General features: G+C 33.4%; 1 protein-coding gene across 1 annotated transcript; it reads right to left on the reverse strand.

The window, feature by feature from the left end:
- Positions 1 to 2,087: 2,087 nt before the first annotated feature.
- Positions 2,088 to 35,335, reverse strand: LOC149425675 (zinc finger protein basonuclin-2-like). Its single transcript, XM_089645981.1, has 2 exons — positions 35,255 to 35,335; positions 2,088 to 7,814 (listed from the first exon to the last, which is right to left on the reverse strand). Exons 1-2 carry the CDS (start codon positions 35,333 to 35,335, stop codon positions 4,107 to 4,109), a joined length of 3,789 nt encoding a protein of 1,262 aa, XP_089502107.1. The 3' UTR covers positions 2,088 to 4,106.
- Between the last annotated feature and the right edge of the window lie 36,754 nt (positions 35,336 to 72,089).

Below are 72,089 nucleotides of genomic sequence, written 5' to 3' on the forward strand. Positions count from 1 at the left end.
TAGGTATACCTACTCTCCGTTTAAAGGTTATCTGGAAGGAGATTGTATATTTGTACATCCTCGTGGCCAATGCCTCTTTTGCCACTTTCAGTCTTACAATATTATGTTATGTTGCCTAGTATATCTACTGTTCGTGTACTTGTGACGTTAATTATTATTTGTTTACATTAATCCACCACAGAATATAAATAGCATAATTACATACCGATGGATAAAAACAAAAATTTAAATGAACCGTGCAATAATCGGACTGGCGGCCATTTTATTTTTATTTTTAACTTCTATAACCAACAAACACATTATAAACAATACACATGGACGTGAATCCGTTTCAACAAATCAAAGTGTTTCCAAATCAATCAATGTCAACCGTCCACCTCGACAAATGAAGATTTTGTTTCATTTCAGAAACATCTTAACTCGCAACACTTCGGGTACACGATTCTCACCTTTACGAAGATTTGTAACAATGAACGTATTGGTGCGGACGACTTATGTTTCTTTTGCAAATTAAAAATAATATCTTAGTCGTGAGGAGTTTTGAACGGTACCTTTAGACCATATTATAAGAAGTTACCAGAAGGCATTAATATTTGTCCATTTAACTGTTCTGTTCGCCTGGGAATACCAACGCGCCATCATTATTGTAGGTTTCATTTTTTCACTTTGAATCATGATTACGTGAATTAAAAACACGTTGCTGTATCTACTGAATATGATTTATAACAAGTGTTTATAAACAAAGAACACTAACATCAGGTCTCGTATTTTGATAAAAATGGATCAAATACACATTTAGCACAAAATTAAATAACAGTTATAAAGAAGCTTACTACACGCTAAAACTAAACCTGTTCATTTTATTTAGATTACCGTATCTACTCAGTTCATCGAGAAGAAATCATTAAACATACCGTTTTGCGTAACAAATAAGGCACCTATACCTACAGGAGTTTGAGAATGAGTGACAATTAGACTTTTTTTAGTCAGGTCTATGTTAATTTATGGTCCAAGGAAATTTTTATTAAATCCTCGTATAAAACTCGTTTACAAATAAGTGAAAAGTTTCTTGACACAATATACAATATTTATATTATTAAAAACAAAGAACGCGTGGCAATGTGGTTAGATTTACCTTGGCCACACGGAAACTTAATGTCAATAGATACTCAGTTCTGATTAACTTATAAACATTCTAACCATCACGTAATTTCACTTCAGGGGCAGGCAAAGGGTATGGAATAGTACCGAGGAATTGACACAATACAGTTACTTATATCTATTCTAGGTAGTACGAGTACCTACTTACCTAAAAACTTCTCTGGTATTCCGCCTCCCGATGTGACCAGACTTCAATATTTGAATTACTTGAAAGTGCCATGTCTTCCCCCTTGCATTAAACCTGGACTGTATCAAACCGAAGACATTTAAAACGAACACATTAAATTTAACCACAGCGCTGCACACGCAGCATTGAAAAAACATTTTTATACCTACTTGTCTTCTATTATTATTTAACCTCCTTGTCTTCTATTATTATTTAACCTCCTTGTCTTCTATTATTATTTAACCTACTTGTCTTCTATTATTATTTAACCTCCTTGATTATTGGTTGTTACTTACTTCACCTAAAATGTTTAATGAACAGAGATAAATGAAGATGGCTGAAATATTAAAATCCTGTTAAAAACGTGAAGGCACGCCATTTCCTAACAAACTATCAGTACATTCAGAATAAGTTTGTTCGGAAACCTGTCAATTCATTCCTTCCTTAAAGGCCTGCTGTCCCATTTTTAACCGGAATGCGATTAATTTGACCAGATTTTTAATAAATTAGCAATATTTTATATCAGTATGTTTTCTCCGTGTTGTTTTCAATGTAGGTTATTTGGCGATAAGAAATAAAATATGTAAAATATGATTTCATAATGTTTTAATGAATCTTCTTAACATTGTTTATATATTTACAATAAATACATTGATAGTAAATTTGAAGTTAACGATACGATAAATGGTTATCAGTTATCACTATCACAACTTCCAGTTAATTATAATTTTTTAAGACAAATTTTACACAAAAAGTCATTCTGACTAACCGGCGAGTAGGTAGGTACATGCAGATAAATATTTTGATATAATGCTTACAGCCAAAATCTGGTATAGGATATCCCGGTACCAGATGTTAAGTAAGGTGTACCACGTGTTGTATTTTGTTTACAGGCAAATTAAGAATGTCTTGATACCGGTTAGTAAAATTATTTGTACAGTCAGTGTTTCGTTACTGTAGAAGTTGAGAATAAATTGCACACAAAACTGTACTTTCAATCGTTAATTCCTCCTTTGATTAACTCCACAGAAAATGCTGTAAATCTAGGCATAAAATTGCCACATTGAAATTCGTTACCAGATGAACCTAATTCACCCTTTCCTGTGAAACTAAGATTTAGAATTGATAAAATAATTTTGCGCAGTTCGAACATTTTTTAACCTGAAATATATTTGTTAATGACATTTTAGCCCATCTATGTGATATATCATTAAAGAAGATGATAATACTAATAAATCTAAACGAAACATGAAACAGGACAAGACATAGAAAAATAAAAAGTAATCTGATAACTTGACCATTGGGACCTGTTTATTAAAGTAAAGCTATCCCATACAAATAAATATCGGATATGTTTATCCGAGACACTATCTAGTTCTGAATTTGAAATATGAGATCGACAAATATGACGATTACAGAATAGGTCACAATGGTCAAGTTGGTTAAGACGCCTGTCCCGGTAAGACAAAAGAGATCCTGGGTTCGATTCCTAGCTAACCGTTGACCGTTAAGTTTTTCTGTGTCTTGTACTATTTATTCCATGTTTCGTTTAGATTTATAACTATTATCTTCTTCAATTGAATATTTGTGTTTGGTGGATTTAAAAAAAGAATAACAGTCGTTAGATCACCTTTACTGCCTAATATATTTTTTTCAATAACATATTTGGTTTTGTAGAAAAAACTAAGCTCGGTTGTGATAAATGCGAATACTTAAAATAAAAATTTCAGCTACTTATTTTGCATGAAAATGACTTATATGAAAGATGATTCTTTGGATTTAAGAAAAAGTCATCATTGACATTTACAATTCAGAGTTTTACGAAGACGTATATATAGCTTTTAGTTAAAAATTTAAAAAATTCAAAGATGTGCTGAATAAAATAAAAACAGAATTTTTACATGAATTTCATTCCTAGTAATTTATCTTCGTAAACATTGATACTTAATTTATTTAAGTAACTATGTACTTGCAATTGTAAGTACATCTAATTAGATTAGGTTTCTATTGGGTTGCTTTTACGTATTTCGTCTTTTACAATATTGTCTATGAACATGAACACTGAACAAGTCATCATTCTAGTTTATCTAACGTAACTCTACCATATTATTTAAGTATTAAATTATCTAAATACTGACGTAATTGTGTGCAGTTGGCAAGTCGATTTATATAAAAGGTTTTATACAACTAATTATTATAAAGAGATATCCCAAAATGATATTTGGTGTATTGCACTTATCTTACTTAAAGGAAGTTATAATGTTATTATCTTCTCCTGGCAATATATCTAATATGAACATATACTTTATGTACACATACCACTAATAGATTTAATATCTTTAAATCTATTTTAGTCACTGGCTTTCAATATTCGTTTTTAACGAAATTTTACATGAATACATTGATTTATATTTTTATTGAGTAAGCAGTGTTAGTAATAATGAGTATTTTAAGATATAGGTACTGGCTTTAACGTAGTTTTTTTACAATAAAGATACATTTACTAGGTACGTGGATATAATAATTACAAATACCATTTACGAGTACAATATCCTAAAGCTGCATAGAAAGTAATATTTACATCGAAGATAATATAATTAACCTTTGCTGCATGAAATGAAAATGGAAAAATTTACATAAAATATCGTCTTCTCATTATCATTTAAACTATACCAGCCTTTAAATTATCTTTTACTCGCTTAGATATATTATATCGATTATTACATTAACACTTATTTTCATTGTTAAAAAAGGACATGAGTATTATTAATAAAGTTTATCACGAATGACTATTGTCGGAGTTACGTTGCTGGCGTAGGATGTGCGCGTGAGCAGACTGATTTTCAATGTGAGCGTTTCTCTTCGTCCTTGACAAGAAGGCTTTCGGACATCCGTCTACCTTACAACGGTATAGTTCAGATCGGTGACTTGTTTCACAATGATCTTTCAGAGAGCCCAGATCTTTTAGTCTCAATGGGCAATTCCTACAAGGAAACTTCCCATCTTGATCAGGGTTGGGGGCTTCATCTTCAATGCAGTAAATTATTGGAGAATGACTTTGAGAGGATTGTAGGCAATTCTCTACTTGTCCGTGAGATAAGGATTTTGGTGATGGGTTGGAATGGGGAGATTCGGAACCAGCGTATGCTTTTTTGAATGTTCCATTTAGATCAGGAGGTATTAGTCCAAAGGGAAGTCCGGGGAATCCGGGTATCATCCCAAAGTGAGGAAGCATAAAGTGTGCTGCAGGTGGAGGGAGGTCACGACCATTGATCATTTGCTCCGTCAGGCTTGATAACGGATGAGGCTTCATTTTATCAAATCCATGGAGACTGGTATTATTTAAGTCTTCTGGTTTAGGTGGCAAATTTTTCAGAGCATCCAAGGGATTAAAGTCGCTACCAAAACCTTCCGGAAAAGGTAATCTCTGCCCTTCGCCATAAAGCCGCGCTAAGAACTCTGAATGTAGCTGTGGATTAGCGAGAAGCGATGCGAGTGGATATTTGTCCATGAACAACGGAGGTTTGTCTGATGAAGACGTTGATAAAAGCTTTCTGTGCAAGTTGAGATTGGCGCTATGTCTATCTCGGCTTCTTTTTGATGGAAACGCCGCATTGCAACCATCCACATTACACTTGTGCATTAGTTTTAAATGAACATTCTGGTAGTGTGTTTTTACACCGAAATGATTCTGAAATATTTTGCCACACGCGGTGCATTTTCTCGGATTATCTTTATCAATAGGGACATCCATTGTACTAATGAAAACTCCATTATCAAAATGACCATATATCTCATTTTGGCTATCATCGGAGTTACCATCGCTCAAACTATCCAGGGATGAGGAACGAGATCTGATGGGACTAGGAGAAACATTACTTATACTATAACCCATATTTGGAAAATTGTTCAGGATTCCTGTTTGTTTCTGACCGGATTTGCAATTCAAATCACCAAAATCACCCTGTGACAAACTTTCCAGTTTTCTTAATGCACTTTCGGAATCCACCATGTCTTCATCCACGTGATTTTCGGGAGACGATTTAGAAATGGACATATTTTCTACTTCCGATTCAGTTTCATGTTTGATTATGGGAAAAGCTTCGCGATAAATTTCAGCCTTAATAGGTTCCGAAATTTCATTATTTGCGTTTAAATCTTGATTTTGATATATTGGTTTTGTAAAAGATAAATTTTGGACGGTATCTTGGTATTCATCGTCAATTTTGTTTACATGCTCCGGAGGTTCAGATTTAATAGGAATTTTATAAGATTTCTCGTTTTCGGGAACTATTTTTTCGGTGGGAAGTTCTTTAAGACTAGGCGATTCTACTTTTACCCGTTTTAAATCTAACACCTTTTCATCACGTTCGAGTGCCAGAGGTATTTTGATTTCGTCACAACTATCATTGTCGGACATGTGATCAGAAACATGCGGTGTAGGTATTGCGCATCTAATTGGGTTTTGATTTTTTCTCTTTCTTTTACTGGTCACTAATGGATAAATTTCCTCCTTTGTATTTTGAGATTCGCGTGTAGGAATAAAATTGTCAGATGTGATAATATTATTTGCTCTCTCGTCCTTAACATCACAGTTGGAAATATTTTGCTTTTCAGGCATACTGAAGTCTTCAGGTTCATCAGGTACACCATTTTGTACAATTTCTATTTGTGGAGTACCTATCGTTTCATCCTCAGCGTGGTCTACTGGGTCAATTGGATCAATATCATCATCATCATCGTCTCCTGCTACAACCACTATTCCACCATCTTCATCATCTCCATCATCATCACCATGGTCGTACTCTGTACCCGATGAGGTTAAAGCTAAGGTTTCTTCATGCGCTTGACTTTGAAGGAGACGAGCTCGCTCGTACCTTTGCTGGAAACTCAAATCAAGGCTATGCTTAAAATCGATGGATTGAGGTATTCCTGGATGATGGTTTCTCATTTCTGGGGGTGGGGTTAGTAGCGGGAAGGCTCCAAATGGATTCATTGAGCCAAGGGAACCGGAATTTGGCATTCCTAGACCTGTAGCATGCGGAGGTATGAGTACTGAATGTGACTGCGAACTCCGGCCATCATGAGGAGATATTTTCCGCCTTAAGTGAGGAGAATGAAGTTTAGGGTTTGGATTAGCACTGTGTCGGTTACGCGATCTTCTGGAACTAAACATCATACTGCAACCTTCAACGGTACACTTATGCATTTCCCGAAGGTGGACGGCTGAAAAGTGTATCTTCAGCGCTCCTTTATCACAGAATGTTTTTAAACACACATTGCACTGAACTCTTTTTTTTCCTGTAGCAGGATTAATGAAATGAGTACCAAGGTTAAGAGGTAGTTGAGAAGAACCCCAATGTCTTTTTGTTGGAGTCATAGGTTTGGAAGCCATGGTAGATCTGCTGATACGAGGTGCTTTTGGTACCGCATCTTTGCTCAAATTCAAAGCGTTGTCATCATCTTCAGATGGTCCATCTTCAGATCCAAGATCACTGCTTCCAGTGATGCTCATAAAGTCAGATGTTGTGGCCGACGGCGATTTGTGTCCAGTAGAAGTAATTAAGCCCGGAAACGAGGCTGCCAAACTAGCGGCTGCCAGAGAATTTCCTGCTGCAGCTGCCGCCATAACAGCAGAATGATGATTGAAGGAGTTACTCAAAGACATGGCTACTGAAGATGGAGGTATCGGGACAGGAGGAGGTAGGTGAAGCATGGGATTTCCCAAGCTGAGATTCATTAAATTGTTGCCACTATCGGATGATGCATCAGATGTGCGCCTCTTTCTTTGGAAGTGACTTTGTTGCATGTCAGGACTCATCTGTTGTGGATGAGAATGGATGAAAGGGCTAAGACTGGAGCCCATCTTTCTAAAATCGAAAGGCTGCATATTTTGCAGGCGATTCAATGGAGAACCGGTCATACTTAACGAGTGCGGATGTTGAGATGGAATGGTCATGGAAGCTTTGGAGTTATTGAAATGTCTTTGCGGCATTAAAGCGTCAGACGAAACTGGCGTTCGCGGAGCTTGTGAGGTTGTAAGGTGCACGGGAGACGCATCTTGTTGTCTTCTGCTGGGTGAACTTTGTTTGACGATGGATTCAATATGGGAAGAAGTTTTCCTCTTTTCATGGTGTTTCAGGTTTCTTTCGTGGTATTTTTGTTCTTGGAGCTTTTCTTGTTCGTACTTGTGGTCTCTGAAGTATTTGAAGGCTTCCAGGTCGGGGGGGTATCCGAGGTAGGATCTGAAGCCGTGCAGGGCCTGCTGGCGGTGCTCGGCCAACTTGCGGAACTCGGCCTCGAGTTGCAGCTGATGCAGCAAGCGGGGGTCAGGAAGGCCAGGCAGACCGGGGGGGGCGGGGGGTGGTGGACCCAGCGGGGGCAGGTGGGGGTCGAGGGGACCGCGCCCCCTCAGTAGCTCACGCACAGCCAGCGGGCCGTCGGGCCGGCAGTAGCCCAGGCGGTCCAGACCGCCGTTCTGAGATTCCTGAAATAACGAAAAAAATATAATTATAGCAAAAAAAAGTAAAATTTATTAGGTGCCTACCTTCTTTTTTACTGGATCGACACACTTTAGCTTGTCGCTGAGGGCTCCGTTATATCCTCTCTTTCTGTTACTAGAACATGTCCTTGTTATTATTGGATTGTTGATGAATTTAGTATATGTACTTAACAGGTTATTGCATTGATATATTATTCCGATAACGATAAAATGTTGGAAATATCTTTTCAAACTAATAAAATCGGTCATCTGTTTAGTGATAACGTCACCTCAACAATGCTTCTTATAATATAGCTATTTATAAGGTAATTATAATATAATTGAAAAATACATATCGTCATGACAGATATTTAAAATTATTGTAAAGTTGAATAAACTGAGTAATGAAATCATATTTCCTTTGGACGTGTTTGCATTTGCACAACATTCATCGGTACTTTACTTTAATACATTTTAAAATACGTTTTAATGAAAATAAAACGAGTTTTTAATACTAAAGATATCTAATAATTTCCCATGGTGATTATGATGAACAGTCGTAACATTACGACTCTTTTTTCTAGGCTCGACTTTTAGGTACCAAACTAAAGTTAAATATATAAAGCCAAATTATATATGTATATGAATTTATCACTAGATTCCTAAAAAAAAAATCACGAAACACCTAAAAAATGAAGTACCTACTAGGCATGAAGAACAAAATATATTATAAGATTATCGAAGGAAGCAAACACTTTGTGGCTTGACATTATTACACAAATGAAATAATATCTTTGTTTTAAACCACTTTATTAAATTTATATACGTCAACCGGTTTCAGTTGAACTCAATCTTCATCAGGACAGTACAAATATAAACTATAAATATAAACAGTTTATATGTGTATTATCCTGATGAAGGTTGAGTTCAACCGAAACCGGTCGACGTATATAAATTAATTAAAGTGGTTTAAAACAAAGATATTCTTTCATTTGTGTATATTATAAGAACCTGTGAACCAACATTGCTGTTCATACATAAATTGAACAATATGACAGATCCATATTTGGGCAGAATAAGAAAACATTAGATGTAATGTCTCGCCCACCAGATTTTAGGTCGAATTAACGGATAAATTGTTAACGATATCGTTGTTTATGTAATGACAATCGTTACAAACTGCTTTGTGAGTATCTCTATAATTACACAAAAAAATCCGTATTATTGTTACAACTCAAAACATTTTGACTCAAAGCAAATTACATTTACTCGATGCCATTACAACCATTGTCAAGAAGTAGGCCTCCCGTAAAGCATGCTAAGTAAACGTAAACATTATACAACTAGCTGACGTTTACCCGGCGTTGCTCGACTATATATATAGATATAATATATATATACATTATGTTGCATAAAACCTTCTGGAATAAATTCTCTAAATGATAGTGAAAGTTCTATCAAAATCCGTTGCGTAGTTTAGAAGAACTATGCGCACAAACAGACAGACACGGATAGCAACTTTATTTTATACTATTTAGAGATATGATGGTATAGGTACGAGTATTTTACTATATGAACGCGGAAGAGATGCGGGTAGTAACTGAATAACCGAACTAACAAAGAAAACGAAAAACATTTTAGTAAAATTATTTCTTTCTTATCATAGTCTCCATTTATCCCAATACACTTTTCCCAGAGATTTAAAATAGTTTCGATAGCCTGTTTACTGACTCCACCTCGTACCGCAAAAAAAAATCAATTAAAACAAATCGTGTAGCACTACTCTGTGTGTAGACTTGAACCTAGACTAAATAGATTTGTGTTGCTTTTACGCTGCTCATATAATTGGGATTTAAAAGGCTAACAGTATCTTTTTCTACGCATTGCCATTGCTCAGCCGAGAAAAATACTGTTAATTATTGTCTCCGATTTAAAATTAGAAAAGCAAGAATGAAAGTTTAGGACTGGTTGTTTCAGAGAATTTGAACAGTTCATCAAATTTCACGGTTAATTTTAAAGGACTATTAAAGTTCTCTTATTATTTAAGTTCTGTGAAGAAACTGGCCCATGATGATTTAGTAACAGAACTTCAATGGGACTTTCACAGAACTTGGAAATTAACTTTTAAATTTGATGAATTGTTCAAGTTCTCTGAAACAACCCGTCCTTAGTGTCCAGATTGGAACACCCACGTATTTATTTTCTAAATCTCCCTCTCATCCTTTATTCCATTTTCAAACATTGAAAAATTCTTTGGCTTGCTATATGTGTAACATATTATTTAAAAAATATTTTGTGAAAAGGCTGTGTTTCTTAAAAATAAATATAAATAAAAACTATTCCATATGCTACTCTCCCACTGGTAGCGGACAGTTGAGATTATTGTGTGGTGATGAGATCAAATTCTATTTATTTTGAATAAAAGCTCCACATTAATGACGATATAAAACGGCACCCGAATAACCTGACCTTTGTTGAGAAACCAAACGTCCTTGTGCAACAGAATACGAATAGAATAGACTTCAGAGCCGCGGGCGATCCGTTGACAGTGTAATGAAATACATTATGGCGATCTTTGTTTCATTTGATTATAATTAATGATGCGTTTTACAAATGTTTGTTTCGAAGCAAATTCGATTTTTTATCCAAGATACGCCGGACAAAAAATGGGTGTCGTAACGTCAAGGCGAAGCAACCACCGCGGGCGGGGAGAGACAACTAACCAACTCGCAGTCATTTGTAGTTGACCGTAAGTACTAAGAGCCTGTAGTTTCAGAGGTGGATTGAGAACACGCAACTTTTGTTCTGGCTTCGTTCACACGGAATCAGATTCTGTTCTTCACAAGCTTTTAAATTTTCAAAGAATTTTTCAGATTTGTTCGGAATGATTTATTTATATATTCCTGTTAAAAACGGGACCATAGGCTTTGAATGAATTAGTTGTTAGGTTTCCCAACAAGCTGTCGGTAAAACATTAATATGTTACTAGGATGTCAGAACACGTGTTCATAAACATTCCAATATTGTAGCATTTTGTCATCATATTTATCAAGAAAAAGACACCTGCATGAACTCGTGTTCCGATATATTCTGAATGGACTACTATTTTACTAGGAAATGGATTGCAATCACGTTTTTAACAGGATTAAAATAAATCAGCCATACTCATTTTTCTCCGTATAAGACAATGCAATACAATACAATATGCAATATACAATACAATATAATCTGGAAAATTGCAATTCTTCAAGTAAAGAAAAACAATGAAAACTCTTCAGTTGAGAAACCGAAAAGAATGTTAACCTAATAAAGAAAGCTGAAGTATTCGTAAAACGTTGAAGATATGGTCCTGGTATCACTCGGGGCAAAGTATCGGCTCCGATACTCCTAGAGATAGGTACCTACTTAGATACTAGATCATATTGTAAATAAAAAAATAAATTGTTATAAATCATATATCACACCACACGTTAAATAGATTTATTGCTATGTTCTCAAGACTGTTTATGTTTTTTTATTTGTCGATCCACGGCCGTTTCTTTACTACAGACGCTGGAACGTGTGAATTTCACTTTCAAAGAAGGATAAACCATCTTACCTATATCTTATCCTGAGGCGATGAATATTATATTGATTATTTTATTGTATAAATGCTCATTTAAAGTCTTTAAATTATTGCTTTATTTTTTTTGTTATTTGAAACAGGATTTGGTTTATGAGGCGCAATTTTATTTCAAAAGAGGGCGTCGCATCTAATTAATCCAATGTCGTAAGTCACATGGTTGATAAATAATCTTGTTTCATTGTGTTACTTTTATTAATTTTTAAATACGTTTTATCATCATTTGTAGGAGAATGTAATTATAACACACAACGCTTCTGAAACTTTCGCTAAATTAGTGAATTTTTGAGAAATATTTTGAAAACTTTGCAAACTTATGAAAAAAATCATTCAAAGTTGTATGTACCTTTTCAATCATCAGAAATCGCATTGTCGCCACCCAGAACCACCACTCAGAATCTAAATCTAAAACTCTAAAACTCTAGTACGGTATTTACATAAAAAAGATCTCTATGAAATTATTACATTGTGGATAGAGGTTTTCAACAATGTGTAGGTACTATGCAGTATAAGATATTAAAAAATAGGTGAACAGTTTATTTCAAAATGGAAACTAACGAGTAAAATATTGCAGAAAGATTAATTTGTATGTATTTTCATATCACTCTGCTTTTTAACCATTATGTATTCGAAGCACACAGGTGCCTAAAATGTCTTGGCATTTGAAAAAAATTATACTTCCAATGTTACAAATGTGTTTATAATTGCATTATTTATTATCAATATCACTTGCCATTTGAATATAATAATTACAACAATGACCTCGCTATTGTTTGGTCACAAGACAAGTTATTGAATTTGCTTCAAATGACACGTATCCTTTCAAGAAAAATGTGTTTTTTCAACCTGGTGATAAAGTTTGTTCTCTGCATTCCGCATTCAAATTTTCAAAGAATTTTTCAGATATGTTTGAAATGATGATAAAAAAAATGTGTAATAACGGTGCCGTCTCTTATTAACTATGAAAAGTCGATTACACTGAGAAAGTTTACTGATATAAAATATTGCTAATTTATTCAAAATCTAGTTGAATTATTAATGTATAATTGCGTTATTTATTATCATTATCACTTGCCAATTGGATATAATAATTACAGCGACGACCTCGCTATTGTTTGGTCACAAGACTTAGTCAATGAATTATCTCCAAATGACACCTTTCGTTTTAACAATAAGGTGTTTGTTCAACCTGTTGATAAAGTCTATTCTCTGCATTCCGAGTAGTGTATGAAATCACGGTTCCTATTGTCAAATTCCCTACTCCTACATCACAAGATAAAACTAAACAATCGTTCTGATAGCTTCCAAATATTGTATTGCAACATACGTTTTTAAAAATTTTCCAACTTTATAATTTAAATTCTCAAACTAATTAGAAACACATTCGTATCGATTTATTTCGATGATACTTTAAAAAAAATAAGAATTCATGTGGTTTTGAGGTTAATACGTTTACAAATCAATTTCGGAGAGCGTTAAAAAGGAGGTTCCTCGAATGTATAGCCGGCTTCCTGCCAATTAACTAAATAAAACTGCCACAAAATACCCAGCGACAGAACCTATCTTTTCTGCACCAATACGATGGAAATTTGGATATTTGGACTTGTCTTCAGGAGGATGTATTTAAACTTGAGGCTAAAGTTCACGATGAATTGCAAGAAACCCACATTGAATTAATCAACATCTCCGTTCTTACTTCTGTAGGTTACTAATCGCTCCAAGTCGATAGTTAGCGAGCCCTACAGATCGATATCAAATTACCACCTTTACATCAATCGCCATTCAGCACGCAATATAATCGACATAAAGACGTCACGGGTTCAACGATTCGGTAGCCGCAATATTATTTTAGGTGCCAATTATGTATGCTGATTTCAATTTTGGAACTGCAACGATTATTTATAATATGCCAAACTCAGATTACAAAAATGGAACTGTAGCAAATAAATCTGCTTTTTATCTTTTTTGAACCCTTCAGATGGCCATAAATTGAAATTCAGTTTTGCCAGCTAAAAGATTAATTCAATAATAATCTAATAATATGTCATGATAATTTTATGTTAATTTGGATACATTAGTTGGTTACATTTTAAATGCCAATAGATAAAGAATAATAATTATATTTGGTTGGTCATATTTTTTAATTTTTTTTTAAATAATGTATTCTTGTAAAATGGGGGTTTTTCAAACTACCAATTAATTATGTTATTTATTTAGATAAAGAAATTTCCCACACAAACTTATTTTTGTGCGATGCGTAGGAAGACAATTGAATACAATTCAATACGACTAATTTGTCATTATTAGGAACATTTGTTGACTTTTTCAAATTCATAACGAAGGAAAGAAACTTGCGTGACAAGAACTAATAATCGTTAATTTGAAAGATGACACGTTTGAGTAATGAATCTTATTTATTGACAAAAAATATTAAGATTGCCACATAATAAAGACACCCAAAAACGACTTTTCGTTGGAAAAAATGTAGGGCGAGAGAAGGACACCATTATTATGGGTATGTAATCAATGAAATAATTCTGTTGGCTTTATGATATGTTATTTAAATATAAGAAATATTATCTTCTCAGAAATGAATGTAAACTTTATGAAGGGTTAATGAAGGAGAAACAAATTAGCAGATTTTACAAAAATTTACATTTATAGTATTGAGAGGTTTGTTTTTGATAAACCCCTTCGTTGTTAGGAAAAACTTAGCTTAACTTTTAAACTGTTAGCTTTAAAACAATCTAACCAATTACATGACCAGTAGACAACAAATGCCAACAAATTAACTTCATTTTCTAAACACGTTTTAATGTAAGATATTGGTGCCTAAATTTGAGTAACTATTTAAAAAACAATTATGATGTAAACAGAAATGTTAAAAAATTCCCTTTACGTTGAGGATATACCAATCAAAAATCCATTCGTAAATGGCATTTATTACGTCTGTTATTAGAGGACCATTTTTTGTGTTAAACATTTGACACAAATGTCAAAAGATACCTTTTTAAATTATAATAGTAGATTTGGAAAGAATGTCAGTCATATTATTATTTTCCCATTAGAATGGTTCTAAAAAAGCTCGCGTTTCGACTTTAGTTGTGTAAGCTGAGTAGGTAATCTAGTACCCACGTAAATTGCCATTCTCAGAAGAGACACTTTATTTCCAGAACAACGGTAGTGGTACCTACTCATAACTAATGGCGTTTAGTTGGAGTTTAAACTTTCCGGCTCCAACGCCTTGTCAATTAGGTGCATGCAAACATTATGTACAAGTGGATATTCGAAATGATGACAACAAATTATTGTATTCAACATTCTGATTCTAAAAGTACATTAGATTTTTTTACTTTAATATATAAATAATTTGTTGTCCATTAGAATTTCATTCAATATTTTTAGACGACCTTCCCGGCTGATTAGTTAAGATACCTGGCTTCAGATTCAGAAATCGCCGATTCGTAACCCGGCGTGCGCAATAATAATTAAAACTACCTACATAATTAAAATTAGTTCCAGAGGGGTACATATTCCGAGTATTGCCCTGGTGAAAAACTATCATTCATGATCGAAACATTGTATGAAATTGCTTAACGATGTTGAGTGACCCGATCTGAATACCAGGTACTCCCTGACATTTCACTTCTCAGTCTCCCTTCCCCCCTCGCTCCTTTCAGCTTCACGACATACCCAAACCGGGGGTGACATAATTCCACTGGCTTCAGGCAGTTGGGACTGTTGTGTGGTGTGAAGATAAAACTAAAAAAATATTACTTCAGAGTGAGTACCCTCAGCCATTAAACACTGGAATTTCCATTTAGTGGGAAGGGCAAATAGAAAGAGATGCGGAAGAATAAGAAGTACGCTGCTATTCAGTGCTGGTCACTTCCTAGCTCGCACAGCCTGTATAGAGATAGGGTTATCATTCATTAGGACAGCAGTGACATATCTCACCATCAAAACCAACCAACACAATATTATGATTGTTGGTTAGACATTTTTATTATTTATACATTCTGTAAGTCACGATGGACGGTTAAAACAATTATTACAGGTGTTTAGTTGGTCACCTTCAAATCAGTATCGAAATTAACAGTCACCCGCTACAATTACCCGCATATTGAATATAGATATGGAAATATTGCCAATTAAACCATAATAATTGATTTATTGATGGATTAACTATACCTACTATTTAAGAAAAATGAAAATAACTCAGTGTATTGCTTCAATAAATTTAGAAAATACGTAGGTAATAAATTTGTTATTAAATTATTGCGGTGTTTTTTTATCTCTTTAGTTTGAATGCAGGCAAAACATGTTGTAAGCAGCCTCACTGGACGATGTCTATTCTAAGACGAGTTAAAATAATCGTCAGTATTTCAAAAAACCTTATTTCTACATTAAATAATGTTTTCCAGTATTATTCAAGGGGATTACAAAAGGCATCAGTGGAGGTCCGTTACTCTTCGTGAGTGGAAGATTAAAAGATACGACATGAAATGAAAAATGTTGTTGTGGCTAAAAAAATAAATACATGTGTATATATATATTTCAACATTAACATTTTTTGTATGATCGTTGTTTAGTTTGGGGATGCAGCGTTTCCCCAAACCGAAAGAGTACTTAAAATCTTCATAAAAATGGATTTTATTATTATTTCATTTTGAACTGCAAAAAAATAATTAATGTCGTATTTTTTCAATCTTACCCCTCGCATCACTGAAAATACACGGACCGCCACTGGTCGTGCAATAATCCCACGGATGTAAAAGTCATCTGAGATTAATTAATTATGACAACGAAATGCAGCAAACTTAATTTGACCACTTAAAGAGGGTTCGATTAGTAAAATTTTATTACAGGTAGTTAAATGAAAACTACATGCTGGTAGGCAACTAACGTTTAATTTTTGACCTATAAGAATGGTAAAGTTGTGTAGTAGGTAGATCCAACTTAAATATTTAGCTACTAGTGTTTTCATTTATCGGAGGTTGGCTATCATTCTGACAAACTTCACAATGCTGTCTGCAAACTCAACCAGCGAAACTAAACTCGTAGAAACATGTCACAATGGATGACGCGGCGTTACCCTCTCCGACTTCCTATTTCTTTCCTGACCTTATCAGACGAATACAGGTGTATTTGGATATATACAATCAAGATTTTTGAGTAATTTAAGGCAGTTTTTCATAATTTATTGGTCATCAGCCCATCACAACTGTGGGTGACCCCAGTTTCTTAATTCCGACGCCATCCGATGATATTATCTGTAGTTGTTTGTTACTGAAAGTATGCTAACGAGCACTTGAGGTGATTTTGTACAAAAACAGCGCTGTACTAACGATACAAATGTTATAATTAATATTACTAACGAGAGATGAAAGGACCGAAGAATACCCAAGGTAGAATCGACTTCAACTTTCGTTTTATTCAATATGATTCTATATGTTGGGTTTTGAAATGAGAATATGATTGATTCCTACCGGGATGTCATTTATATAGTTCTTACCTTTCCCTAACCACACCACCACTAGTTGGAAACTGTTTGAAAAATGGAACATGGTGCAATAAGATCGTTCAAATTTGAGTGCTTTTGTTTTCAGGAAGGAAAAAAGACTATCGTTGAAACAGGTCGTTATATATTCGTTTTTTAAAGAAAATGTCGTTTTATACTTGTTTGTCGTTTAATGGAAATTACCTCCAGTAATAGTGCGGTGTTAACTGTTGGTGTGCTTTCGTTAAAACTATAACCAAATAAAGTGATTGTGTTTAATGTGCCCGAACTCGTTCGCAGAGATTTTATAGTGGTAAGTGACTTAGTTATACGTTTCCTTCTCGTGCCCTACATCTGCTTTCACCCAATTCCCTCAAACGTCACCATTTCTTCATCTTGTTGTCTTGCAGTTCATTTTCTAGTTCATCTAAGCTGCTTAATTCGTTTGCAGTTTCAACACCTAACACACTACAATATACCGAATTGCCCCTAGTAGGTAAAGGGTTGAAACAATCAAATGCGCCAGACGTGTGTTTAAAGAAATCGCACCGTTTACCCAACAGGTGCAGAATGCAGTCCCACATTATTATTACCGGTCTAATTCTATGGTCTATTGAAAAGTCGTATTTTTAATTTATTTTTGAATAATGTCCCTTGCGTGGAGACCGTCTGTGTTTATATAAAATGGAATTAAACGAACGATTATTGGGGACTATAATTTTGAATAGAAACGGACTCAAAGATTTCAAAATTGTCAGTTTCGACCGTAATATTTTTTGTGGCTCCGTTTTTCTAGTGTGGCTAAAACGACCAAAGATATTACGTACATGTAAATAAGTATCATAGAGGAATGATTTACACACAAAAAATAAAAAATCCTAGAACTTTGACCTACACCGATTGGAAAGAAAACTAATGTCGCGAACTTATGTAAGACCTTTCTGCCAGTTCTGCCAACGAAATCGATCATTTGTTAAAAGAAAAATTTAAGATATTTCGAAATATTTTATTATTTAGGTTATGTACAGTAAGTAAGTAAATTATTATAATATAAAGTAAATGGATTACGGTTGCATTGGTTTATTGCCCCAGCAGAATGAAACTTTTAGGAGTTTAATTTTTTTCCAAAACAGGGAAGTCCCAAAAACTTAACTGTTTGACCACACTTGATAAACTGGTTACAACCTCGACTCTGTAATTTAAAAATTACTATCCTTGTAAATCCTTCAATAATAATTCCCAGTTAATCGGAAAAGTTTAGAAACGTTTATGTTGGGGCCGCGGCATTAAGCGGGGACAACGCAGGGTATTATCATAATGACGAATGATTATATTAAGAGTCGAGGCATTAATGATATGGTCATCACTGAGGTATCAAAATGGATACTTGTTTCGGGTTATCCAGGTTTAGGGCTTCAGAATAGAATCAGATTTGCACAGGGTCAGCAGCTGTGTACTATTACAGTATCTGCAATAAAAAAATTGGTTTTGAAACTAAAAATCATTTCTATTCTCTAATAGATTGATATAGTTCGATAATTTATAAATTCAGGCGATTGTAAAAACGTCTTCGTAAAACGATCTTGTGATTTGGCACTATTCTGAATATGTTTTTTTCCAAAACCCATATTTTAATGACGGTAATAGAAGTGCCGCTCGTAAAGTCAATACGTCAGATGGTGAATGGTGCGCACAAAGAGAGGTGACCTTTGGAGGCATGTGGGCAGATGGAGAAGTGGTCGGGGTCAACCGCGGAGAAGTGGGACAGGCGGAATGAGGCAGGTTTTGTTTATTTCTATTGAACCAATCACTGCAGGAAGTGCAAACGTGATGAATTAATTTAAAAAAAGTTCATGGTTATTCGGTGTCCGAAAATGACAATAAGCAAAGATTCAATAACTGATAAATGGGCGTTTGTTTAAAAATAAAAATTACGCTTAGCGAACATTTTTTCAAATTATTAATTTTTTTATATAATTTATTATAATTTTGACATTTTAAGAATGTAAATGTAAGTATAAAAGAGATAGAGAATATTTTCTTAGACCTCCTCATTGGGAGAAAATGTGCTGATGGGAACTACGTTTTGGATAGAGCCTTATCAGTGACATTCATGGTTTGCTTTGGATTTTCAGTAATTTATCTGAAGATGTGTTTGAAAAACTAGTCAGTTATTTTTTCCGATAATTCTTTAATGCAAGATATGATGGATTTAAGGTAGTTATTTTTTGTTACTGGGTAGGAGTTTGTCTTACAATTTGGCAGCTAAAAATTCGGAGTTTCTTTGTCCAAAGGTAGTAATACACTTAGGTACATTAGATTGTCTATTTGATGTGTTCAATGGGAGTAAAACACTTAGGTATATTAGCTTGCCTATTTGATTTTCTCTGGTTTTAATACTATGTGAAGTCTTTGCCTCTGTTATTTTTGATGTATGTGAAAACCTTACTAAACGAAACAAAAAATAGAAAGTGACCTAAAATAGCTTATGGAAAGATATATATTTTTACTTTTGATTTATTTGTCATGTAAACTGTCTTTATACATTCATTTTTTATACGGTTAAGAATTGTTTACATCATTGGCCATTATAATAACGAACGATATTCATAATTTAAGACCAAATTAAAAAAATTGCAAAAAGGTTTTTTTATTTTTTCCAGGTTTAAATTTAAACATGGAATGAGGGAAAGTGATGTTAACAAATTATGATGCTATTCGGATATTCAAAATTATTTTATTTTAGTCATAGATATTGAAAGCAAAACGGGAAGAAAAATAAGAAAATGTGATGAAAAAAAAACTCTCTAATATAAGTTTACTGGCGTATTTGATAGAATGTTATTTAGTTAAGAATGTTCTGAATTCAGTTAGGTACGTGTTAAATAAATCGATATCTGAGTATAATCCATTAAACGTGACACAACTCCTTCTTATAAATACATTTTCAAGATAATTTGTATTGCTCTTAGGAATATGAAATATGTCCGAAGATCCAGTAGCTCTTAATGGACATCTGAAATTAATATTTTGTAATATGTATGGGCTATCAATAAAATCTTGAATTATCTTGTAAAGCATTAATTACTAGGTCTCTAATATCTCGGCGTTGATCAAGAGTAGCCAGCTAAAGATGGTTGTTAATCTGTTGTGTAAACTTGAAATAATAATAATTTCTCATAGAATTACGGAATTTTTCCAAGGTATTTTAAACGTTACATTTTTTTCTTCATTTTGAAAATGACGTAAAAACAAAAACCATTTTAGAAACTAAATAAAATAACCCTTTAGAATTTTGAATTAAAAAAAAATACTTTAATGATTTAAAATTGCAATATTTTAATTCAATTTATTAAAGAAATTTGGAAGAAATCGTGACTTTACTTTTCATGTCGTTCATACAATTAAAAAAAAAACATGAAAATATAAAATTCCCAGAAAACAAAAACAAAAAAGATTTTTTTAACGCATTGCCTGCACATTTAAAATTTCTTAGATATGTGGTTACCAACACGTGCATTAGGCATTTATGTTATAAAAAACATCACTTGAAGTTCTTACAAAATGATCATAAAAATAAATTTGAATGTTGGTATAACCGTTTAACCCCACTTTTTGGTATAAAATTAAAGTACATTTTACAACATGCAATTATTTTACAATTACTTGAATAAAAATGACGAAAAATAACATAAATAAGTTGTAAATTTATTGAATAATACGAATATAATAGTAAATCGGCCAGTTTTTGAATAAAAACACGTTTTGTAAAGATATCACAAGAAGACATATATCTAAATGGCTGTCTATGCTAGCAACAGTAAAATAATCTCATAATGCTCATGCGCGGAGTCATTACAAGATGCAAAATGCAATGTTGCCGGATTTAAAAAACAAAGTTAAAGATTTTTTATTTATTAGTACCAAATGGAATCTAAACTTTTTCAGTATTTATAAAAAATGTAACAAAATCACCGTTTAACGGTTTTAAAGAGATTTTTTAGTAAGGCAGTAATGTGTTTAGTTTAGTAATGTGTAAAAATCTTATATACCAGGAAATCAATAATAATAATAATAATTGGATAATTTGTATAGCGCCGTTTTTGTGAAAAATCACCTCAAGGCAATAGTAGCAAATTCTCCCAAACGGTGTTGTGGGGCGTTATGAATTTTCGCTTAATTATTTTAGTCTGGTATTCCAAGGACAATTCAACATTTCCGTCATGAGCCTTGTAGCTTTTGAATGTCAATTTAAGTATCAAACAGGACATTACGCCATATCAACATTTTAAAAGCACTCACTGATAAACTTCTAAAAAGTATGTAGTTAATTCTCTTTTCCTGAATTATTTATTTATATTGTATTATTTCCGTTTTTTAAATGGATTAAAAAAATGTTTGTTCCTTATCTTCAATTTGCTCGAGATACGAGTGTCGATTTTCAAAGTAAAAACTTTTTTACATGAAAAAAATTAAGAAAACGTTCCCACACAGAAAGTTTAAATTTCGACAAAAGCGTATTTTCAGGATAACATAATAAATCTAACCAAACATAATCTAAATAAACCGTTACGATTTTAGTACAAAAAATTAAGAAATACCACATTGCTTTACATTTGCGTGCCTATATAAAATAAGTGGTTCATATAAAAGACTATACTCACAAGGCCTCACCTAGTATATACAAGAAGGTGTTAAGAGATGTTTACCAAGAAGCGATGCGTGTTTTGACTGATAAATGTTTTGATATGAAAATGAAATTGATAGTCAAACCGTTCTACAAAACTTTAGAAAATAAAAGTGAAAACACTAAAAGCACGCGAGCAAGCAACAAAAAAAGTTAATAGTTTTGTATGAATGAATCCGAAACAAAAATACTATTGGCCAAATACCTAAATAATTAATTAAACCATTCATAAAACAAGTAAGTAAGTCTGGCGTATTCTAGAGGTTGTGATTAAGGGAAGTGGGGGATATTATTTATATTAGGGGTCTCGAAGGTTCTAGGGGAGGGAGGGGAAAGGTAAGTGATAGTTATAAGGTTCCCCCGAAAAGGTTGCGTGCACGGTTCTGCAATAGGTGGTCGATGTATCTATTTTCTGCACGCACCGGCGTGAACCCTAGGGGAAGTGGATAATAACCTTTGATTTCAGACACTTAACAACATAAATATTTTGCAAAATTAATAACAATTGAGATATTACCTACTATCGAGGCGATAAAATCTATTATAATATCATTTTTTGTTTTTGAATAAGTGAAAATATATTAGCAAAAAAAAACGAAACTTCTAAGATTGTTTATTGTGTATGGCTTGAGAAAATGGACGATAATTATTTTTATGTACGACAATACCCCTACCCGTTTACCTATGTCATAAATTTTCAAGTAAAGCCCCAACAGTTATAATGAAAATGTTGTCGATCACTGTTTTAGCACGAACTTCTGTATAATCCGTATCCACCTTTCGTGCAAGATATTAAATGTTAGATGTATTATTTGTCCGCAGAAAAAGGTCGAATTTAAGACTAAAGTGGGCTCGTATATTATAATACATCTTCTACCTACTACCGCAGACAGCCGACACCGGCCACGGATCTATCATATAGTATGTGGATGATTGTGTCTTCCTAGGTCTTTGTACGCAATATTTTATTTATTTATTTATTTATTTGTTTGTTCACGCCTTGACGGCTTTTACATGCAAGGTAAATTATACAGGAGCATTATAACAAGTATATAGCATCATAAGAAGTATAACATAGTATTTATGATAATAAGCTGAGCATGAAAGACAAGTTGGCACAACACAGGTAAGTATTAGTATACGATAAGTAAATTGTATATTGTATAGAGGAGTTCAACCAGCAAATACTTATTTGGGCTCAGGCTACAGTACATTCAGCAATTATAATTGTCACAATATTACACAAAACATAATTACAAACAAACTCGAAACATACCTGTTGGCAGTGGTGCAAAACATTTTCTAGCGATTTATAAATTAAGTAATATTCTTGTAATTTAAAATATATATTTATATATATGTATATATATATATTTTTTTTTTTGCTATTATAAATAAACGTAAGTTTTTTATTATTATGACAAAAATAAAAGGTACACAACAATTACATACAAAAAGAAGTAGGTATTATGAAAGTAGTTACAGAGTATTAAGTTTATTATTATTAACAATCAACAGGATTTTTGCTTAATATCTGCATACATATACGCACTGAAAGCTCTAACCTCAAGCAGATAGTTCCTCACCGAAAACACGTCTTCGCCCCAAAGTTAGGTTGGGCTAAGTTACGAAAATCTGGAATCTCTTTGGGAAATCTAAGGAAAGGGGAATTATAATCAAGAAAGATCTCTTTTCAACATTAGTGCCACGAACATTGCACGTGTTTAGGCGCGAAATGCAAGTTTTTAGGACTTTTATCCACGTCCTTGCACTTCAAGCCATACTAAACTAGGAACCTAATGAACCCTTATATTTTTAAAGTTTGCTACCGAGCTCTAACAGTTAATTGCCCTCCATTTCCACAGCGAAACAGCTTATTTTTAAATCTCTAAGTGTGGGGATTGAACTACAGCTTAACGGATAGGAAGGCGTATACGCCACAAACGGTTACATATTATGTTTAATGTGATAGCAGTCACGAGTCACGAAAGGCAGGTAGGCCATGTTTATTTATGAGACGCTGATCTCTATCTTGCGTTAGGTGTTGTATGTTATGTTTGTCTGATGATTTTGAAAAGATAATAAAAAAATCCAGAGTTTAGCAGATCATTTAAGAATTTGACTTTCAATTAATGTCTATTTAGGCGCATAAAGTAGGAATAGGGTAGGTATTCTCAGCGTCCTTGAGTTGGTGTTCATCAAAACAGCGCTATATATGGGAACATACTTATCCAATTATTATTATACGAAAAGTATTTTCAAAATTATACAGAAACCGTTAATTACGGTAACCAAACAAAACTGAACATGATTAAATAATAGGTTAGGTTGGGTTCGATTTGTTTTTGATCACATCTCAAGAGTGTTCTGTTTTGTCATTGTTCTGTTTTATAATGGAACCTTTATTACCACGAATGGGATAATCTAACAGGATTAATTTATTATTGAACTTTATTTTATAATATGTACGTTTACAGGAATCGATAAGTGTTCAAAATTTACCAACCGGAATGTTCGTTCCGTAGTTTGATTCCCATCTTACCAAGTTTCAAGGAACGCCAATTATTGATGAGAATTTAAAAAAATGTATGTACCTATGTAGGTACCTACTGATTATATGATGAATATTATTAAGACTGTGATTTGAATGTTTTATGAAACCTAATGCCAAACTCAAAAAGAATACAGCTCTGTTGCGTGAGAACATGAATAAATAAAATATGAGACGATTCGATATATAATAAATAATAACACATTGCCATAATTATATTTTATTATACCACTTACGAATCTCAGTAGAAGTACATCAGATCAGTGTAAGCCGTCGCGCTAAGGAAAATGAAGACACTTCACAAAAAATCACCTAATTTTAAATACTCGCACTTTTAAGAAGAGTGATGAAAAAAGCCCCTTTCTACGAGTTTTTCAACTTGACATTTTGCTTTGTAAATGATGGAAGGTTTTTGTAAATATTTTAAAAGGTTATTTTAATGATATCACATTATAGTGCTGTGAATAAATTCAATTTAGGGAATTATTTGTTGCGGTTTGTCCTACACACTTATTAAGATTTTGATGTTGTTGGTTGTTGCTAATAATTATTTAAAATTCGTATTCATTAGGAAACGGAAACAAATCTGTAAATTTACCCTTGCGTTTTAGTTCAATATTCTTTGGGAAAACAATTATTCTCTATATTTATTAAATATCCACAAAATGTGTCAATGAAATTAGAAAATTTGTTTTTGTGCCTTTATTTGTTGACAGTTTATTCCAGAATCTGAACCTGATTTTTTCCGGTACGACTTTTATTTGAGTTTTTTTAAAACTGTTTTTAAAGCGTCCTTAAAAATTAAATTTTATTTTATTTAAATTTACTTATACTTATTTGAATTTATTCTACTTAACGCATGCTTTTAGGTAGACGTTATTTTATAAAATTGGCACCCATTAATAGGGTTTATTGATCGATGCTTCAATGTTTATTCTCCTATGCACATTAACTCTGAATATCTACGCAGCTAAATCTCGACTTCTTTTCTTTTTTCTCATGACTGAAAAGGAATGAAAAAGGATTAACATTAAACATTGTAAAATTAGAGAGTTTATTATAATTTGATTGACTTGACGAAATTATGGTAATAATGTCTCTAATCCTCGCCACACAAATTGCCACAAAATTGTCCAAAAAGTAGACATAATAGCCGCGATTTGTGGTGGTTAAGTGGTTAATATGATATTTGGGGGACTTGATTGATGCTACAGAATCAAAAAAGGTTGGTTTGTAAGATTTAATCCCGAGAACGTTTTGCGCTGTGAATCTTTGTAACATGTTACTTAATGGCGATGTAGTTTGACAACGTATTTAATGAAATAATAATATCCGCGCGGTGTACTCTTGATGTTGAAGACAGGGCCAAATTAGATGGAGATTTGAAGGTGAATCAATCATATTATTTTTTATAGATCAACAATTTTAACCTTGGTTAATTTTAGTGTAAGTTTGTATAAATTTGACAAACTTGTGAATAAAATAATATGTCGCGTTTTAGAGACGCTAGCGCTCGTTGAAATCGTGAAGAATTATGTGACAAGTACTTCTAGATGACAGAAATAATGTTCAGATCTTTATACCTTATTCACACAAGGACAAGACAATATTGTATTATCCTCGCGTGAACTCGGAATTAGGCACAAGAATGTACAGTGACCTGTAGAAGGGGAGGTGTTTCCCAAAGTCATCCACGATTCCCCATTCTTCCGATGTAGCTGTAGCGCCGATAATGAGATTATAATTTACTTATTTATTTATTTACAAACAGCTTTTACATAATATACAATGATAAATATAAATATACAAGTTTACTGAAGTCAAGCCACAGAAGTTTCTTGAACTAAAGTTCATTGGAAATGAAGTTTTAATAACTTAAAATTAATTTTGTATTAAAGGAAGGGGAGAGGAAGACGAAAATAGGAAGAGGATAGGAGATGCTCCCGATACATTCCATACTCTCATATTAATAATCGATCATACGCATTACTTCATATCGATATTTCTTTAGGTTATTACCAAAAATGTCAATGCTGTAAACTTTTGTATTATATTGTTCACATATACGAGGAATTGGGGAATTTTTTCAAATATTTGTTCTACACGAGGGTTAATAAAATAAATCAGATTGTCGGGTTGATCTAGACCATTATTTAGGATTTTAAACAATAAGATTTGATCAAAAATTAGACGTCGTGTTTGGAGGGAGTTAAAATTTTGAAATTTAATGGATTCGGTATAATTTGAGAAGTGTAAGTTTAGTTTATAATTTAAGTGTTTAATTTTTTTTCAATTCTTTCTATTCTTTCAATATGGGCTTGGTATAAAGGAGTCCAGATCGGTGTACAGTGTTTCAAGTGCGGGCGAATATATGAGGTGTAAAAGTAAGGGATGATAGGATAAATTTCATATTATAGATTTGTGGCATTATAGATCATTCCTAATTCTGCCAACAAATGCATTTAAAAATCGACCTGTGTATTATTTATGTAAATATTAAATTTATTGAAGTAAAGACCTATATGTGCGCGGGGCTATTCTGAACAAAGCTGTGTTTGATTTTCACAAATGCTGGGTGATCGGGGGCTATGAATTATACACATAATCTAATACGTTATTTTTAATGAGCCTATTGGCTGTCACGTACGTTTTATCTATGACTTGACTTATTTGTGTCAGATTCTCTATTTCAAGCTACCTACCAATAATACAAAATATAAGGAGCAATTATATTAGTAAATCATATGATTTTGCTAGCAATTAATTTTGATAAATTTCACGCTCGGACTGGAACCATTTGCCGTTATTAGAGACGTTATTTTAATATGAATATTTAAGACAGATTGTTTTAGAGCTGCATTATAGAATTAAATCAACCATAGTGAATGTTGGCACTTGAATAAATGACATAGTGACGACGATACAAAATTGTAAAGTAAAACATTTTGTAGAAATTAAAGATTCAAAAGAGGGGATTTACGAGTAATAGTTTCAGATACCTTCTTGTCTTCCATGGTGCAGGGTTTTCCAATAAGAGGTGCTATTTTGATATTCAATTGTAAAAGATCAATGGTTTCGTTGCTTGTGTGGCACGTAGCGCCGTCTTGTTGAAAGTAAACATTGTTCAGATCAAAACCATCCAATTCCGGCCATAAAAAAATCATTAATGATCTCTTGATAGCGCAATCCATTCACCGTAACTGTTGCTCCAGCCTCATTTTCGAAAAAGTAAGGTCCAATGACTCCGCCGGACTATAAATCGCACCAAACAGTCACACGTTGAGGATAGAGAGGCTTTTCAACAATAACTCTTGGGTTTTCCGAGCCCCAGATGCGATAATTTTGTTGACGAAGCCACCGAGGTGGAAATGGGCCTCATCACTCAAGATGATTTGCATTTGATTCATTCAAGTGAATTTTAATAATTTCAATGCATTGTTGAAGCGTGTATCGTTCCATTTTTATTAATGGCGTAGTTTCTACTTGTTAAATGTCAAAAAATGACAGCTTCAAAAGTAACATCTACCAAAATAGCGGGCTATTCAAAATAACACTTCTTAAGGGGGGGCTAGGGTTAATTCGTACGAAAAAAGGCATTTTTTTGTGAATTTTTTGTGACAACACATTTAAAATATATTTATTAAATCTAATAGTACGGTAAAGTATGACATTTTAAGAATGTTGTATAAAATTTTCACGGAGAAATATTAAAAAATACGGCAATGGCAGCAATTATTCGGACGCGTCTCAAAAAAAAGTAGAATTTCGGTGCCCATCATAACTCGGTGCTGGGTCATCTGAAATCAAAAAATTAAAGTTCATTCGTTAGATAATAGTTTTTCCCAGGTAACGCTGGGAGGGTTTTTCGAAATTTTAATTTTTCAATTTTTTGGAACACTTTGAAGGGAAAAACGCTATTTTTAGTGAAAAAAATCGGCTAATTTGTTATTGTAAAATAATAATTATTAACAAATTTGAAAAAAACTCTCCAGCGTTACCTCGTAAATTATGTACAGAAATAGTTTTCAAAATTTCAAAAGGATCGGTGCAGTAGTTTTGAAGTTATGACGGGCACCGACTTTGAAAACGTGAGTTGTGGGAAAAACGCTTTAAAGTTTTGAACACTAAAAAATCTGGTATTAAACGTTTATAAGCAAATTTTATCGGCTTACCTCACACTGAATCATCAATGCCAGGTCCATAAAGGATGTTGCTATCATCCATGATGTCTAAAGCACCTTTTTGCTCCTGTCTACGACGAATCCTGCCTTCTTTAGTTTGTCTCTCAGCTTCCTGCTCTGCTCGGCTTATACGTATGGTCGGGTAGGGGTTAAAATCCGACAGGTATAAAAATACTCGTAACTTCGTCAATTTTGCTCCAATCAACTTGAAATTTGAACACAATATTCTTAACATATTAAGCATTTATTTTTAAAAAATTAAAAAAAATGGAAAAAAAAATTTTTAAACCCTAGCCCCCCCTTAATGGAAAGCCCTGTATTATAAAAAAACATAAAATAGAAATTAATTTGAAATTCCTATGGATTTATCTTTGTTTAGTTGCAAATGGTAGACATGTTCACCCATCTTTCTATAGCCCACTTTCCTTCATATCTTGACATATCTTTCACCTCACAACATCTCACAACACTATGGATGCCATAGACCCATTGGCTCAGGGATGCTTGCTAAAGTGATTTATATGAATGGATGGTGACCGGATATATCATCACAATGATAATTCATCACATTTTTAAAATGTTATGGAAAGTGATGAAACAAAAACTTTATTAACTGGGTTAAGTAGGTTAGGTTAGGTTAGGTTCATTTTTTTTCATCTCGTCTAATGACTTTATATCACTTTTTCAAAGTGTGTTGAATTGTCAAAGTGTTGAGTTATCATGGAACCGAATGGATATATCTATTGTCCATTTAACATTAGCTAGAAAGGGTACATAATTAATTTGAATGTTTCATTTATTTCCGCAATTCATTTAAATAGCGGTAAAATTATATATTTCCTAATTACGAAACTCTATGGAGTATGATACTCGCCATTGTCGATGTAGTGCGTTTAGTGTCTTCAATTAGCAGGTAGGTACTACAAATATTACATGAACGTCGTCAAATAGCCGATTTTCCAGTGCCATTGAACGGTTATTAGGCGATTTCCAATCTTTCGATCGTTCAAATAATTGAATTCATTTATACAAAATCAGATTTATTCCATGAGGTTAGCTTCTATAAACAGTTAAAAATTGATCATACAACCACAATAATTAGTATTATTTATGGATCGGGTTCAAAGGCAACATAAAACAACTCGGATAGTTTATTATTTCCGTCAAATAAAATAAATTATCAGATGACGCATTAAAATGATAAAAAATCACTTAATTAATAAAACTATCCGTGATTTGTATGAAATTACCCAAATGCGTATTTATCATCCGAGTTAATTTATGGCACATCTGGAATCCCATTAAAAATGTTAAAAATAACCATAAAACGAAGCGTTTTATTATGCGTGAGTATTCATGAATTAATAAAAATGCTGTCCAACGTGTCAACCGATCAATTTAAAAAGAATTATGTGAGTATAATTTATTTTTAAGTACGTATTGTAACAAGCGTAGGTGAACTTAAAGAATTAAAAGACATGTTTAAATAACAGAAAACTTTACTTCGTGTCGGTACTTTTATTTTTAAATCGCTTAGTTTTGTGCCTAACGAAACGATATTTTCTTGGTTGGCTAATTTGCAAAAGGTAAATGATATTAATCGGAGTGGAATTTAAATTGCCATTGAACTATGAATAAATTTGATATGTCCATCTTCTTCGGTGGAGAATTAAACCAAAGAAAATCAAATTGGTTCTGGGCCCAGTGGTCAACAGTTCTTAGTATTATAAACTTATGATTTTTAAACATCAATGTTTTTAAAACATGTTTCTCCCTCTGTGGAGATACTACGGTACTATCAGTATCGCCATATGGTAAGATATTCATTTCCATTTAGCACAATGCCATGCACAGCACGTGTACGATAGTATTATTTTCAATATGAATAATTTCTGACTGCCTACATTACTATATCATCTCTTTAGGCTATACCTACCTCTGCATGTATACCTTTTGTTTTTATTGTTGTTAGATATCACTTTTGACCTCCACATGGTTGATATTTAAAATGTACAAACTTTGTTTACTCTATTTTATTTTATAATATGCGTCTATGTGTACCGCCGCCCCGGGAAGCATTTATGGGATAACCGAAACCTCAGCCATAGGTCACCCCAAGTGGTTCTTTACGTTTGGTGACTCAGGGGTTTTCAGGTTCATGGGATGAGGTTTGTGTGGGTCTTGGCGACAGATCCGTCTGCCTACCGTAGCAGGCCGGATTGGGAGAGACTGGTTGAGGGAGACCTTTTGACCTCTCCAGCAGGACTCTCTCAGATAATTGCCTTGCACTGCAGTGGGAGGGATGGGTTTATACGTCCGTCACTCCTGGACAAACTGACCCCCAGGTTCCTACCCAGCTCTCCTACGTTTTCCTTACCAGAACTTCCTCCCCTTCTTTTCCTAAAAAAACCCTCCATACAGCATCCCCAAAGATGACAAAGGCTCTGAGGGGAATTATTTTCCTCAGGGACTCCTGTGTGGAAGCTAATGTAAAAAAAACATTTATAAGTGTAAGGTATTTGATTATTTTATATATAAAACTAACTAAACACAACATTCATTTTTCAGTTGCTTAACATTACTGAAATAACAACAGAACTTCAAAATTAACTTCGAAGTTTGATGAATTGTTCAAATTCTGTGAAACAAACCACCCTTAGCTTACATTATCTATCTATGTATTTTCAATCTGTGTTTTTTATATTTTTTTTTTCATTTTCTGTCATCTCAACTTCACGTTTTTATTTTTTCTGTATGTAATATGAATTTAATGCGGAAACCTTACTGGTTCATGCAACCCTGTTATATGTAATCATTTAAATAAAATATGTATAACTGTTTGTTTCCCGAATAAAGTAAAACAAAATAAATAAACATACACGTATATATCTCCAATAAAGTAACTTAGTTAAAATAAATTTCTTTGCAAAGTTAAAAGAACCCAATGACAAACCATTAAAAAGTAGTTTGTTGGGACTCATATCTTTTCCTGTATTATTTATTTCTTATTATATTTAATTATTTTAATTTAAAAAAAATCTAACCTCTCATTTCTCCCTATCTATTAGGTACCTCTTCCACTTTCTTCAAAAATAACCCTTAAGATCTGGCAACGTATTAGGACGGGCTTAGCTTTTCTTCAGAGCAATAAGTTAAGTACACGTAATTCGTATTAATTGAAAAGCATTTTCCAATAAAAAATGCAGTAGGTAGGTACTACATACGGTTACTAAAAACTAACTATAATATTGGTAATTTCCAGATTAATAAAAAACTTTGTAAAAACATCGTGAAAAGGTTTAGCTCTCGGCACTAACACAATTTGTTAACAACAATCTGCATAGAAAGTCCAATTATAATTATTTAGATTAATTTAATAAATCACATGCGCGGGAAGACTTACAAACTCGTAAAAATGTGGAATAATGCGCTTATAATTGAGTCGGTGCAATTATATTATTTCAGACAAAACGTGACACGCCACGGTACGGGTAGGAAAGGGAATTATACTATTATATGCGAAAATATTACGACCGCACTATATATCCTGCTATGTTTTAATGATAATAATTTGCGGATCGCGTGCCAAGGTTTGTCGACGGCTTTATTCTAATCCGACGTACTTGACAATTCATATATTTTTATAAGAGATTTATTTTTCCCTATTCCAGTTAGGGTGTCTTTCTCAAGACTAACATTATGTTTTTTGGTTTTTTAAACACAATGTTTAATTTATGTTCAATTGAGAACAAAATCATGTTTCGTAAGACGTGCAATTTCAATGATATCACTTGATGATCATCAAATGTAACCACTGAGGACGAAACTCTTACGACAACGAAGTAAGAATAAAAAACGTATACCTATAGGTAATTCAACGATATAATAATGTAGTTCAAAAATTAAAAAAAACGAGACATGTAATAAATTAATATGAATCAAAAAGTGCGAATCTAAACATTTATGAAAACAGAATTGCTCGTTTGTTTGAATCAGTAAAATCTCTCGATCATGTCGTCATGATATTTGCACAGCTTCATGTGTAATATGTAATATCTTTATTAGGTTAACCTTTACGTACACGAAGATAAAACAGAATTGCTCGTTGGTTTGAATCAGTAAAATCTCTCGATCATGTCGTCATGATATTTGCACAGCTTCATGTGTAATATGTAATATCTTTATTAGGTTAACCTTTACGTACACGAAGATAAAACAGAATTGCTCGTTGGTTTGAATCAGTAAAATCTCTCGATCATGTCGTCATGATATTTGCACAGCTTCATGTGTAATATGTAATATCAGTCGTTAAGTAATGCAAAACGGTAAAAAGATCAAAATCGAACGTAACTCAAATACGTAAAAATTTTGTATCCCTTTTCAGTGAACTTTGTACCACTCGCGGTTGGAATGCTAATTTTATCTTCTGTATATATAAACATAAATTATGTACATAAAGAACAGTATCTGTGTGTGGGTGGATTTGTTTTTTTTACATAAATATACAATTTTATTCCGATATTGATGAAATTTTGCACATTTGACCATCAAATTTAAAAAATACATTCACTCCTTTTCTCCTCTTAAAGCAGAATTTCGATACTCCTTGATGTTGGAGTTTTGCACACTTAACTTAATAAAATTATTGTCTACATCTGATTTCGAAAAACTCTTCTGCGTAAAGCACTGGCTAGCCGGGGACTTCAGCTAATAAGTAATAAGCCTTGCTATATGGAATTGTATGGATAATAATATATGTATTATCACAAACAAAAATAAAAATCGATTTATTTACAAATTGATTTCCAGTTTGTTTCCAGGCGCCCGAAATCAGAATACCTCAGTGATTGGATATTGTTGTATAAATAATTATTGTATGGATTATATTTGGCCTTTGTCATACCTTTGTTTGACAATCTGATATGTATAGAATACAGTGTACAAAATAGTTGTTGAATGTAAAAAAATATTAGATTGGTGTCCTTTCAACTCTACAATAGAATATTGTTCTGCGCAATAATTTGACAGTTTAATTGTGTTGATCGTCTTTGGAGGAACCTGTTGGGAACCGGATAGGTAGGTTATAGGTATACAGACCAGTAACAGAATGATCTAAAGCGCAGGGTTCCCATTTGGGGGTACGGGTTTACTTCTTGCACCATTACACTAGCACCTTTTGTCTCTCGTTTAGGTAGGCGACATATCATGGCTTGATCTATTTCAGAACATCGCTCGGCATACACTACCAATGGGAATGTATAGCGAGGTCTGTCACAGGCTTTATGGAATATAAAGGAATTAGAGAATGTTTTTGAACATTTTCGCTACATATTTATGACAATTTTTAAAAACTCACGAAGACGAACTCAGAAATTTGGAAAAAAATAGCTTTTAAAAATTGCAAGCAATGGGAAAAAGTTGCTGTGATCCGCTGTTGCTTAGCCGAAATAAAAGTAAAATTTGAAATGTAAACAAAATATAGCTGGAAAACTCAACTGGTGTTTTTTACTCGAAACTGAGTTTTTAATAACCGTGGAATAAATTAAATAAAAACTATGTAGAATTCAAGAAATTCCAATCTATAATAATATTATTAGTAGTAACGAAGAAAGTTATTTTTTCACCTTTTTACTTTTTTAGAATACCTACCTATTATTTCCAATTCAGGGTTTGCATTGCTATTAATTTATATTTATGTATTGAAGGTTTTCATTTTTTTTCTATTTTATTGTATCTATTATCTTATTGTATATATTAATTTTACGCCCAGCTGGCTTTTGACATTATTTAAGGACAGAACGTAACTAAAACTTTATTACGTTCTGTCTCTTTGTAATATAACCAGAAAGCAGGTCTGAAACAATTCTCCTGTCAGACAGAATTATAACATAATTCATGTTTGTTTTCAATTCTATTTTTGAGCTTGAAAATGTGTGTCCCTATTACTGCAAATACCTACATATCTTTCTGAAATACGGTTTTATTTTATCTTGTAATTTCCAAGAACCCAGAGAGATTGGTATTTTATTATATCTATTATCTTATTGTATATATTGATTTTATGCCCAGCTGGCTTTTGACATTATTTAAGGACAGAACGTAATTAAAAATTTGTTACGTTCTGTCTCTTTGTAATATAAACAGAAAGCAGGTCTGAAACAATTCTCCTGTCAGACAGAATTATAACATAATTCATGTTTTTTCCAATTGTATTTTTGAGCTTGAAAACGTATGTCCTTATTACTGCAAATACTTATTATCTTTCTGAAATACGGTTTTATTTTATTCTATAATTTCGAAGAACACAGATGGATATTTTACATATGTTTTCATTAAGATAATTGTAAAACTTTATTGTTTTCTATTACTTACTGTACCTACTATTTATTGTAGTGAAACATTGTTTTTGTATCTCATGATTTGCAAGAATGCAGATAGGCGGGTATTTTTTAATATACTTTTATTGCTTTAATTGTAATACTGTCTTGTTTTCTATTATTTTACCTACTAATTATTATCGTTAAACATTGTTTTGTCTTATCTCACGATTTACAAGGATCCAGATATATGGTTTTTAAATATATTTTTTATTGGAATAATTGTTAATCTTTATGTTTCTTTTACTTTATAAATTATCAAAAATGGCGAAACATTAAGTTTAATTTTTCATAATGAAAATAAAACTGCTTTCTTAATACATATATTTTTTTACTTTCTTGATACTAATTTCTATAAAAAAGTAAGTGGATAAGTTTTGTAAAGTTTTTATTTTTACTTTTGAGAATTATACTCAAGCTAATAATATTGCTAGTGTAAAAAATCTCACAATGGCGGTTTGGATTTTGTCAGGGCCGTCCGTGAGCCAAACGACGCACGCCTGGGGCTACTATTAGGTATTATAATACCTTGGCTTCTTGGCTCTTCGTCGCCATGGAAAGTCGGCGCCCGGAGAGAACTGCTCCAATTGCGTCTTCATAGGGCATCATTCTAAATTACACTTTTTGCTAAAAAGTGGATAAACGTAAAAAATATATATTTAGATAAATAAAAGGAAGTTCTAAGGTGAAAAAAATCTTTGATTACTTGTAATCTATCCGTCTAGAAACACTTGATTGTGAAAGAAATTAGAAAAACTGCTCGTCTTAACAATTAACTATTTGGCGTTTGGCACAGTTTTAAATTAAGTAAACGATGATGACAAAAGTTATTAAAAAATATAATTTCCAGTTGTTATATTTGCCCTAAATTCATAGCGCCAACTATCAAAGCCTGTAAGACTTTTAATCTCATCACCAATAATGAATATTTCCAAAAAATCTAAATTAAGTCGATGATCGTGTGTGAAACAAACTCAGCTGATCACTCGAGCCATATAACTTATTACTTTATTTTTAATGCCGAGTCTACGTGATATATTGTGAACATTCCATACGATCTGTTATTCTTGTAAATTATAAACACACCACGTAATTTTATACACGAAAACACCTGATTTAGTAAACAATAAATCGTTCCTGTCTTCCATTCTTTATAAAGTAGAGGTTTATTATTTCCACGAGTCATGTTTACAGTAACCCATTGCACTGTTTATAAATATACTTCCGGCCACTTCACTTGTTTTCCGCACACTTCAAGGAAAGGCCGGAAATACTTGGAGCTTGATTTTAAACATGATGTCCTATTCTGTGTTCAAACGCCGAATATAAAGACGGACACGTCACCAACATAATATGGTCAAAGTGGATGAAGTTAGAGGATTTAAAAATTACCCTATTCCTATTATCTCTGGAAATAACCGATGCGAGTGTATTACGGGAGTGCGTGTGAGCTCAAACTTACCGCAGGTAAAATTAATAAAATATTTTCCGTTGTTTTGTAATTCTTTCTTGAAAATAAAATAAATTTCTTTATTCTTTCTGTTGTGAAGGTGTAGAAAGGACTTATGTAAATCGGAGAAATCGGTTCTCTTTCAACTCGATCATATTGCATTTTGTTTGACTGTAAATTTATCTGTGCGTTCCGTTTCCGTTTCAAGATGGTGGACGTTTTATTGGTTCAGAAAAAAAATATTTTATCGAATGGGAAATCGTCGTTTTTATTCGCCTTTTTTCAATTTTACGATAGACCTGCCGGAAGAAAGTTTAAAAACGATTTTCATTGAGAGATGTTTCTTTGCACAAATTGTATGATTCCTTATTGGGATTTAAAATTGTAACACGCAATATATGGTTTATAAATAAAGTCGATAGGTATTTGAGAACCCCTCATGATTTCAGAGGAAACTTTAGTTTTGATTTATGGAATAAGAGACAATTAGAAACATACTTTTTTTGTCAACTGTTCTCAGTACTTATAAAGCTAGGTATCTACAGAAAGAACTGCGAGTAGATTCATTAATTTTTTAATTTTTTTTTTTTTTTTTAAAAAGAAAGACAAACATTCCCAGGTTACGAATAGCCCAACAATGTTTGAAAATCTCCTACTACCACCACAGAAAGCCGAAAATGTTGCTTGTGTTGTGATGGAGGACTTAGCCAGCCAAGGAATCGAACACGCGACGCTCGGGTGAGACCCAAGCGCTATGCCCACTCAACCACTGACCGGTCCAATTACTTCATTTTAAATCCATATTACTTTCTTGCACTATGGAAAAAGTTTGCTTACTTCTTTGTCTCAATCTAAATTATTGGAGGGATATGCAGTGAGAACTTAGTGGAAAAATTCTTATATATCCAAGCATGTTATTTTTCACTATCATAATTCAAGGATCTTTCAGTTTGTTTTATTCGTCCATTAATCATAATAATCACAATAACGTGTTGACAAAGGTTTTTTTATGAATAGAAATCGATAACAGGATTCGTGAATTCATTCCATGAATAATTCCTACTTACAATGAGATATTATTTCTGTCATATCATTCGACTACCGTCTACTGATATTGGGTTTGTCGTAAAAAAAGCTTGAATAACTTTGAAGTTAGTGTACCTTAATCTATATATGAACACCATTGTTCCGTAGAAATAGGAAACCGGTTATGGAAGTTTTATAATACTGTATCATAATATTATGTAATATTATTAAAAAAAAACTAATTTCGGCATTCACCTTAATCAAACAATCATTCAAATTTATTCATGAATAATTAAATATGTTTTGTAAAATAAATCATTTCTGAATATTAATAACATATATGCACCAAACTTTCTTCTTCAGACATTCAAACAATAAATAAAAAAGTACAGCTACCTATCACGAAACTTAAATTATGAACTCATAAAGCTTCAAATGAAAACCCTTTATTATTAAACATAAAAGTTAGACAAAACACTACATGGAAAAGAGAGAGAGAGCAGAATCGGAGACACATATGAGTAAGCGAGCGGGGAGAAGAGAACCTCTAGATTATATTTTGTTGGACACTTTCTATGGTATAGGAATACTTTCGTGTCGATGATGTCGTTCTTATAAGAGTACTTCTCACATACTCTTAAAGTGTTTTTCTTATTGTATGAGGGCACGTTTTAATGTATTTGTGAATACCGATAGTTTGAAAGTTTCAATAAAGTTTTTCGAACTAGTTTGCAAAACATGTCTTCAATCACCTCTTACTAATCAAAAAAATATTATATTTATAATCCAGTCTGAAGATGCATGTCATTAGTAAAAAAGCGGAATTGAATTAAAAATAATTATTACAACAATAACGAATCAATTACCTAGAATCAAAGAAACTATTATCACACAAACAATTTGGGTTCAAAAAAAATCTACCAACATCCAACGCCACAGCCTTAGTAATTGAATACATATTAAAAATTCTCAAGACTCGCATAAAACAAATAATTAGAATATTACTCGACCATTTGCCTATGACAAAATAAATCACTCACTTTAAAAAAATATATATATAGGGATTATGAAAACGAACTGAAATTTTTAAAAAGTTATATGAAAAATAGAAAGCAAACGGTAAACTTATACAACATAACCAGCGAGTTTATTGCAGGTGTCAAATTCGGGGTGCCTTGAAAGTATTCTGGGTCCAATCCACTTTTTAATTTACATTAATGACCTTTGCCACATAGAATGTGAAGGCGAAATTATAAGCTTTGTGGATGAGACGGTTCTTCTAATAAATGGGAATAATTAGGCAGAAACATCAGACAACATAAGAAATCAGAAGACACACTAAAAAATATAAAAAATGGAACACGAAATAACAACTAACACATATTAGAAACACTTATAGATCTCAGGGTCAAAAACATATCCAGCAAGCACAACAAATACAATATTTGGAAAAAAAATCTTCCTGTTACTAAACTCTACAATAAAATCCAACTTTCATTCTAAGCTCACAACAATATTTTAACATTTAAATCTCAAATAAAAGCAGGATACAAAACATATGGAGATCAGAAATGGATTATATACTGATGCCAAATACAGACTGAAACTGAAACTTCTCAACTGAACAAAAAAAACAAAATGTAATACATTTATAATAATTTTAGAAATCACACTATTTAATCTTTAAATAGTATAAAATAAAGTCGCTTTTCGTGATTGTCTGTTACTAAGCTACGGATAAAGTTTTAACTATCGTTTGGAGAATTTCTTCTGGAAGGTTTACATATACATGCATAATACATGCATATTATATTTATAGAAAAGTAAACGTTTTGTAATCGTCTATTGTATAATCGCTTACATTGCTAACGCTGGCTAAACCTTAGAAGATACAACAAAATAATTTACTACGGAATTGTATATCTTGAAAAGGCCTACAAAAAATTCCGCGATGGTATGTCTATCTCCTGAGGATAACCCATAGTAATAATTTGTATTTGTTATTTGCGATGCTATTTTGACCAGTAAAATATTAATTCTCATCCAATTTAATATGTTACTTATGTTGAGCATTTTATCTATATTAAAATTACCCTTTACAACATATGTATATTAAATTATAACATTTGTTTATTATTATATGTATATTATCATATGTATATTATCATATGTACATATATCATATGTATATTAATATAACATACCTATGTGTATTAAATTAACAATATTTTAGAAGATGTTGCAATTTGTAAAATCACTTGCCACAAAAATATTTGCCGCACGCACAAATGCTGCCGCGGCTAGTACCTATCTTTATCGCGATTACAAGTACATCGGAGATCTCCGTGTAGGGTTGTTTATTTACAATATTATTTGGTTTTCAAGGATGAAGCAATTTATTTTTATTTGTAGTTTATTTTTCTGATCACAGTTTTGTATTTAAATTATGTAAAACTACTCGAAAACGTAGTAGCTTGAATATAGGTCGTAGTACAAGGAACATAAAAAAGATCCGTTTGGTACGTCTTAATGAAGAAAAGGAAATCAAGCTAAAATAGCAGAGAAAGTACTTCTTCGCGAAGAGATAGATAATCGTCTGTTGAACGTGAGGCTCGCCTTAGTCTTGATCTATATAGGCATAGATCCCAGAGAGCCAGAGAATCTTTGGTACAAATAAACAATCGATTACTCACCGATCGAAATAGACGAAATAACCGCTGGTTCACGAGGGTAACTAATTTCTGTTCAAAAAAAGGTAATGCTGCTATGAATTACTATTCTTCAATTGTATACAAGAATTATCCTGTCGTTTCAATAGGTACAATGTCTGCCGTGTGTGAAAATTAATTGATGAAATGAAAGGATGAATCTGAAGGTATCTGTTGCTTACAGGGAAAAGTAAAATTAGAGGAAATTCTTCTTCCACCCGAACCACTACACTCTCTTCTGACGGGTTATCATCATAAATCTAAACAATACATGCGCAATATACGCCGAAGATAAAGATAAAAAAGAGATATTGTATTGCGCAGCCGTGACGACAATTTGCAAAAACTCCTGGAGTTTATATGATCTTACGACAGCTTAAAGTATCCTTTGATATTTCAAACTTTATGTCGGGAAAAGACGGATACCCCATTAATGTTTCTCAGGTTCACCCGGTTAGTGGAGCACCTCTACTTAAAACGGTTTCATGCATAAACTACTATTGCTATTGTAATGATAAGATATAACAATTTTAGCCCCTTACTTAAATATGGGATGTTAACGAATCAATACTTGGTCGAGTTGTTACTCAAAATTGGGAACGGGCAGCTACCACAATACAATGGAAAAAATAATCTCGACAGTGAAAACCTTTGCGTTTGAGTTAATGACCTTCAAGAATCGGTCGACAATGTTTATCCCTAAATTAATGAAATAAGTTGTATGACTATACAAGGAGATAGCAAATCGGTCGCCTACAAAATAAATAAGTTTATTAACAACATTACTCTTTTTCAACATGCATAGGTACATACACCATCATATGGTATACAGTCAAGAATCAAGGTGTGAAACACACGAATTTCCAGGTACCGTACATACTTATTTAATGAGTAGAACATTCGCTATCATTATGTGATAAGGCTAAATTTGAGGTTTTTAAAATTAATTAAAATAAAATTTAATAATATAATTATGTTTTGGTTTTTGTTATTGTTACAGCTGTTTCGGCTTTCAAGGCCGTTTTTAAACTGTGGTTTTAGCCACGTTTAGACGACTTATTTATATGATTCTATTTTACCCCATCCCAATTTATTAATTTTATGATTTATTACCGGTTAAACCGATTTACTGATAAAATAATTGTGACAATAGATTTCATATTCGGTGGGGGGTATTTTGAAGTCTGTTTTCCCCACATTAATGTTATCTTAATTGTTTAGTAATGATGTAACAGTCACCAATTTACTCTTGCAGAACTTAATAAAAATATTATTAAATTTGATTTTAATTAAATTAAAAAAAATTAAATGGAGTTCTACAAATTAAACACATCAAAAACAATAAATACATTTGAGGTGATTTTCTCACAAAACGGCACTGTAGAAATAATCCAATCATTAATAATCACAAATAAATAATAATAATAATGTCTTAAATTTGTTTGTACGTTCCGTTTCCGCTTCAAGACGGTGTCCGTTTAACAGTAAAGTTAATTTTTTTAATTGTAGTTTATATTTGGACTTGCTTATTTACATTTTTTCAATATTACGGTATGTACCTGCAGCCCAAAGAAAGTTTGAAAAATGCTTGAGAGGGTGACGTTTCTTTAGTCAAATTGTACAGGTCTTATTTGAATTTTTAATTTTTTTGACACAAAATATGTGGTTTACAATTAAGTACGTAGGTATTTAAGTACCTACCTACTTACATCTTATATTTCAGAGGAAATCTCGGCTTAGATTTAAAAAAAAAGAAAATTAGAAACTTACTTTTTTGGGTACGAGGTGTATTGTTCAAATAACTATTAGTTATATTTATCGCTAGAACCTCGTATTATCTATAATATTATGCATATAATACTCTTTGATATGATTCGCCAACCAATGTACCTTCTTAAGACAGGAATCAGAAAGATATTACTTTTTCTACATTAATTACATGATTTGATGAGCACTATGATAAGCTCAATTTTTTTGAGATTCAAACATAAGTATAAATTGTAAAAGTAGGTATAATATTCAAACATGAGTATAAACTGTACAAGTGGGTATAAAATTCAAACATAAGTGTAAACTGTACAAGTAGGTATAATATTCAAACATTAGTATAAACTGTGCAAGTGGGTATAATATTCAAACATAAGTACCTACAAACTGTACAAGTGGGTATAAAATAAGCAAGTGGAAAAAGTACAAATTTTTTTTGCTCATAATATTCCCGCGGAATTCCACCAGAAATTAAAGATACAAATTACAGTGTTTGACCCACTAAATTACAACATTACTTTTCATACTAATGAAATAATATACATAGTTATTTGCCCAACAAATTGTTGGCAAAAATATATTATTTATTAATGTAGGTAGAAAACCATTAATAGGACATGTTTAGGAAATCGTCAACTTATTTTGCACGAGTGCAAATTCTTCGAAGGAAAATATTTTGACAAATATTATGATTTAGCGCTAGACATGATATCTGGGATCAATTGAATGAGTATTTTGCGTCGGCGTCACATATTTTCAAAATATCTTTCTCCAGGCGTTGCCAGTTTCAACAACGAAGAAATTACACACACTGCTCATTTGATATGATAAATTGGTAACCTTTCAGGAAAATACTTATATCATGTAGGTTCTTGGCGAAATTTTATGAAGTTATATTATCTCAATATTGCAAGAGCAAAGAATACGTTGAATTCGTAGTACAGAACCCTTTTCAATTTCAACTTATTTAGGAATTAGTTGCAAGATATAAATAAAAACACACTCGTTTGCAAAATTCTTCCTTTTCCCTAAAGGAGCTTTACAAAGCTCGATACATAACTTTTTCTTATCGTAAAATATTCATTTCTATTCAAGTATTTATAGCAGACAACATGGCAAAACATTATAAAATGAATTCAAACCGGTAATTATATGTTAAAAAGTTCAGATTTGTGGCACAAAATGTCAATAATAAAAGAACGAATATGACGGATTGATGAAAGATGATTTAAATGTGAATAGATAGAAAAAAAAACTAAACTATTTGATAGATGGTACCTGCAAACAAAGCATACCTATTTATGAATGATATTGATTTATCTGCAAAAAAGTACCTAATTCTTTTGCACTTTTTATATTTTACCGTGCTTAGATTTTATTCGAATCAAAAACGATTTTCTTTTTAGTTCTACTGTGCTGCAAATAAACACTTAAGCAAAATTAAAAAAAAAAAATCATTTAACTTCTATGTAAAAAAATAACTTATTTAGCAATACGAGTAAATTAGTAATATTTATTGTTTGGAACAACAAATCGTTATTTTTTCATATAAATAAATCGTCTCAATGTGGCATACTCACAGTTTGATATTGGCCTTGAACCCCGAAACAGATGTCACAATAAAAAAACTAAAATGCTCGCAGAATTTAATAACATTATTAAATTGGATTTAGGTAGGTACTTTAAATATAAATCTGTATTAAAAATGTGTTAATATCCCTACTAAACCAAACCACTTATAATGAAATGATATATATTCTAATGTAATGATTTATATCATGAAGTTTCTCTTGTTTTAATTAAACGTATGTAATACATATTAATTTTTAAATATACGGTTTAGTTGTTAAATTCAAAATGTTTTAGTTTAACGAGGAAATCTATAATTGGTGAATTTCACATTTATAAACCGTTGATTTTTCCTAAAATAAAAAAATAGTTTTACAAATTAAACACAAATACTTAACAATAAATAATAAATCATTAAATTAAAAATGTCATTATGTATCACTCGGCATCATTCATATTTTGAAACTTAAACCAATTTGTAAACTGGATTTTTCGATAAACTCTAAACGATTGTGTTGCTTTAAAAAATTCCTTTATATCAATTTTTTTTTGAACTGTCCCTTTTTTCCTTAAAAGAAATACCTTCTTCCATGCTGTCTTAATCTGAATTGGAGAAAGTAAAATCAAACCGCAAGCTAGTGTCATGCGAAGACAATTTTACTGATCCATTTGAGACAAGTTTCCAGACTAGATGTTTTTATTTCTCCAGCTGTCGAGTATCGAACCGAGCGAGCGTGACATTTCCACAAAAAATCAATCGATTACAGCGGTTAAATTATAATCAAATATTGGTTAATTTATTGGCCTTATTGACTTTTATGTCGACTATTAGGAAAACCTTTAATTCACAAGAGCTCCTCTTTTCTGATAAGGTATACATGACCAATATTATGAACCTTAATATTATATCTTGCAAAATATGTATGTATTAATGTAACCCATATGATGTATATTAAAATAATAAAAAAAAATAATAAAAAAAACCTACCTTAAACGATCTTTAGAATTTTGTTGTTGTTTTTTTAACCAGTTGAGACTGATTATGTACGAGTATGTACCACCCTAACGAGAATTATTAAGGACGGGTTGTTTCAGAAAATTTGAACAATTCATCAAATTTCGAAGTTGATTTTCAAGTTCTGTGAAGGTTCTATTCAAGTTCTGTTACTATGGCATTATTGACCAATTATTTCACAGAACTGAAATAGTAACAGAACTTAAATAGAACTTTCACAGAACTTGAAAATCTACTTTGAAATTTGACGAATTGTTCAAATTCTCTGAAACCACCCATCCTAAGGGTTCATTGTTAAATTTGTCAATAATTTTTACCATAGCGGTTTAGTCATTATTGTAGGTGCATCAAATATTACGGCCAACATCGCAACAGCATGATAATATATAATGGAAAAAATGCATGTGTGTATTGTATTTTTTTGTGTTGAGGTGGAAATAGAACCCGAAACCTTCCGATTCAAAAACAGAGCATAGTAGTGTTAATTGATTCAGTTCGTACCAAACGTGGAAAACCAATATTATTGGAAAAAGTTACTCGTACATACCTATGGGATTCATTGCATTGGCATACATAGATTTACCAGAATAACATTTTTTCGAGAACATTCTTAAAAAGGGTTTTTCATTAAATAATATGGAATAGTAAATGTGAAACAGTTTAAAAAAACCATCAAAAATCTTTCATAAGAAAAAAAAGAAAAGTCTTCCCGCCTCTTCCAGTAAAATGGTAGAACGGTAATTTTAATAAATAATTGTACCTAATATAGGTGTAGGAATTTCAAAGAGTCTAAATCTGAATGCTAAAATTATTTTGCAAGTCTTCAATTTTTCTAATCTTTTTTAGTAACAGAAATCAACTGTAGTGCCTGTTGGAATATTGTTCATTAAAAACACATATATCTTTTTTCAAAATGACTTTAAAAACACTGTCTAAAAAATACTTCATTGAAATCAAGATCAGATCAGGAAATCTGTATTGAAAACCTGTATTTTTGGTAACGTTGGAAAATATACATATTATGCCGTCTTAAAGTGATTTTATAAAAGGCAGAACGATGATAATATTTTAAATTTTCGTAATTCTTAAAACAGATTACTCTTCACCGATTGTTAATTTAATTCATTCGTTTGACAGAAACATGCTTTCCACAAAGGTTGAATCAATAAAGTTTTTAGTTTTTTAGAATTATGTGGGTACGGTAGCGAGGTGTATTGGTTTTTATTCAAATTACCATAAATCGATCTTACTGGAAACAGTGGTACCAAAACCAAACATGGCGTGCGAAAATAATTAAGAGAATATGAATAAGATGATAAATAATAAAATAACCCTATACAAATTAATAAAATAAATGAATGAACGAGATTTCTCTCCCCCCCTTCAATTCCTATAATTTTGCTTCTGAGAACAGACGCTAGATGGCGCTAACAGTTCCCAATGAATCGTTTTATTGAAAATTAACGCGGTGAAATTATTTTTAGTTGCTTCGTGATATTACTAACTTTTTTGCATGCAATTCACCCTAAAAAGAATGCTTTGTGTATTACTGACTTAAATATGGGCGAATGTGAATCTTGTGTGGAATATAAATAGTGATCATTGACTGTACATGTTATAGTATTATGTTGCTGTGTGAACTTTGAACTTAAATAAATACATGTATTTCAGAACAGTTAATAATGAAGTATACGTATATCGTATTAACCACTATTAATTAGGTACGGAAAAGCATATGAAATTAAAACGGAGAGATTTATTTATAAACAACATTATAGAAAATCTGGATATAAGAATGGGATATAAAATTAAACAGCGATGGAGGCCATTTTATTTTATTCGTTTGATGATGGAACCAAGAAAGAATTCTATAAATGAATCATAATTTTGAATTCACTTTTTAGTGTTAAATGACCTTCGCTACTTTTCAACGACCGGTGGTAAATCGTGAGAAAGAGGTTCGCGTGGTTTGTTAGCCAGTTAGGGTGTGTTTGGATTAGAGGAGAGGGTGTGAGAAGAATCTGGCAAAATGACAGAGAGTACGATTACGAAAAAAATATTCGTGGGGGAAGAGCCAGAAAGCATGTGATCGGAATGAGAAGAATATCATACGAATTTAAGGATCACTTCAAAAACATTTCGCGGATCATATTTTTGGAGGGTGCTCGGTATGTCTGGGATTTTGTAAGTGGCTGGCAAAGGACTCGCGATTTTCCAAGGATTTGGTTTAATATTGAAGTAGAGATGAAAGAATTACTACTTGTCTTAACAGTATTTGTTGGAAGTTAGTGCTTTCAAGGTTAAAATCAGCAATTGAATGAGGTAACGTAGAGGACTCGAAGGAATTATCTTAGTTACGGGGTCTGATCCAAAACGATTGTAGGTACGCGAGTTTAAAAAAGCAAAAAAAAAATTCTGCAGTGAGTCAACAATTAAACAAAATGACTAAATAATTAAATAAAACTTTTCCAGACAGGCGTTTTTTTATCGGTGGATTTAAAATTACCAATGAAAATACGATCTGGAATATCAAGAAAATCGACAAACAACATAATGGCACACATTACTTTTTGTAAGTACCACTAAATACATAACATACAATTATCTAAACTAATTAAAGGTACCTAGATGTATATTTTTAAAGTTTCTAAGGATCGGAGGTAAAATGATTTTACTTTGAAACGGCACCACTCCTACCGACACATTCATATTTAATATTCTTTACTATTTTACACATTCTGTTTTCAACGTGATTACCTGATGATGAATAGACCAAGGTTATCTGAAATATTAGCACAAGAAAAAGCGAAAAACAAATGAAGCGTAAGAAAAAGCAAATCAACGCAGAACCAATACCTATTATAATTTCACTCCCGCAGACTCGTGAAAATATCGAGTGTTCTATTTCAAATTATGGAGAGAAGGAAGGTGAATTTATTTATTAATTTTGTTTAAGTGGGCAAATTTCAAAATTATGTCTTAGATTGGAGTCGAGTTTAAACTTAGAAGAAATGAGATGTTGAATTAAGGAGAAATATAAAAAAAAAATGCAACGGCCGAAAATCAAACTCTGACCATTACAAATTTTTTGAATTTTAGAATGTTACGTCACATCGAATCACAATCGAAATTATATTGCTTATTGAAATAGGCACGTATACGCGAGCGAATAACTAAGTTAAGTGGAAATGATCTCACAAGAAATTAACATTTTTTTATTGGCTACCAAATATTTAAAATATTGTTTCAGTAAGAAAAAAAGAAATCTAAATAATATCTACATTCCAATATTTTAAATATTTTTCAGGCATCGATGTAGTTGGTTAATATTTACAGGTGATACGTGGAAAACGTAAAACTTTTTACTACATATGCCCGAAACATTAAAACAATTAGACTGCGTAATTATATGATAGATTAAACATTTCCTTTCAAATTCCATTTGTCGAAGCGATTCGAAAATCTTCTAGTGATCGCAAAATCAATAAATAAACATAATTAAAACTGTAATGGCACTACCCCTCATCTCACACAAGATAATAGATTAACTAATATGGGTTGTATTGTTAATAAAACAAATACCTAGCTTGTAAACAGCCTTGAACCGTTTTAATCCTTGTAAAATAAATTATGACTAAACAAAATAAAACAAATTGTTGGAGTGTCTTAGAATCAAGATATTATATTATATCAAGTGTCTTCAGCTCGCTTTGCAAACTTCCCTTTGCAGCCCTTGCCATAGTCCCGGTAGTACCGGCTCTGAGCAGTACAGGCAGTAGATTTGTTGTGTCTTTATCGAATACTTATATCTACACTATTTACAATGAATATGAATTTCTTAAATAAATATAATCAAGAATATCAGAGAGGTTTTGGACCAATGGTGATGAGACAATGTATAAGAGACATAAGAGTCGCAACAGTTCCCAGTCGTCTGGAGCCAGTGAGACTATGACATGCCTAATGTCCTTATGTTGTGAGGCTGAAAGTAGTGGGGTGGGAAGGAGATTGGAAGAGAAAGGTAAAGGGGAATTACCCGGCTATTCGAGTCGCAGTAAGATACTTTCAGTATCACCGTGGTGAAGACTACAATTTAGAATGAAAACGTTGCTTGAAATAGCATTTAACCATCTTTAATTCTGAACAGCCGGGAAGGTAGGTAGGTACCTAAGGTAGTTAGGTTTCCAAATTTTCCGTTTTTTGCCATCTTCTTCCTTTCCTCACTTCCTTTAACCGCACAACATGCGCAGGGCAGTTGGGATTGTGTGATATTAACATAAAAGGTATCTAGATATGCAGATGAACAACATATTATTGTGCACTGTGTTTTTGTGAGACATTTTCAGTGTTAAAACTCTTAATTATTTCTTGTCACGAAAACAAATAATATCCCCCGCATACCATCCCGTCAGAGTGTACGCGGTACCTAGGTAGGTGTAGGTAGCCACCTTATATTGTTCATGGTAGGTTATGCTAGTTATTTATTCTGATTCCTGTGCCCGTTTTAATAATAATAATGGCGACCGGTTCCGTAATATATTCACTCGGCAATATTGATACGGGCCAAACGAGAAATACGGCTTTCTTGAAGACGACACCGGGAAGTGGTGGGAATTGTTGGGAAAGCGCTGGACGGGAATGTCAGGTGAAATATGAGTACGGCTGCATGACCATTTCATAATAAAATATTGGTCATTCAGAACATATCTGAACATGTGTTCACACCTGGTGGCCTTGTCCGAATAAACATAATGGACGAGATGCGACAATATTATTATTTTTAAGAATACGTAATCCGCCTTCTTCATAACGTATTCGTGCCTTAATGACGTTGTTATGAAATTTATCAATTTATTCGTCATATACCTAGCCCTGCAGTATCGTTTTTATCAGGTAAACGAATAATTTGACTAGATTTTTAAATAATTAACAATATTTCATATCAGAAAGTTTTCTCCGTGCAGGGTACACAAAAAAATATGGAAGAATCAGATTTTTAATTTTTTTTTTCTTTTACACCTAAATATAAAACCTTAAAGCAGGCACTGCACATAACAAGCATGCAGTAATGATTTCTGTGACCGAGCGGTAATATCGTTGATTTATGACTACCGCATATAACACGCAAGATTACCAAAAAACTAAAATCCTGTTTAGCAAAATAGGTTCTTAGTATGAATTTTATAAAAAACGAAAAATAAAAATTGTCTTGAAACTTATTTTAGTATTAACTAGCGGACCCCGTAATGCTTCGCTATTGCTAATGAATTTCTCGGGCGTTTCCAACTTCTTACACCATTCACTACCTACTGTACCTATAGATACCACAATGTTACTGTTCAAAAACTACATAGACTCGATAGATATTATATAAGTATTCCTCGAGCGTCCCCGACTTCATCTACTATTTGAACCACTCTCTAAACACTCCTGGCATTAATAAGAACACACTTTGAAATTTTCATAAATATCCGTGAAGAACTTTTTTAGATTTAAGATTTTGAACTAACGAATATTTACTTTTTTATTTATATGGATGGAAGATTATGGGATATAGTTCCATCAACATTGCAGATGGCTCCCATACTAAAGACGTAAAATATCAATTTTAATTTGAACGCCTCTGTGATTCCTCCATCCTGTAGCACGGGTCTTTTTAAGACCTCTGTTCCCTCTTTCCTCTCTTAAAAAAGACTCTCCGCACAGCATTCCTGAAGATGATTACTTTCCCCAGAGAGGGGGCCTTTTGTAAAATAAAACACAAACGAAATAGCTATTAAATTGCACTATTTTCCATCTCCGACAGCTAAAATACTGTTACTAAAATTCTACAGTTTTTATTGTAAAATTGAATCAAAGCGTTGTTTAAAAATATATATCTACTTATTAAGAACGTTGGTCGTAAGTTAAATTTTAACGAAAAATGTCTTGATTCGTCAGTTTTATAATACGATAGTTATTGGTTTTAGAGACTTGAATAGCTACGATAATGCAAACTTCCTATTTAGAGAAAATATCAAATAGGTGGGTACCATCCTTTCGTTAATACATTTCCCAAATAACACCAACTAAACACACAGAGCGCAATTATAGGATTCAGTAGGTGATCATTATTTCTACTGAATTTAGCTCGACTGAAATAAATTTAATGATTGTGATAAATATATTTATATAATACCTACACCCATATACATAAAAGGCATGTCATAAGTAGATATTTTATCAATGTTTGTTATTGTTATCGTCTTAAATAAAATGGAAAAATGTTTTCACTATTTGACAACGCTAAGTTTAGTAATTCTTGGTATCCGATATTAGACGGCTACACCAAAACTAAACGCAGTAGATCAGAGGATTAACCTCTTGCAACACGGTATCACTTCTACTTAACACTTGTACACATAACATACGGTATATAAACACACACTTTACCATAATCTACACATCTACCCTGATGATGGTTACTGAAACGCTGGCTAAAGAAGGAGAAAGAGCAACACGGCGTAACAACTCTAAAATAAATCACGCGATTATTTTCATTGTTATCTAATTAGAATATTGTGAAACACATTTTTATTTGAAGAATTTTAACATAAAAGTTTTATAGAACATCACATTTCACTGTGCATAAAACATAGGTAATATGAATGTCTCGACCAGTGGATGGGAACCTCGGCTCGGATTCTCAACCAACACTTTAGTAAAAATAAGAGAATGCAGTGACTTAGGAAAATACCTACCTAATTAAAATAGTAGGTAGGTAAGTGCCTGCAACTCTAATCATGTATCACGAAACACCAACACCCAATTTAAAAAATACATGTGTTTAGATTTAAACCATAAATTTATACGCTAGATAATTAGTTCGGAAGGTAACACATTATATACGTACCTACACATTATTAATTAGGTATATTAACTGGAAAAGTACAAACAGTTAGAGATTAGCGGGTACCTATCCTAGGTAGAGAAGACCTAGCTTACTAAATCAGCAACACAATAATAATACCTGATGTTAGCTTTATAATGACGACCGGCATAGTCCAGTGGTAACGCATTGGACTGCCATTCCGAAGGTCGCTGGTTCGAACCCGGCGTGCGCAAATAAATTTTATTTGATTAATTTGTGTTATTTCACAATTAATTAATTAAAATAATATATAGTATATTTGCGGCACGTTCCAGAGTGGAAGATACTACCAGTATCGCCCTGGTGTAAGACCACCATTCAGAATTGAAACGTTGCTCCAAATGGCTTTAGCCGTGTTTAGTGACTAGATCTGAATAGCCAGGTACTTCCCCACCTTCCTCTTTCCCTTCCCCACTTACCTTCAGCCTCACAACATCCCCCAATTGGGGATGCCATAGTCTCACTGGCTCCAGACGGGAGCAGTTGGGACTCTTGTGAGGTATTCACTATAAAAAAAATAATTTAGCGCCCTTGAGGTGTTTTCAAAACATTATTATTGTTATTATGCACAGCACATCAGGAAAACTGATAACCCTTAAAAAACGGCAATTGTAAACATTTCATTTTATTATTATGATGAGTATAATCAAGATTTGAAAATAATAATGAGTTTCCAAAGAAATGAGGAACACCATATAATTAATTCTTTGTTTTTGCGAAATCTTATTTCCAAGCCACCTTATTATTTGACAACCTCTTTCATTATAACCGCAAGAAAATTTATCGGTAATATAAGTACAAGTCAAAAATAGTTGTGCGAAAAAATCTTGTAAGAAAAGGCCGAGATCCCAATAAGAATAAAATTAACTTCGCGTTTGACAGATAAGTCAATAGGAAAATTTGGCGTCCGAAATCTGATTTGTGACAGAATTTTTCGGTCATTTTACCGAACATTTGATGGCAGAAGATGTTGTGACTGACCTGAATCATGTGTGATGTCGCATAATCCGCAATGGTAGTTCACTAGAAAACTGTAGAGGAAAATTTTACAATAGTTTACCGCGAAAACCGACTTTCGGACACTGCGCACTCGGCAAGACTGAGCCCAAAGCGGCTCTCCCCCGCCTCCTGGCCCGACAGAACGAGACCTCGCATACGCCGGCTCGTGCACCAGAGCGAGATAACAACACCGCACAGACCTAAAGTCTAACCGATAAACGCGACCGAATGAACCGTGCTGTTTTTACTGCAAAATCCGATTAAAAATGCATTCATTATTTATTTAAAAAATCATTGTTATAGATGGGCTCAGCATCAATATGATGTGTTTAAAAAATGTCGTATTTTTGTAGAATATATAGCTTTTTCCAATTAAAAAATGAGATGACTTTTTGTGTATTTTTCCCGCCCGAGGGAAGGGGACAACTATGTGCCGTACCGTGTAGCGGACACCGCGCGACACAGAGCGGGACGATGATACATCGCGACTTGGGCGACAACAGTGAGTGTAAGAGAGATGGCGAGCTGTCGCGGTGTCGTTAAGGAGATGACACAGGACTGTCCAGGCCAGTGACAGAGGGACGGAGCTGAGCGCAGACAGAGAAAGAAACCAACACATATTGTTATACATACGTACTACAGGGATGTATAATATATGTAATCCGCGAGAGAGAAATGACAAGAAGGTCGCAGTCTGTGCAAGGAGACAAGGTTGGACATTTTTATAGCGGTGCGAGTGGGACGCAGTATGAAGGACATAAGTTCGAAGTTCGCGTTCCGTATAGCGCCATCTCTTTTGAGTTTTAATAAAAAATCTTATTATGGCAAATTTAAAAATTTAAAATTCTGGGAAACCTAGATTCTGTTCGACAATATTATTAGTAGATAGTTCTGTGAACAGTAATTGACCTCGCGTCCAAGAAAGTATGTTTCCAATTTTGTCCAAATTAATAAATCAAAAACAAAATTTCTTCAGAAATCATTAGGTTTGTAGGTAAGTAGGTAATTAAAAACCCACGTACTTGATTATCACCCAAACGATTAATATTTAACGGATTTTTTTTATATTTCAAAAAGGAATTTCACAATTTTACAAAGAAATGTCATCTGAATGACAATTCAGTTGAATGTACCTATACGGAAATGATTTGAGTTTAAAATACTTAATGCTCTCATGATTTTTAATTCATTGCATTGCACATGAACATAAATGCAGAATAAGTTAACTTATAGGTACGTACCTACCTACATAAATAATTAATTGAATAAAAGTGTGGGAAGGTTTATAATGCTTTCACAAAAACAAAACTAACAAAAAATTTAAAGATACATAGGTATCTAAGTCATTTTATTATAACTAGGTATTTATCCAATTATTTCTAGATTAAACCTACATTTCAAAGATATTGAAGGGTAACTATGAAATAAACCTGCAAACAATTGACACAAAACAAACAACGATTATAATATTGATAGATATTGATAATAGATTGTATTGAATTGTAATTTCCACTTAATTTGTTTGCAACATAGTTCTAATATCTAACACAATATGATGTAAAAAAATACGTCTAAAATTGTACGTTTAAAATAGCAGGTACCTACCTAGATTAACACGTAACACAAATAATCTAATAAATAATATTGGCTAAATAAGTATTTCCGAATACATGTGTCATTAATATTGGGTAATTTGCATTAATTAGTTTTTTGACCGGACAGGGTTAATGTTTACATTACCTATATTATCAAATTGACTTCGTACCTACCTACCTATACCCAATAATACATGATTTCGCAAAAAAATGGCGTGTAGGTATCTATAAATACGCCTTTATTAAGACTTGTGACCAGGACAAAGGACAGAATTTGTTGTGTGCGAGCGGGCGGGGAATAAATGCGTTTGGCGGCGTCCCTGTTTCTCTTGAGATTTTTAACGAAACGAGTGCGAACAAAGAGACGACGAGGAGTGGGGGGGGGGGAGACTCGGAATATTTCCTCTTTGAAGGATGGATGGCGCCTGGGAATAAATTGAAAAAGATTAATTTTCGCCAAGGAAAAACAATGATTGGAAAACGATGTTTTATTTCTGGGGCACACATTACAGGTAGGTACATTCATTAAGGGATGAAGTTTTTAAAAAATATATAGGGGAGCCAGGGGCTTGTTGTAACGGGGGTAAGTAGTAACAGCTTAATAACTCAGCCGGTTTCAAATATTTTGTTTCGATTTTGAACTCAACGTGCCCTTTAAGATAGGCTTACGACGTAAGCACAGTCAGTACAGTGCGGGAGAGCGCCGTGACCGGTTTTCTGCAGTAGTGCGTTTTTTTGCCAGGTAACCTAAAAAATATTATTTCGTAAGTTTTGATTTCAAGATCACACTGTGTCAAATCGAAAAATATTTCTATTAAATTTTGTTAAGCATTTATTAAGCCATCGTATTATGGTACTTTCACATAGCCAAAGCCAATCATTTTTTTTATAAATAAAAATTTCAGTAATTTCGGTTTGGGGCTAGTTGTAGCAAAATTTAAGGGGCAAGTAGTAACCTGTTACAACTTGCCCCAAGCCTGCACATGGGTAAAGGTTAGTAAAGCAAAGGCGAATAGACCTGAAAAGACCAAGATTGATTAAGTGAAGAAAAAAGTTTTCAATGAAGACTTAGATTCTGAAGAAGAAGAGTGGTTATGTTTGATTTGCGGAGAAGAATATAGCAAATCAGACAAAGAAGATTGGGTCGAGTGTATGATCTGTAAACTGTGGTCACACGTTAAATGTGTAAGAGGTGATCCTGTTTCGTACATTTGTATAAACTGTGAATCTGATGAAGACGAAGCATAAGCAGCGAAGGTTGAGGAAATTAGTTGTGTGAATTAATTTCTTTAAACTTTTGACCAAAAATAATGTAAGATTTGTTTGTTTTCATTTTTTAAAGCCCATGTAGCATGCCACATTGATTGTGATAGTTGAATAAATACAAAAATTAAAGAATTCTTATAAAAAATTGTTTTATGTCGATTATAAGTGCAAATTATAAAAAATGTTTTCACTGATGATTGAGTTTATTAATAAGTTTAATTAACCTAAGTATATGCTATACGAGTTCAAAGATGACTATTGTTGTTAAAGAAAACGATAAGTATTCACTTCATTAGTTCGTAAGAAATACAATTATCCTTTTATGTGTTCGTTGGTTTTATAATACAAGCCTTAAATAATGAAACCTGTTGTTTTAATATGACGTTACTACTTTCCCCACACTAGTTACAACTTGCCCCAAAAACGGGATAAGTTGTAACAAGCGACTATTTCCACAAAAAGTGTTATAAATACAAATTTATTATAGATTCAGGAAAAAATAAAGTGGGAATATATTTTCAAATATATGATTACTCATTTAAAAGCTTTTTTCAATTAAAATACTCAATAGTTTAGTCACTCCATCGAAAGAAGGGCAAAATGTTACAACTAGCCCCTCTCTCCCCTAAATGAGTGTTGACGAAGTAGCAAGGATTGCCACTGAATCCAGAGCACTGAAGAGATAAGCCCATTCAGGTGCTTGTGCCCGAAAATCGTAATTTAAATTTATTGCCGGTTAATTTTATGAATCGTTTTTAAATATCGGAACAATTGCCTTGTCTGGGGCCTACAAGGATGGTAACCAGTGGCGGCTCTAGGGTTAAAGTCGTGGTAGGTCATTTGAAAAAAATGTGTGACTAATCTTTATTTGATATTGTGAAAAATGCCCATATATTATTATCTATATCAATAGGTCGCGGACTCTAAATACATATTATGTTAATATGGTAAATTTGAAATAAATACACAATCCATGTAGTCCTACTTGCGGCAAATTATCTTTAAGATTTTAAGTTTTAATGTAGTTGTACATTAAAGTAAATAAAATAAGAGTTCGATTCTATTTGAGAAAGATCTTTTACGTTTTTTGTTTTGTTTCGTTATTCAGCTTCATTCTAAATGGATAACAACATAAATAATTATTCCAAATCTTTCCCGAACTATCCAATTGAAAAACAACCATTGTTACACACACTACAAGCGTGTAAAATGAAAAACCGACATTTGTTTATGTCACCATCTCTATAAAACATATAATATTCATCGTGTTGTCTCCCTCACGGTCATGACCTAAAGGTGCTGCCACACGCAAAGCTCACATCAACAGATAATATAAAGCACAATAGCGCTCGCCATACAATCCCATACAGACCCGACACACGTAAAAAGATAACGCGCTATAAGTGTGGTTCTGAACTTCGCTAACCGAATTTATTTTACGTAACCGCTCCCGACGCGATATTTGAAAAGTTATGCGTCCCCCTCTCTGCCGTAAAAGGGAGAGGGGGTCATTTTAATTGCGGAGCTACCGACTAAGTTCCGTGTTCCCTTTGACAGCCATGACATAAGCAGCCTAATAATGCATTTCTTATTTATTATGTTAGCTCATATCGTCATGTGTGCTAGTAAATTTAGAAACATAAAAAAAACCTTTTTGGCAAACATACTTAACATATATTTAAAATATAAATATAATCAATATTTGAATTTGAAGTAAACAAATTTCCCCCTTTCAAAATTAATCATATTTTATGTCATTCGGTTTTTTGATAAAGTTGGACGGCCTGATACCTACATAGAGAATCTTCTAGTTTGTTCGTTTGTTGATTGTTTTCCTGGGTAATCTGCAGTAATCTGATTTGCTCTCGTCAGCTCTCGTGCTCTCTTCTCGTTCCCTGCCCTGGTGTTGGTCCTTGCCGCCTTTGCCTTCGACATTTTTGGAAATCGACGTGAGCTTATTTTACAATAATTTATTATATGTCGCTTTCGTCGATCGGCGTGCGAACTGCGAATTTCCTGATTCGACGGAGAGGTTATATCAGGTTATGTGAAAATGCGCTATTTACGCGCAGATTGTTTAAAATCTAAAAAGTTTATAAATAGCATTTATAATTATATAGTTGGCGGCATCATCATCTGAGGATGAGCTGTCCAACAGATCCAGCAATAGGCGACAAGTATCATCCATTTCGAAAACGTGCTCAAGCTGTCGGTAAGTAAAGTTGTCACTTTGACAGATGAAATTATGTTCCTCGGCCGCTCTCGAATTCAACTGACCCCCTCTCCTACCATAGGAAGAAATATTTGATAGCGTCGTGTGTCGGTAGAAAAAATGATGCGCTGTACATTAACTTTTGATGTGAGCTTTGCGTGTGGCAGCAGCTTAAGCGTCCCTAAGCTTTATTCGGTACCTAATTTTTACTTCGACGAAAAATATGTTGCTATCTCGTTTATTTTATGGCGCGCATAGGGACAGAAGATGCAAAAGTGGACATTCTTTAAATTGACCCAGCGAATCGTGTGGACTTATGAATGAAAGCTTCCATTAGAGACAACAGATGCCACTGCTAGTCACTCGCCGCCGCTGCTGTTTCGCGTTACATTTTAAATAAATTAAGAATAATACCAGTTGTTTTGATGAATTTAATTGATTATTATTGTTGTCTTATAAATTTGGGGGGTCAAACACCAATTGACCTAAGGGAAGAACCGCCACTGATGGTAACTGGTGACTTTTCGTTCAAATTTGGTTTCGCAAGAAGTTAAGATCAATATTATTTGGTTTCACTATCCTTTCCAAAATTAGTGTTTTGATTCACCGCCTAGATAAGGCACGTTTAGTAGGTAGGTCTGTATCTGTTTTTTTTCCGAGTATCTACATAGTGCAGTAATAAACTAACTAACCAACCAATAACAACTGAAATACACAAACATATTAAAAAAATAAATTTTCTAAATCGACATTAACAATGTTCTTCTTAAGTTAAGAAAGAAATTTAGTTTCAATTAGTTTAACAACTGTTTCGGCGTTCAAGACCATTATCTATGGTAATGTAACATTGATACTTCTTTATATTTAGTAGGTATTTTTATTTGTGTGATATTTAAAGCGTCCGAATAATTTTAAAGAATTATATTGGTTTCTTAAAAATATTAAGTTATTCGCACTTGATCGTTGATTCGAGTTTTATAAAATTTATCTGTTTCTGCTTTCATCCATTTCCTCGTCTATCCGCTCAACATATCTGAATAATCCACGCGTCGCTCCAATCACAATCTTGTTCATAATATTTACGAGAGAGCCTTGAGTTATGTTTGGATCTCGATATTCTGTAATGAACTATCTATCATATTCTGCTAATAGATTTTATTGAAAATCCTTTCTTTCCAAGCTGTTTTCATTAATTAGATGGACGGAGACAATTATTAGAACCCGTTTGTTCGAAGGCAGTTGGTTTTAGGAGAAATGTTTCAATAAACAAATATTACAGTTCAGTAGTCAGAACCTATTGAGCGTGAGATGGTACCAAGTCTGTTGGGAGGAGGAAGGTAACTTTTACACTTCCCATGTATTTATATTTGTATAATATGCAAGTTTTCTCGTTTACACTAGGGTGACCAAGGGATGCATGAAAAAGAAAAAAAAATACTTTCCTTTTCACGATTCACCAATCTAGCCTAACAGGTATCATTTTCCAAGTAAGCAAGAAATCTCAGAATATAGTCTTTACTTTGCATGAAACGACCGGCTTTAATACTTGCCCACTGGAAATATTGAACATAGGTAGGTACCTACTTATATTAAAGGTCTCGGCCTGGAGCATATTTAGAGCAAGCAGTGGGATCATTAATTTCACTTTCACATTTCAGCCTACCTACCTGTACTAAAGTCTTTTATCTCTATTTATTGTTCTTTAAAGTATTATTCCGTTAAACTACAATTAAGCAGTTTGTCTACAGAATATAGTCTTTACTATTTTTTATATAGGTATATATTTTTACACCCTTTACAAATATAAGGCAAAAAAAGTCCAGATAAACTACTTTTCAGCAGTTTGTCTAACGGGTTTTTTACATTATGAATCTTATTTTAGTGAGTTTACAATTACATTTTTACAATGTTATAAAAAAAAATTATAGAAATATGGCAAAGAAAAAATATGAAAACCATAAATAACAATTTTTAAAGTTTTTAGAATAATATATCATTGTAAGCTAATAAAAATTGATTCTTTCTAAGTCAAGTCTCCAGTAAGTTCACCAATTGTTTGTTTTGGGAAGAGTTTTTAATTTCAGCAGGTAACATATTAAAATTACTGGGAATCATATAGTTTAACGTTCTTTGTCCATATTTATTTGTATGCTTAGGTACAATAAGTCCTTCATTAAAGTTATAATGAGTATTATGATTGCTCTCACTGAAAGAATTTTGAGACTGATAGAAGTACCAGATATAATAGAATATTATGGTACCTATAGTAGAATATTATGCCTTTCTTTGTATACATTATTTAACTAATGAATCTTGCACGGATTGAACAGGGTCGATTAATTACAATATTATACTAATATATGTAAAAATAATATAATATAATAAAATAATATATAAAATAATATAATACTGGGTGTATCGGCACGTACCCGACAAACTTTAACCAGCTATTCCTTAGCACATTTGGAGTAAAAAATGTTATGGGCACTTTGCTGTCCGGTAACATTTTTTTTTAATAAAAAATTTATTATTCATATTTTCACCACATGTCATCAATGTTTTATCCTTTGTCAAAGTTTGAAAACCCGTCTGGCAATATTTTGTTCGAGTTTCGTTGAATAATGTACGTACGTACCTACGTTTACCTAACGCTACGCTACCTAAGCGTACGGCGCGCTTTTACAATCACAACGAAATGGCACGGCACCATTCGTCTCATTTTTAACTATTATTATTTAGTGTGGACGAAAGAGCGAGGACACTTTTTGACACACTTGCTAATAACAGCTGTTGAACACGAAAAACAATTCAAATGACAGTGACGGAGTGTGGATTTTTTATTTATTTTTTGTTTTTAATGGAAAAAAATGTTACCAGATAGCAAAGCGCCCATTATAGCCCAGCTACACTACTCGCGAAGTTGATCGAAGTTGACCGAATACGATAGTGTGGGCACGAACTTCACTTCGCTTCGGGCAACTTCGCTTCGCCCGACTTCCGATTGTTGTCGGTAAATGCGCCCGAGTCAAAGGACTCGAAGCATTACTCGCGAAGTTGCACGAGTGTGTGGGCACGCACTTCGAACTTCGGCTAACTTCGTCGAGGACTTCGTCGAAGCGTCGAAGCGAGTAGTGTAGCTGACACTTTACATTTTTTACTCCAAATGTGCTGAGGAATAGCTGGTTAAAGTTTGTCGGGTACTTGCCGATACACTCTGTATATAAAATATAATCTAATAAAAATATTCAGGTTATTATTATTGGCACACATAGATAATCTAAAATAACTCAAAATATACATTCTAATGAATAACAACTATTGATTGATTGTGATGACTAGTACAAAATATTTCTACTTATGAGCCATGTTTTCAGTATAGGTATATATCTGAAACATATTGAATATTTTAGGCACATTATGTTATAGTTTGTTCTAATATTTTGGAACAAGCATGCCGCCAGTCTTTGTGTTCATGTTCCAATTTATTTTTATCTTCACAGTCAGAAATATGTTGAATCAATATTTAGTCTTAAAGAAAGGCCTGCACAGATAAGATATTTAAGTTTCGATACAACAATGAAATGTTCCGTCTCTGTGAAAGAGGTTTGCTTAGTATCATTAAAACAATTTTTTAATTTACCTTAAAAAATCTAGATTTTCGTTTAGCAATTAATTTGTTGACATTATTTCGCATAAACTTTTTTCCAGAATTTTTCCACTTTCGAAACAATAAATTTCTTTTTAAATTTTTTTTCTAAAATATCAGTGGTTATCCATTTTTTTCATCCCGTGCGGTCTTTTATTTGGTTCTTAAAAAAAGACACAGTGCATTAATTAACATGCGTATAAATTAAAAATATATATTTTTAATTTTTTGATACAAAATAGTAGGTAGGTACTCTCTTTCTCATTAAGTAAAGAATTCCAATGTATTTGCTTGAGCAAAAGAAAAAAAATGTACGGAAATACATGGAGTCCGGAAACTCGAAACATGAGCGGGAAACTGGGGAATCTACATCACACAGAGAACAGAAAAGAATTTCGACCTGAGCATCACATTTTGTTTTTTATTAAAACACAAATAACATTGTTTACATCACTTTATTTCGATACAAAATCTCAACATGTTTCATGAACCAAGTTCACTTCATCAGGAGCACAAGTATACTAAAGTTATAATTAAAATTAGGTCTAGAAAGAAGAGGTAGAAGGAGGGGGGAGGGGTAAGAGTGGGGGAGGGTTATTCAAAGTAGGAATTAAAATGTCATTAGACGGGAAAGACCGGGTAATTGGGAAAATATTTAAAATGGGGTTTATAAAAATTTTTTGTTTATTAATAATATCTGCTTTCATATTCACGTGTTTTCTTATTTCTAGGATTTCAAAATTATTGATTTGAGATACCTTGTAACCAGAATGTAGTATTTTAAAACCTGAATTAATATCGAAAGTATGGTATGATAAGTGTCAAGAAATGGTGAAAGAAGCGGTTAAACGTTGTAAAAGTGATATCTTTGTAAACATGAAAAATAACAAAAATTTGATTTTAATTAACCCAAAAATTCCTAAACTTTACAGCCTATTAAAAATACATAAACTGAACAAACCTATTAGGCCAGTAGTCTCTAATTGTAATGCCCCAACTTTTAAATTAGCGTCAGCTATCAATACTGTAATTAATAATGCTAATATATTTCAACCAACATACACAGTTAAAAATTCGTTAGAATTAGTTAATTATCTAAAGGATTTGGAAATTCCTAATCATGCTATGTTGGTTTCTTTTGACGTAGTAAATTTATTCCCTAGTATTCCAATAGAAGAAAGTAAAACCATCATCAATAATTTGTTAAATTCATCTAACTTACAGAAAGACCTTATCCATGACCTTATTTTATTTTTCGAAGTTATTTTTAAACAAAATTATTTTCAATTTGACAATACAATTTTTAAACAAAAGGATGGCTTGGCCATGGGTAACAGTACGAGTCCTTTGATTGCAGATATTTTTATTAATAATTTAGAAAATAAGATTTTTAATAGCGGTGCCTTGTTACTTAAAAATGTATATTGTTGGAAGAGATATGTGGACGACATTTTTTGCATTTGGTTAGGAACAGAAAGACAATTGAACATGTTTTTAAACTTTTTAAATAAAATACACAAAAATATTCAATTTACATTAGAAATAGGTATAGATAAGAGTTTAAATTTCTTAGATTTAAATTTAACAATAATAGGTAATAAAATAGATTTTAATATTTTCCGTAAAGATACGTACACTGATATTGTCATTCATAATTCATCAAATCATCCCTTTTCTCAAAAAGTCGCAGCTTTCCATTCTATGCTTAATAGATTAATTTCTATTCCTTTGTCGGATCCTAATTATATCTCAGAATTAAATATCATAAAACAAATAGCATCTAATAACGGCTATCCTAATAAATTGATAGATGAAATACTAAATAAAAAAATTAAACATAAATTCTTTAAACTTTATATTTATCCTATTTATAAAGATACAAACAAACAATGGCGTAGAATTCTATTTGTAGATAATGATACTTCCAAAATTATAAATAAAAACATCCCCTTCACTATTCAACCGGCGTTTTATACGAATAACAAATTAAAAAAATATATTCTTAATAATAAAGATATTGATAGTCAAACTAAAAAATCAGGTGTTTATAAACTCAACTGTAATGATTGTAATTCCTTTTATATAGGAAAAACTAATAGAAACTTTGAGATCAGAATTAAAGAACATCTTAGGGCTTTAAAGGGAAACTGTGAATCAGAATTTGCGGATCATTTATTAAATAACGACCATACTTTCGATATTAATTCAGGTTTTAAAATACTACATTCTGGTTACAAGGTATCTCAAATCAATAATTTTGAAATCCTAGAAATAAGAAAACACGTGAATATGAAAGCAGATATTATTAATAAACAAAAAAATTTTATAAACCCCATTTTAAATATTTTCCCAATTACCCGGTCTTTCCCGTCTAATGACATTTTAATTCCTACTTTGAATAACCCTCCCCCACTCTTACCCCTCCCCGCTCCTTCTACCTCTTCTTTCTAGACCTAATTTTAATTATAACTTTAGTATACTTGTGCTCCTGATGAAGTGAACTTGGTTCATGAAACATGTTGAGATTTTGTATCGAAATAAAGTGATGTAAACAATGTTATTTGTGTTTTAATAAAAAATAAATAATGCCATCACAAAGTGAAAAGCAGTTAGAAGAAGTTTTCTTCGAAAAAATTATTACATTTTGTTTTAATTTACCATTTTTTACGACAGCCAAATAGGTTCAAAATATTTTGGAGCTAGGTTGACATTTCAATGCATTTCAAAATATATTAAGCAGCTGATATTAACCACATACAAACCTTTTCATTCCAACACACTCGCTCAACGAACAAATCTATAGCTCAAAAACCGACCAAAGTTATACAACAAAATTAATTCCAAATGTTATGTAGATTCACCTGTTTCCCGCTTGTGGGCACTACGAGTTTACAGACACTGTGTAGTTATGTATAAAGTAATCAAAATATTACCAAATTTTGCCTAGTGCTTTTGCCTAGTGCTATAAATAAAATGAAAATAAATATGTAGTATAAGTTAATATGTTAAATGTAAAAGTATAATAAAACGACATACTTAGAGGTAATTGATAACTCGTGTCAAACAACATAGTACCTGCCTAAATACTACGTAGCAATGAGTTTTTTTAATGTAAGTACCTACCTTCATAACTCATAATTGCACCGTTCTCCGCAGGGGTATGCAGATAGGATAGACCGCTACACAATTCTGTCTCAGCATGCACTCCTTGCTTTAATTAAATTCCTACATATTTTCAAATATTTTTATTTTGACTCTTGGCATGACTCGACTCAAGTACTTGATTCACTTGGTCGTGAACTACCAACCGACTTTACAAAAATAAAAGAGTGAGTGTGAATCAATCGAAAACACTTATTTGTCGATTATCGCTGCCTTGTGGTGACCCCACGCTGCAAGAGATACGATGCCCGCGGGCCTCTCTTGGCGCACTCCTCTCCCTAAGCTCACACCGGCCGAGCCACGAGCCACGAGCCAAGAGCCACCGCCCGCGCCACGGAGCCATCGGGCCGGCCTGCAATTATTCACTTACTACCAACCGCGATCTTCTTCACTTCGCTTCATCACCGTGCAACTTCCTTACAGTACCTAATGATAATGTGATAAGCACATCAAAAACGGGCATTGTAAGAGAAACTAGTCGCCGTTTTAAGGCGAAGCTTAATGCTAAATCACTATTTTGATTAATCTTTATAACGAATTGGTGTACAATATGAATACCAAAAAATATGCTTTAGATACGTTGAAGGTTTTCCTATCGTTTTTTATTTGAGTAGAATACAAATAAAATAGTAAATTACTCAATAAAAAATATAAATGTCAACTACTAAAAAATATTTTGTTTCAATAGAAATGTATTAACTTTTAAAGGAAACAACTTAAAAAAATATAGGATTATAGCTAAGATTATCCGTGACAGTTTCACTTGATTAACTTTTTTGTTTTCTTATAAAACTATTTACAAAATAAATAAAAAAGACTTTTGTGCTTGAAATCGAACATTTCTAGACTCCGTTTGCCAAACAATTTTAATGCCTATTATCTACGATGTAAGGTATACCAATAATATACACATTTTTGGCTTGTAGTTTCCTCTTAACAATAAAAAATAATACCTACTTGAATAATAATTTACGTGGCGCCTGTTTTTTGAAGTATCGCATCCAGGGCGCTGTGACCAAGGTAAGAAAATGACTAAATACTATGACTATTACCTAGTTCTGTGAACGTAATTCGGTAATGTTGATTACTCCGACTTGACAACTCGCAACAGTCGCAACGCTTATGCGCTCTGGCGTAATAAAGAGGTACTATCGAACTCCGCTACCATCTTGACAGGATTGACCGGACACGGAAAACCAAACAAATTTATAGACAGACGAAATGAAAAGTGGTCAAAACCGAACTTCGAACAGAAGAGAAAAGAATTACCAAAAAAATATTAAACATTGTAAAATGTTTGTATCTTCGAAAATGGCATGCCCCAGTGGCGTAGATACAGCTTATATACCTACGCCTAAAGGCTCTTTTCTGTTGAAGAGCCGTGATGTACGCAGGTAAATATTATGTCGGTGAGGCATGGAACTGGCATAGGAAAGATGAAAGTAGACGGAAATCTGTAGAAATGATATCTCTGAGGCGTTTGTGTGATAAAACCATGTACGACCGTTAAAACGGAAATAATGCAATGCTAGTAAGCGGAATGAACGCAATTAAGAAACGGATAATTAGGGGTGTTTCTGCTATCGTGGTATGAGAACACGCCGTCAGATGGAATGCAGGAAAACACTTCTTCTTCTTGACATATAAATTTATTAATTCACAATATAATTGCAGAGGATCTTATTTTCCTCTGCTAAAACTTAAACTGAAAGAAATAAAGGTCTAGTTTCCTCTATTCTTCAGTTTTCCCTAGGTTTACATAAACCTAGTAATTATCTCACGACTGACTGCCTAGGTACGCATGTACCTACCAGTTATATCAACACTAGCTCCTGCGTAGGTACGTCTGTACCTACCAGTTATAGCAACACTCTAATACTGTCCTTTTTCTGGGAGGTATCTGTATTTAAACTAAATTCTGAAGGACATTTTACCAAAATAAAGATGTTCCACCCGCTCGTTGGCAAACAACATTCTTAACATAAAATAAAATGCACTTAACTATTCTTAATGATACAAACGTGACTTAAACAATACAAATATTTTAAAGGAATTATTTTAAGGGAGATGAAACTTTATTTGGGGCTTTTATTACTATGGGACAAGGGTGGGAAAGGTATTGGAAAATATTTTTAGGCATAATGGTTTAACTAGGGTCATCATAAAATAGAAAGCGAACAGCTCTATTTGAAAGCTGCCGCCGCTTGCAGTAAAATGTCACCAATTCTTAAATCATAAATGATACAAACAAGGCAATATGTTTATAAAAATACCAGGCCAATGAATTGTTTTATTGTAGGGTCGAATCTGCAAATGTGGGAAGCTACACTAACTTTAAAAAGACGAACTGGCCTGAAGGTTAAATTTTACTGAGCAATATGTAATAGTCGCATTCTGGAAGATACATACCTCCTTCCGTGAAGATACTTCACAAAATAGGCTAAGAATGCGACTGTTCTCTTTATTAGGTACCTACTGCATGTCTACGAAAATTACCAGTTAAATTTATTAAAATATCTGAAATACAAATATTTATGCTACTCTTAAAACTAGAAATTCCGAGGAATATGTAAATCTTAGGACTAAAAATTGTGTAGTAGGTAATGTCTTAAAACTAGAAATTCCGTAAAAAATGTAAATCTTATGACTAATAATTGTGTAGTAGGTAATGTCTTAAAACTAGAAATTCCGTAAAAAATATTTATCTTAGGACTAAATGTTTGTAGTAGGTAATTTCGCATTCACCCCCCCCCCCCTTAAACCCGCCTTGAGCATGTATGTATGTAATATCTCGTATTAATTTCTTCGCACTTTCTACTGAATTTACACTATCTATATAGTCGTTCATGTAATGTTTTGTTTTTATTGCTTAGACGGCCTGGGGATACTGAGATAAAAATTGATCTGTGTTTTTATTTTTTACGAATTGCGCCGAACAAGGTGATGATTTTGCGCCAAAAATTATAAGAAGGGAAGAAACCGCGTCACGCGCCTCTCCTTTTAACGCTTTTTGTAATCTATATAAATTTTCGCTGTCAGATACTTTTAAGAAGTCTGTGGTATGATTGAATATTGATTTGAATGCAATCCATTCATTTGGATTGCCGTTAAATGTGGGAAGATCATTAACTTTGGGCCTGGTATTATATAAAGATATTGCCTTACCAATTGATTCCGCGAGACGGTCTTCAGTTATAGCAGGTGTTGGTCCCTGGAATCGGCCCTGCGACTCTGGCCACTGTTGCCCGTCGCGATGCTCTGCTAAGTTGAATGGCTGCTCTGATGTAGGCAGCTCCCAGCAGCTACTGCTTGGCTGCTGATGCTGCGTCGACTGCAGCTGAAGAGATTGCCCTACTAAGGGCTGCTGATGCGATGTTCCTCTGGGTGGGAGTAGCTCGTACCGCCCGCCCTGCTGCTGCTGCTCCAACCGCTGTCCCAAGTGCAGCGGAAGAGCCTGCTCTGTCCGAGGCTCCAATTGCGATGGGAGAGTCTGCCCTGCCAAGGGCTGCTGCTCTGAGGATCCTTTTGGTGGGAGTAACGCGTACCGCCCACCCTTGTGCTGCTCCAACCGCTGTTCCAATTGCAGCGGATGAGCCTGCTCTACCCGAGGCTCCATTTGCGACGGGAGAGTCTGCCCTGCCAAGGGCTGTTGCTGTGCAGTTCTTGTGGGCGGTTGTAGTGATAACCGCCCATCATGGAGCAGTTCCTGTTGCTGCTCCATTTGAACTCGAAGAGGCTGTTCGTCGTGATCTCCAAGTTCTGATGATGAACTGTGATGTGACTGGTCCACCCAGTCGTTGACTCTATCCTTGAGAGTCCGTTGCGAAGTCCTTGATGCAGCTTCTAAAACGAGCGCCGCATGTTGCTCCTCTGCTTCCAAGATTGACATTGCTGCAGCCATCTTTGCTTCGGCCATCTCCGTAAGTAGGCGGGCCTTTTGTCTCGTGATGTGCACCTTGGTTGCTGAAGCTTTTATTTGAGCCTCCATCCAGCTCCTGCTGGTTCCCGCCTTGCTGCCGCAGACAGATGACGTCTTTGAGTGCTGTCCCGCTTCCATGATGCTGCTGTTCCCGATCCGGCCCGAAGGACCATATGTTTCTGCTATCGTGGTACGAGAACACGCCGTCAGATGGAATGCAGGAAAACACTTCTTCTTCTTGACATATAAATTTATTAATTCACAATATAATTGCAGAGGATCTTATTTTCCTCTGCTAAAACTTAAACTGAAAGAAATAAAGGTCTAGTTTCCTCTATTCTTCAGTTTTCCCTAGGTTTACATAAACCTAGTAATTATCTCACGACTGACTGCCTAGGTACGCATGTACCTACCAGTTATATCAACACTAGCTCCTGCGTAGGTACGTCTGTACCTACCAGTTATAGCAACACTCTAATACTGTCCTTTTTCTGGGAGGTATCTGTATTTAAACTAAATTCTGAAGGACATTTTACCAAAATAAAGATGTTCCACCCGCTCGTTGGCAAACAACATTCTTAACATAAAATAAAATGCACTTAACTATTCTTAATGATACAAACGTGACTTAAACAATACAAATATTTTAAAGGAATTATTTTAAGGGAGATGAAACTTTATTTGGGGCTTTTATTACTATGGGACAAGGGTGGGAAAGGTATTGGAAAATATTTTTAGGCATAATGGTTTAACTAGGGTCATCATAAAATAGAAAGCGAACAGCTCTATTTGAAAGCTGCCGCCGCTTGCAGTAAAATGTCACCAATTCTTAAATCATAAATGATACAAACAAGGCAATATGTTTATAAAAATACCAGGCCAATGAATTGTTTTATTGTAGGGTCGAATCTGCAAATGTGGGAAGCTACACTAACTTTAAAAAGACGAACTGGCCTGAAGGTTAAATTTTACTGAGCAATATGTAATAGTCGCATTCTGGAAGATACATACCTCCTTCCGTGAAGATACTTCACAAAATAGGCTAAGAATGCGACTGTTCTCTTTATTAGGTACCTACTGCATGTCTACGAAAATTACCAGTTAAATTTATTAAAATATCTGAAATACAAATATTTATGCTACTCTTAAAACTAGAAATTCCGAGGAATATGTAAATCTTAGGACTAAAAATTGTGTAGTAGGTAATGTCTTAAAACTAGAAATTCCGTAAAAAATGTAAATCTTATGACTAATAATTGTGTAGTAGGTAATGTCTTAAAACTAGAAATTCCGTAAAAAATATTTATCTTAGGACTAAATGTTTGTAGTAGGTAATTTCGCATTCACCCCCCCCCCCCTTAAACCCGCCTTGAGCATGTATGTATGTAATATCTCGTATTAATTTCTTCGCACTTTCTACTGAATTTACACTATCTATATAGTCGTTCATGTAATGTTTTGTTTTTATTGCTTAGACGGCCTGGGGATACTGAGATAAAAATTGATCTGTGTTTTTATTTTTTACGAATTGCGCCGAACAAGGTGATGATTTTGCGCCAAAAATTATAAGAAGGGAAGAAACCGCGTCACGCGCCTCTCCTTTTAACGCTTTTTGTAATCTATATAAATTTTCGCTGTCAGATACTTTTAAGAAGTCTGTGGTATGATTGAATATTGATTTGAATGCAATCCATTCATTTGGATTGCCGTTAAATGTGGGAAGATCATTAACTTTGGGCCTGGTATTATATAAAGATATTGCCTTACCAATTGATTCCGCGAGACGGTCTTCAGTTATAGCAGGTGTTGGTCCCTGGAATCGGCCCTGCGACTCTGGCCACTGTTGCCCGTCGCGATGCTCTGCTAAGTTGAATGGCTGCTCTGATGTAGGCAGCTCCCAGCAGCTACTGCTTGGCTGCTGATGCTGCGTCGACTGCAGCTGAAGAGATTGCCCTACTAAGGGCTGCTGATGCGATGTTCCTCTGGGTGGGAGTAGCTCGTACCGCCCGCCCTGCTGCTGCTGCTCCAACCGCTGTCCCAAGTGCAGCGGAAGAGCCTGCTCTGTCCGAGGCTCCAATTGCGATGGGAGAGTCTGCCCTGCCAAGGGCTGCTGCTCTGAGGATCCTTTTGGTGGGAGTAACGCGTACCGCCCACCCTTGTGCTGCTCCAACCGCTGTTCCAATTGCAGCGGATGAGCCTGCTCTACCCGAGGCTCCATTTGCGACGGGAGAGTCTGCCCTGCCAAGGGCTGTTGCTGTGCAGTTCTTGTGGGCGGTTGTAGTGATAACCGCCCATCATGGAGCAGTTCCTGTTGCTGCTCCATTTGAACTCGAAGAGGCTGTTCGTCGTGATCTCCAAGTTCTGATGATGAACTGTGATGTGACTGGTCCACCCAGTCGTTGACTCTATCCTTGAGAGTCCGTTGCGAAGTCCTTGATGCAGCTTCTAAAACGAGCGCCGCATGTTGCTCCTCTGCTTCCAAGATTGACATTGCTGCAGCCATCTTTGCTTCGGCCATCTCCGTAAGTAGGCGGGCCTTTTGTCTCGTGATGTGCACCTTGGTTGCTGAAGCTTTTATTTGAGCCTCCATCCAGCTCCTGCTGGTTCCCGCCTTGCTGCCGCAGACAGATGACGTCTTTGAGTGCTGTCCCGCTTCCATGATGCTGCTGTTCCCGATCCGGCCCGAAGGACCATATGTTTCTGCTATCGTGGTACGAGAACACGCCGTCAGATGGAATGCAGGAAAACACTTCTTCTTCTTGACATATAAATTTATTAATTCACAATATAATTGCAGAGGATCTTATTTTCCTCTGCTAAAACTTAAACTGAAAGAAATAAAGGTCTAGTTTCCTCTATTCTTCAGTTTTCCCTAGGTTTACATAAACCTAGTAATTATCTCACGACTGACTGCCTAGGTACGCATGTACCTACCAGTTATATCAACACTAGCTCCTGCGTAGGTACGTCTGTACCTACCAGTTATAGCAACACTCTAATACTGTCCTTTTTCTGGGAGGTATCTGTATTTAAACTAAATTCTGAAGGACATTTTACCAAAATAAAGATGTTCCACCCGCTCGTTGGCAAACAACATTCTTAACATAAAATAAAATGCACTTAACTATTCTTAATGATACAAACGTGACTTAAACAATACAAATATTTTAAAGGAATTATTTTAAGGGAGATGAAACTTTATTTGGGGCTTTTATTACTATGGGACAAGGGTGGGAAAGGTATTGGAAAATATTTTTAGGCATAATGGTTTAACTAGGGTCATCATAAAATAGAAAGCGAACAGCTCTATTTGAAAGCTGCCGCCGCTTGCAGTAAAATGTCACCAATTCTTAAATCATAAATGATACAAACAAGGCAATATGTTTATAAAAATACCAGGCCAATGAATTGTTTTATTGTAGGGTCGAATCTGCAAATGTGGGAAGCTACACTAACTTTAAAAAGACGAACTGGCCTGAAGGTTAAATTTTACTGAGCAATATGTAATAGTCGCATTCTGGAAGATACATACCTCCTTCCGTGAAGATACTTCACAAAATAGGCTAAGAATGCGACTGTTCTCTTTATTAGGTACCTACTGCATGTCTACGAAAATTACCAGTTAAATTTATTAAAATATCTGAAATACAAATATTTATGCTACTCTTAAAACTAGAAATTCCGAGGAATATGTAAATCTTAGGACTAAAAATTGTGTAGTAGGTAATGTCTTAAAACTAGAAATTCCGTAAAAAATGTAAATCTTATGACTAATAATTGTGTAGTAGGTAATGTCTTAAAACTAGAAATTCCGTAAAAAATATTTATCTTAGGACTAAATGTTTGTAGTAGGTAATTTCGCATTCACCCCCCCCCCCCCTTAAACCCGCCTTGAGCATGTATGTATGTAATATCTCGTATTAATTTCTTCGCACTTTCTACTGAATTTACACTATCTATATAGTCGTTCATGTAATGTTTTGTTTTTATTGCTTAGACGGCCTGGGGATACTGAGATAAAAATTGATCTGTGTTTTTATTTTTTACGAATTGCGCCGAACAAGGTGATGATTTTGCGCCAAAAATTATAAGAAGGGAAGAAACCGCGTCACGCGCCTC

This window comes from Hesperophylax consimilis, chromosome 2 (genome assembly GCF_061612785.1).
Source record: "Hesperophylax consimilis isolate HC1 chromosome 2, BYU_Hcon_1.0, whole genome shotgun sequence".
NCBI classification, from domain to species: Eukaryota; Metazoa; Arthropoda; class Insecta; order Trichoptera; family Limnephilidae; genus Hesperophylax; species Hesperophylax consimilis.

Bases quoted from the DNA above. Each gene is read 5' to 3' on its own strand.
- LOC149425675 (XM_089645981.1), bottom strand. From the start codon at position 35,335: ATGATGCCCTATGAAGACGCAATTGGAGCAGTTCTCTCCGGGCGCCGA. The intron at 7,815-35,254 runs GTATTATAATAC...TCGTTATTTCAG, and splicing joins CGAAGAGCCAAGAAGCCAAG to GAATCTCAGAACGGCGGTCT.